Source organism: Euphorbia lathyris, chromosome 4 (assembly GCF_963576675.1).
Source record: "Euphorbia lathyris chromosome 4, ddEupLath1.1, whole genome shotgun sequence".
In the NCBI taxonomy this organism is placed as follows: domain Eukaryota; kingdom Viridiplantae; phylum Streptophyta; class Magnoliopsida; order Malpighiales; family Euphorbiaceae; genus Euphorbia; species Euphorbia lathyris.
Window position 1 is genome coordinate 55,316,337 of NC_088913.1, and position 72,089 is coordinate 55,388,425.

The 72,089-nt window shown below is 36.7% G+C and overlaps 3 protein-coding genes across 7 annotated transcripts; 2 read left to right on the plus strand and 1 right to left on the minus strand.

Moving 5' to 3' along the window:
* The first annotated feature begins 27,615 nt into the window (after positions 1 to 27,615).
* Positions 27,616 to 31,404, plus strand: LOC136225796 (uncharacterized). The gene is made up of 4 exons (XM_066013911.1): positions 27,616 to 28,244; positions 29,478 to 29,633; positions 29,721 to 30,296; positions 30,382 to 31,404. The coding sequence occupies exons 1-4, from the start codon at positions 27,912 to 27,914 to the stop codon at positions 31,300 to 31,302; spliced, it is 1,986 nt and encodes a 661-aa protein (XP_065869983.1). The 5' UTR covers positions 27,616 to 27,911; the 3' UTR covers positions 31,303 to 31,404.
* A 1,320-nt stretch (positions 31,405 to 32,724) lies between these two features.
* Positions 32,725 to 38,583, minus strand: LOC136228075 (uncharacterized). Of its 2 annotated transcripts, XM_066016910.1 has the most exons (11): positions 38,293 to 38,582; positions 36,739 to 36,918; positions 36,511 to 36,646; positions 36,382 to 36,442; positions 36,165 to 36,297; positions 35,835 to 35,958; positions 35,583 to 35,639; positions 35,369 to 35,465; positions 34,719 to 34,926; positions 33,125 to 33,185; positions 32,725 to 32,842 (listed from the first exon to the last, which is right to left on the minus strand). In XM_066016910.1, exons 2-11 carry the CDS (start codon positions 36,864 to 36,866, stop codon positions 32,777 to 32,779), a joined length of 1,071 nt encoding a protein of 356 aa, XP_065872982.1. In that variant the 5' UTR covers positions 36,867 to 36,918; positions 38,293 to 38,582; the 3' UTR covers positions 32,725 to 32,776. The 2 variants fall into 2 exon arrangements, with proteins under 2 accessions (XP_065872982.1, XP_065872983.1); XM_066016911.1 differs by lacking the exon at positions 36,382 to 36,442 and having other exon boundaries at positions 36,165 to 36,310; positions 38,293 to 38,583.
* A 4,741-nt stretch (positions 38,584 to 43,324) lies between these two features.
* LOC136226274 (uncharacterized) lies at positions 43,325 to 53,076 on the plus strand. Of its 4 annotated transcripts, XR_010687668.1 has the most exons (9): positions 43,325 to 43,609; positions 43,881 to 44,104; positions 44,383 to 46,072; positions 46,198 to 46,342; positions 46,422 to 46,569; positions 46,642 to 46,887; positions 50,267 to 50,536; positions 50,925 to 51,192; positions 52,723 to 53,076. XR_010687668.1 is itself a non-coding variant. In XM_066014657.1 (8 exons), the coding sequence occupies exons 3-7, from the start codon at positions 44,398 to 44,400 to the stop codon at positions 50,525 to 50,527; spliced, it is 2,475 nt and encodes an 824-aa protein (XP_065870729.1). In that variant the 5' UTR covers positions 43,326 to 43,609; positions 43,881 to 44,104; positions 44,383 to 44,397; the 3' UTR covers positions 50,528 to 50,536; positions 52,723 to 53,076. The 4 variants fall into 4 exon arrangements, 3 of the variants coding, with proteins under 3 accessions (XP_065870731.1, XP_065870729.1, XP_065870730.1); XM_066014657.1 differs by lacking the exon at positions 50,925 to 51,192 and having other exon boundaries at positions 43,326 to 43,609; XM_066014658.1 differs by lacking the exon at positions 50,925 to 51,192 and having other exon boundaries at positions 43,326 to 43,609; positions 43,885 to 44,104.
* Positions 53,077 to 72,089: the final 19,013 nt, after the last annotated feature.

The window sequence follows — 72,089 nt, forward strand, 5'->3', positions numbered from 1 at the left end:
TTGGGTGAGGAACAAGAGGATGAACCAATGGAGGAAGGATCAGATGGTGGAGCACCATATGACGAGGATAGTGCCGAAGAGACCAGTGAAGGGGCGTCTCGGACTATCGTGCCAAATTTGGGTTTGTTCAGTGGAGGAAGGGATCCCGAAGTGCACTTGCGTGAGTATATGCACGACATGTTTATTGAATCCTTCGGGGTAGATGAAATTGCTCAGTGGTTCCACCATTCACTGGTAGGTGAGCCTTTGCAATGGTTCCATTCATTGCCCGACTCTTGCAAGCACGATTGGGATCGGTTGTCGGATTTGTTTCTTGAAAAATATCAGAGAGCTGAGGATAGAACCGCGGAGCACTTTGCAATGCAGATTGGACCCATCAAGCGTCCATTGCCAAGGGTGAGCAAGTATAACGGCAATAAGGACCCTATGGAGCACCTTCACTTCTATTTGTCGGCTACGACAGCCTTGGGTTTCAAAGAGGAAGAGATCACTAGCTTGTTTTGTAATTCATTGATGGGTGAACCGCTGATGTGGTACATGTCGCTGCCGATGTATGTTAAGACCGATTGGGTAGCTATGACGAAGAGATTTATCAAGGAATATACGGTATGGATGCTAGCAGAGCAAACTCCTGATTCCCCGTCTTACCAAACACCTGATGCGATGTTAGCGATGCCTAGGTATGGTGGATACCAGGATCTTGTAGAGCATGCGAGGATATTCCGCGATCATATGTATAACGCTGGATTCCCACAGTGTGAGTTGCATGAACATTTTCTGGAAACCTTGATGGGAGAAGCCTTATTGTGGCATCAGGGTCTGTCAGAGGAAGAGATGTGCCATTGGATACCGCTCCGAAATGCCTTTGTGGCGAGATATGAAATGTACATTCCATGGACGGGATCCCTGGATGATCTGGACAGGATTAGGCAATTCCCCGAGGAACATTTTGTGGATTATACTAGAAGGTGGAGGCACCGTTATGAGCAGTGTAATGAGACAATGAGCGATAAGGTGCAGCTTATGTGAATACAACGAGGTGCTATTCCGTTGGCCGCAAGGAGGATGAGCCGGGTGTCCCTCCTTGACTATGATGAGTTGATAGGTTGGGCTTTGTATGGATCAGCGGATCCCTTTTTCCTGAATCCGAGTGTTCCTCACGTCATGGATTTAATGGTCGTAGACATTTGGGCGAGTTCCTCGGACGAGGAGGATGCTAATCGAAGGGTTCCTATTAACATCTGGGACGAGTCGGATGACGAGCCGGAAGTTGCGGTGATGACGAGATCAGGTCGTGTGGCCGAGGGAAATGCTCCAATGGTAGAGATTGAGATTGGAGAAGGGTCGGCTCTTAAGCCCGATGACCAAGTTCTTGAACAGTTGAAGAAGACGCAAGCTAAGTCTACGGTCTGGGAAGTTTTATGCCATTCTAAGTACCATCGTGAGAACCTGATGAAGGAGTTGCAGAATTTGGTGATCTCCACCGACACTGAGCCGGCAGCGCTAGTAGGGGCAATAATGGCCCGAAAGAAGACTGAGATCACGTTTACCGACGAGGATCTCCCAGAAGAGGGGAAGGCTCACAACAAGCCATTGTATATCCGAGCGGAAATTAACGGGAAGAAGACTAGCTGTGTGATGGTCGATGATGGATCGGCCATTAATGTTTGTCCGTTGAAACTCTTGTCGAAGTTGGGAGTGGAGAGAGGAGACTTGACAGCTTCTGAAACAGTGATCAGAGCATACGATGACAGCCGTAGGCATATCGAAGGAGTCTTCAAGGCCAAATTGAAAGTAGGGCCGCATGAGGAAGAGACTGAATTCACAGTGTTGGACATCCCGGTAACTTTTGCTGTGTTGTTGGGACGCCCCTGGTTCCACAAGCTGGGAGGTGTGCCCTCCACGCTCCACCAAATGATTAAGTTCCCCTTCGGGGAGGAGATAGTAACAATTAGAGCTGAGAAACTGAGCTCGGTGGCAGCATTGGGAATTGAGCCTCAACTTTTCTCCGGATTCCAAGTTTCTGGGATTTACGAGTCGAGCATGACCACCGATGTGGTAAAGATGATGAAAGGAGGTTTCATCCCGGGAATGGGATTAGGAGCACACCATCAAGGGTTGTCGGAGTTTCCGGATTTTAAAAGTCAGAAAACCCGGAGGGGTTTGGGATATGAGCAGGGGAGTCCATCCAACATGAGTGCAGAAGGAAAAATAGGCTTGAGGAAGCATTTTGTAAGCGAGGGGCATGGAAAGCCATATTCGGGAACCTCCGAGTCGTGGACTAGCACGGAAGGAAAGATTCTGCCAGGGTTTGAAATCTTCAATGATGTCGCCGACTGGGGCAAAGGAAAGGCAAGCTGCTTTGTCGAGGAGATTATGATGCTGGATTTGAATGCCGAAGAGCAAGTCATCACCATTGAGGCAACTGCAGGAGCGAGAGATGAGCCTAGTACCTCCAAAGTTCATGAGAAGTCCGAAGATATTGAGGATGAAAATTGTATTACTGCTTTGTTTGAGTCTGATGATGTAATCACCCACGCTATCAATGAAATGAATTCTGATTTTGCTTACTTGCTTGATGTTGATCATGATCATTCCATGCATTCTCATTCATATAACATGCCTACATTTGAAATCAATACAATAGAAATGTCAACTTTCAATCTTGGTACGGATGAAAATCCTAAACTTATACAAATTGCTCAAGAATTAACTATTGAAGAGAGAAAAGAATTTGAGAGAATAATTAAAAAATACGAAATTGTATTCGCGTGGACATACGAAGACATGCCTGGAATCGATCAATCAATCGTAACTCACCGTATTCCAACATATCCCGAGGCGAGGCCCGTAAAGCAGAAGCTCCGACGTATGAGACCCGAATGGGCAGATAAGATCAGAGAGGAGGTGAAGAAGCAGTTAGAAGCAGGATTCATCGAAGTGATCGACTATCCCCCTTGGGTCGCAAATGTAGTGCCCATCGCGAAAAAGGATGGCAAAGTGAGGATGTGCGTGGATTACAGAGATCTTAACAAGGCATGCCCCAAGGATGAGTTTGCCTTGCCTCATATCGATGTATTGATCGACAGCGCAGCATCAAGCGTCTTACACACAAATGTGGATGGTTTCATGGGCTACATGCAAGTTCAGATGGCCGAAAAGCACAAAGCGAAAACCTCGTTCACAACAGAGTGGGGAACATACTGTTACAGAGTGATGCCATTTGGTTTGAAAAATGCCGGGGCAACCTACCAGCGAATGGCCACAGCCCTGTTCCATGATATGATACACAAGGAAGTAGAAGTCTACATGGATGACATGATGGTCAAATCAGAGACAAAAGAAGGGCATTTTTCCGCACTCGAGAAGTTTTTGGCCCGAATTGCAGAATTCAAGCTAAGGTTAAACCCGAAGAAGTGCTTTTTCGGCGTTTCGTCGGGAAAAATCTTAGGCTATGTAATCGGAAATAAGGGAATCGAGGTAGATCCTGATAAAGTAAAGGCTATACAAGAAATGCCAGCGCCGAGAAATGAGAAGGAAGTGAGGGGGTTTCTGGGGCAAGTTCAGTATATCAGTCGGTTCATAGCAAGACTTACCACAATCTGCGAGCCAATCTTTAAGTTGTTAAGGAAAGACCAACCCGCTGTTTGGAATGATAAATGTCAACAAGCGTTGGAGAGCGTCCGGAGCTACTTGTCTAATCCGCCAGTGTTGAGACCGCCTAAACTGGGAAAGCCACTTCTCCTCTATGTAGCAATTGAGGAGCGATCTATCGGAGCAATGTTAGCTCAAGAGGGAGACACCGGTGTGGAACACGCGGTGTATTATTTGAGTAAGAAGTTCCTAGAGTATGAGCTCAAATACAACATGATCGAAAAGACATGTGTGGCAGTGGTGTGGTTGACGAAGAAACTGCGGCACTATTTCCAATCGTATAAAGTGATCATTATTTCTCGGATGGACCCCGTGAAGTATCTATACCGAACTCCATCCTTGACGGGGAAGTTAGCCAGATGGTTGTTGCTTTTGTCCGAGTTTGACATTGAATATGTGACGAAGAAGGTTATCAAAGGAAGAGCCGTGGCAGAATTTTTGGCTAATCAACCCCTGAATACAGAAGAAGAAGAGATAAGCTATGATTTCCCCGATGAACATTTGAATGCAATCGAAGTTATACCGTGGAAAATGTTCTTCGACGGAGCAGTTAATTCGAATGGAGCCGGAGTAGGAGTACTACTTATCTCCCCGGAAGGAGAAAGAATCCCGATGGCGAAGAAGTTATCTTTCCCCCTTACCAATAATATGGCCGAATACGAGGCATGCATTTATGGTTTGGAGTCATTAGCAGCACTGGGAGCGTCATATGTCGAAATTTGGGGTGACTCCAAGTTGATCATCAAACAGGCACAAGGAAACTGGGAAGTGAGAGAAGAAAGGCTACGTCCGTATCTAGATCAGCTAGAAGGGTTGGCATTGAGATTCCAAGAATGTCGCTTCTATCACATTCCTCGAGCTCAGAATCAGGCCGCGGATGCCTTGGCCACTTTGGTGTCAGTTTGGGACAACCCCCGGAACCTTGCTTCGAAACCATTGGTATTGAGAAGATCTCACAAACCGTGCTACGAAGACGTAATGCTGTTAGGGGCAGATGAAAAACCGTGGTATTTCGATATCGTGAACTTCATGAAAAATGGAACATATCCGGCAGAGTCAAAACCTAGGGATCAAGCTGTGATTAGAAGGCTAGCTCGTCAGTTCGTCATCCATAACGACTTGCTTTACAAAAGGCACATTGACGGATTACAACTAAGATGCTTGGATGCGGGTGAAGCCCGCGAAGCGATGGAATCAGTACATTCGGGAATTTGTGGAGCCCATATGGGAGGAGCAGTACTCGCTAAGAAAATTATTAGGCAAGGCTTCTATTGGCTCACCATGGAAAGGGATTGTAACGAGTATGCGAAGAAATGTCACGATTGTCAAATCCACGGCGATTGCAGTCATCTTTCGGCCATGGAATTACACGTGCTAGCACCTATTTGGCCATTCGCTGCTTGGGGCATTGACATCATTGGCAAAGTAAGGCCTAACACTTCGAACGGACATAAGTTTGTTGCAGTCGCCATCGATTATTTCACCAAATGGGTAGAAGCTGAGTCGTTTAGCAAACTGGGATCCAAGCAGATGAGAAAGTTCATTGAAAAACACTTGATCACCAGGTTCGGAGTGCCTCATCACATGATCACGGATAACGGAGTCCAGTTTCAGGGGGAAGTAAGGAATCTTTTCCGAGAATATGGCATTGAACATCACAGGTCTTCTCCGTACCGTCCACAGGCTAATGGGGCAGTAGAAGCAGCTAATAAGAACCTTAAAAGGATCCTCGTAAAGACGGTGGAATCACATCGGAATTGGCATGAGCACCTCCCACTCGTGTTGTAGGCTTATCGCACGACAGTCAGAACCTCGACTGGGGCAACGCCATTCTCCTTGGTATACGGAACAGAAGCAGTTTTGTCGATTGAGATTGAAAAGCGATCGTTGAGAATCGCAGTGAAAGCAGAAATTCCCGAGGCGGAATGGGTAAAGAGGCGATGCGAGCAGTTGGCTTTAGTTGATGAGAAAAGGATGGAGGCCCTTTACCATGTACAGTTGTATCAAAGAAGGATGGCTCGGGCTTTCAATAAAAAAGTCAAGACCAGCCCTATCAAAGAAGGAGATTTGGTGCTGAAACAGATCCGTGGGACGCACACCGACCCGAGGGGGAAGTTCAGGCCTAACTGGGAAGGACCATTCGTCGTAAAAAAGATGCTAAGCAAAGGAGCGGTGAAGTTAACCACAATGGACGGCATGGAATTCTCCGAACCTACCAATCTGGATAGACTTAAGAAATACTTTTCGTAAAAAAAAAAAAGAAAAAAAAAGAAAATTCCCGATAGGCTGAAAACTCGCAAAGGGCGACCTATGCAACAATAAGGGAAATCCCAATGGGTGAAAACCCGAAAGGGCACTCATTTAAAAATTCCGGGATAGTAAAAGGAGAGGAGAAAAATCGCCGGGATCCGAAAACCGAAAGGCGGGTCCTGGTAACAATAGTTATAACTTGAGCAATTACAAAAACAATGTATAAGAGACTAAGTATTTCTGTTGTTTGTAAATAAATAAAGGCATGAATATATTTGACGAGAATGATTGGAATCATCATAATCTACTGAATGCATGGTAATATGAATCACGAGTTATACATTTCCTATCCTACTTTTCACAAAAAGCCTACCTACTATCCACCCCACTCCCTATACATCAGCTATACATCGGAGAAACCCTAATAAAAGCTACAAAGCAACAATGAAAGCTACGAGCCTAATACGGAGGGAAGTCCCAATAGTTCTCAAAATCTCTCAGGTGAGATGCCCGCTCCGCAGATAGTGTCTCCTCGGTAGCACGCGCTCTCTCATCAGAAGCTCGCGCTCTCTCATCAGAAACCCGTGCTCTCTCATCAGCAGCTCGTGCTCTCTCCTCTGCAGCAAGGCATCTGATCGACTCATCACACGCCCTCTCCTCGACGGCAATGCGACCCTCAGTCTCCCGTCGTATCACTCCCGACCAGTGGTCGTTCCTCTCTTGATACACACGACCAACTCGGGCATCAGCTTCCCGCACTAGCTCACTCTGTCTCCGCTCATGGGCATGAAGATCACTCTACAAAAAAAAAGAAAAAAAAACAGATAAGAGGCAGCATAGGCAAAAACATAAATCATACATACATGCATACATTTCACTACACTAAAGTATAGTAATGATACATACCAGGTGGTCGGTGCAGTGCAAGCTGAGGCGATCTCGTAGGAAGCCGGATAGATCCACGTAGTCTGTATAGGTCTCCCTAGTGGTCAGTGAAGCGTCCGAGGGATCAAACGGGACCCTCGAGGAGAAGATAGGAGGGGCTGCCTCGAATCCCGCATAAGGTGTCCCAGACTCGTCATAGCGGATCGTAGCATAATCCCTCCCGTAGCCTGGTATAGGCACGCCTATGGACGATCTCTCCGGTCGGGCTGCGCTGGAGGACTCGCCGACGAAGTAGGGCTGCTCGCGCGCTGGTGTCTGAGTCTGAGTGCCATCAAAAAAATCAGATAAGTGGGCACTCCTCCAAGATCCCTCCTGCAAAAAAAAAAAAAACACACAATAAAACCTCCGAGCATATCATGAATAAAATGAAAAGGGGGCGGAATCACTTACCGGAACCTCCGCCTGACCAAAGACGGCCTCGACCGCCTCTCTCGAAAACACGTCCGCCACCGGATCTACCTCCATCGCTGCCGCCGGGGCATCCCTCGCGCTCAGTAAAGTAGACAAATAAGGCTCGCGGCCCCCGGCATGAATCCAGACCACTCTACCGACAAAACGACGGGTCAGATCTCGATGAATGGTCGATAAGGGCAGAGTCCGTACCGCGAACATAGAGATGGGGATCTCACCCGGCGTCCAATGGGCATCTCTAACCCCGGTAATGCCTCGATCCCCTAGATACCACGCCCGCACGCAGGGGCCGGTGAGCACACACTGCTGCTCCTGGATCATCGACACGTATGCATACTCAGGGCCGAAGTCGAGGTCATCCCACCTGAACTGAATCTAAAGCAAAATACACAAAGAGAAAGTCAGAATGGCTCAAACCAAAATCTGGCACGATGGGGCAAAATCTACCTGACTCAGGGTCAGCGAGTCGATCCGATCCAGAAGCCGCGACACTGTCCGACTCCTCTCAGCGTTCAAGTCGAAGTCCCTCCATCGAGTCATAAATGGCGGCCTCGGCACTCTCGGTCGAGGTCGAGACCGGCTAGGAAGGATGTGTCTCTCGTATGCCCACACCTGCGGTAAAAACAAGGACTAGGAGTGTGAAAAATGCGAAAAAGATAAGACGGATAAGTCAAGAAGGCGTCACGTACCAGCAGGGCAAAGGTATAACCGCCGAAGTCCTTGCGCTTCCGGCAAGTCAGATCCAAGAACTTGTAAAGAAAGGCTAAGCCTGCCCCTGCCCAATCATAAGAAGCCGCTGCATCCAGATCGCTAAGTGCCTGAATGAGACCTGCGTGTACCTTCCCGCCCTTCGTGCGGAAAATCGTCTCACTCAGAGCATATACTAAGAAACTACGAACCGCCAGGTCGGTAGCGTCAGTCTCGCAGAAATCACGTCTACTCAAGAGGCTCACGGTAGAGACAAACTTCGCTGGAGTAGACTTGGCGCATAGACGAACTCCCGGTCCAATCAAGGTAGCAAGCCTAGCAGGGTCGACCCGTGGTCGCATCATACCAAAGTGGAAAGGGACGGGAGTGTTGCTCCCTCGCAATCCTGTCAACAGCGAAAAATCTCGAGGCAAGATGGTCATCTCCCCAAAGGAAAGGTGGAAGGTGTGGGTCGAGTCAGCCCACCGCTCGCATAAGGCCCGTAGGCCAAAAGGATCGCATACCCCGTTGGTGCGGGGCAGCGCTGCAATAAAGGGCTCGAAGCCCAACTCGCGCACGCGGGCTCTCGCCGCGGCGCCTAGCCTATCGTACCATGAGTGAATCTCGGCGGTGGTCCCCGAAATCTCAATGAACTAAAAAGAACAAGACAAGAAAATTTAAATACGGCTCCTAAAGCATGCATTTGATAAGAACGCGTCAAGAACAGGTATTCTTTCATTATCTAACCTAGAGACATCCGGTCAGTTAGGACCAATTTTCTGTAAAAAAATCTCTCATGTAGGGTCCTTCACGTAAGGTTGAGTCAACTCTTTGATCCACTCTCGTCTGCGGTGACGAGGAGTGTAGATTAGGTTTTACTATTCACGTACGTTAACGGGCATTAGGTAAGTTTTTACTATTCACGTAGTTTTCACTATTTACGTGCATTAGCTAAGTTTTTACTATTCACGTGCACTATTCACGTGCATTAGCTAAGTTTTTACTATTCACGTTGTCACTATTCACGTGCACTATTCACGTCTACTATTCACGTGCATTGGCTAAGTTTTTACTATTCACGTTGTCACTATTCACGTGCACTATTCACATGCATTAGCTAAGTTTTTACTATTCACGTGTCACTATTCACGTGTACTATTCATGCTTTTACTATTCACGTGCATTAGCTAAGTTTTTACTATTCACGTGCACTATTCACATCGTTTTTACTGTCAACATGCATAAATTCGTAGTGTACTATTCACATGCATATAGCGCGCATTCTTACAAAAACAAACAGGTGTTACGTGTAAATAAAGGAATTCACGTTTTCTAGCTAAGGTCCTCTAAGGTAGTCTAAGAGTTAGCATGCAAATCATGTTCGTATAGGAGTGCTAAATCCTAGAGTTCAAATCAAATAAAAGTGAGAAACCACTTACCTCGTTGCAGCGTGTCCTGCTCAAGTGAGTCGCAGGGTCGTGGAAAGTATCCACTTTATCCAGGTTTACATAAACCTCGTCCATGCCTCGGGTGCCATCCCATTCGTCTAAATCCATCCCGAGAATAATCCAAATTGAAGTCTAGTGAGAGAGAGAGGAGAGAGAAGGTGTGGGGTTGAAATGAAACCCCACCACCTTATATAGGAAAAGGGAATGGCATTCCCGTAAATAGTGAAAAAAGTACGATTTGACATAAAGGTAAAAAGTAAATAATTAATTACCAGGTGCACAGACCTCCGATTTGCAGTCCGTTTCAGCCTGCATTTCTCCCAGACAGTGACTAACATTGTCAAAACATCAATTCCAGACAACAGCTAATTTTTACAGAACAGTGACACCAGTCAAAATACAGACGACAGTCAAAAGAAAACAATCAGTAGTCTATTTCATTTCGGACTCAGACGTGTGCCCATCGAATCGTCGAGATGATAGCTCCAGTGAGAAAATACAGACAGCAATGTGGTAAGAAAATCTAGAAACAGAACCCGCTTTTTTGCCATTTGACTCACGGTCGCAGACCGAAGTTGCTTTTTAGCCATTTGACTCACGGTCGCAGACCGAAGTTGCTTTTGAGCCATTTGACTCTCGGTCGCAGACCGGAGTTGCTTTTGAGCCATCTGACTCACGGTCGCAGACCGGAGTTGCTTTTGAGCCATTTGACTCTCGGTCGTAGACCGGAGTTGCTTTTGAGCCATCTGACTCACGGTCGCAGACCGGAGTTGCTTTTGAGCCATTTGACTCACGGTCGCAGACCGGAGTTGCTTTTGAGCCATCTGACTCACGGTCGCAGACCGGAGTTGCTTTTGATCCATCTGACTCACGGTCGTTGACCGGAGTTGCTTTTGAGCCATCTGACTCACGGTCGCAGACCGGAGTTGCTTTTGAGCCATCTGACTCACGGTCGTTGACCGGAGTTGCTTTTGAGCCATCTGACTCACGGTCGTTGACCGGAGTTGCTTTTTAACCATCATCACCGCAATCTTGAAATGGGGTAGCTGTTTAGCCATTATCCCCGCAGTCGTAAACCAGGGTAGTTGTTTAGCCATTATCCCCGCGATCTTGAAATAGGGTAGCTGTTTAGCCATTATCCCCGCGATCTTGAAATAGGGTAGCTGTTTAGCCACTATCCCCGCGATCTTGAAATGGGGTAGCTGTTTAGCCATTATCCCCGTGATCTTAAAATGGGGTAGCTATTTAGCCATTATCCCCGCAGTCGTAAATCAGGGTAGCTATTTAGCCATTATCCCCGCAATCTTGAAATAGGATAGCTGTTTGGCCATTATCCCCACAGTCGTAAACCAGGGTAGCTGTTTAGCCATCATCCCCGCAGTCGTAAACTAGGATAGCTGTTTAGCCATCATCCCCGCGATCTTGAAATAGGGTAGCTTTTTAGCCATTATCCCCGCGATCTTGAAATAGGGTAGCTGTTTAGCCATTATCCCAGCAGTCGTAAATCAGGGTAGCTATTTAGCCATTATCCCTGCAATCTTGAAATAGGGTAGCTGTTTAGCCATTATCCCCGCGGTCGTAAACTAGGGTAGCTATTTAGCCATTATCCCCGCGGTCGTGAACTAGGGTACAGCCCGAAGCAGAGTCTGATGCAGTCAGAGAGCAACGCCGGAGCGCGCAGCGCAAAGGTCAGGTATGTTTCCTCCTACTCGTTACGTGTCTTTTACTTTTATATGTTTTACATTGCATGTGTTACGTTAGCAAAAACGTTTTCGAACCACACACATCACTGTCAAAATAGAAAAGTAGGGGCAACTGTAGACACCGAGTCGGAGGACCTGTGATGAAAACCTGAAACAAGACGGTCGAAATGATTGATTCCAGAAGTTTTGAAAAATATATAAAGAATAATAAGCTGAGGAAAATTAACGGCACGGCGCGGGCACACAACGGCATCCCGCACGCGGATGACGATGGTCGAACGCCCGCTTGACGGCTCGAGACGTGCGCGTGGCATCCATCGGACGCACCACGAGTGGCACGCTCTCGACGCCCGAGCAATGCCTGGGACCGCTGGCGGTGCGCGCCCTCGTGGGCCGTTGAGCACACGTGCCTAGCAGCGCGGGGCGCGCGTTCGGCGGCCGCGACGTGCGAGCGTCTAGCTGCACGGAACGCGCGCTCGGCGGCCGCGGAGTGCACACGTCAGACGGCGCGGGGCACGCCCCGAGGGTCGCCGGGCGGGCACCCGACCACGTCGGGCGAACGCCCAACGCGTCGGGCGGACGCCCGACGAGGGTTGGGCGCGGGCGCCCAACGAAAGTTGGGCGATCGCCCAACATTGTTGGGCGGCCGCCCAACCACAATGGGCGACGCCCAATTTTTTTTTGGGCGTCGCCCATTGTTCCGGGATCCGTTTCCCTATATAAGGGCACGGATCCCAAGGTGAAAAAGGAGGATTTTTTGGAGGAGAGCTTTCTCACACTAGATATTTTTCTAGAGAGAGGAAGTGGATTTTTTGGGAAAAAAACATTTTTTTTTTCCTAAAATTGAAAATCTCTAAATTTCCTAAGTTCAATTTTTACTAAATTTTTCATAAAAAACGGGAGCTCGCGGTTCGTGGAATCAATCGGCTTCGACTGTCAGATACCGAATTAAAGATATTATCCGAGGACTAGACTCTTTATTTTATTTAATTTATTCTCTCCTTCTATTTATTTTTTTTTATGCTATAGTTTTTATTCCTTTAGTTATTTATTTATTTTGTCACGTTTTATTTAATTAACGTATTTATTTAATTTTCGTTTCGTGTTAAATAAAATTCGGTTTTGTTTTAAAATAAAAACCTCGTTTTGGATATCCCAATACGAACCGTGATCCGATAAAAAGGTAGTTCGGGTATCGAAAATGTTGTAATTATAAGTTTTTTTTTATTTAAAAGAGGTTTCCAAATAACGTTTTAAAATAAAAACATCATTTTAGGAACTTCCGTGTTCGACTATGATCCATCTTTGGTAGTTCGGAAGTCCAAAATGATTGAATTAGATTTAATTTAAAGCTTTTGAATAAATCTGGAAAATATTGGAGTGCTGCTGTAATTTGCCAATTCTGTCACTAAATGCTGTTTACCGACGGATTTTCCGTCGGTAAATCTGTCAAAATGTAAAAAATGCCATTTCAGTCCCTTTTTCTTAACTTTTAGACTTTTAATCCTTAGTATATATATATGTATAATTATGTAATATATTCTTTTCAAATTGTTTTAAAACTTTAACATATATAATTATTTTAGGAGATTGGTATTCCATTTTTATTCTAATTTTTTGTATATGTACATATTACTTTCTTTTTTATTATTATTCATTTAAATTACATTAAATTCTATTTTAAATGTTATTTACTTGGGCATTTTGGGAGATAATTAGTAGATATTGGGGGATGAACATATAGTCTTTTTGACATTAGGATTATATTAGTTATGTATATATATAGTTTTGGGGTATATTTGGGTTATCTTAATTATTGTTAAATAAAATTATTTCGAGTGATAAATGCTATTTTCTTATTTATGAATTTCATTCACTACTTTCTTATGTTTAAAGTATAAATATATTATTTTCATTATTCTTTCTTATATATGTATTAGATAGTATATTTTCTTTTACTCTTATTTTATGTCTTTTGGGCTAAAATGTGTAAATATATATCTATATTATTTTCTTTATTTCTTTTGGTCATTTATAAGTCCATGTTTCAAATGGGCTTCACTTGGAAAAATTAATTTTTGGGCCTAAATGTGTTTATTGATGTAATTATAATAGTTAGAGAGTCCATTAAATAAGTAGGGAAAATAAGTCACAAAAAGAGAGTTTTCAATTAAATTATTTAAGCTAATGAGCTTTCTTAGATCTCTAATGTAGATAAATAGAGTCATTTTGGTTGATATTTCAAATCGTCTTCAAAACACCACGTTTTAAAACCTTAGTCCGTTCCAACGACGGATTAAGCGAACATTGTAATCAAAATCGTTTTCTTTGTTAATAATGGAGATTTTGAATCGCTTTCTTAATGAATTTGTACAAAATAAAATTGACTTGTATGTTTAACCACGTTTTCTTATTAAATGGCTTTTACTTTAACGTTTTCAATTACTCGAGTCGTTCCAACGGCGATTCGGGTAAGCTTCATCAAACGGGGTTTTAAAACGCACCTAAATCGTTCCAACGGCGATTAAGGTGCGAACCATGTAATAAACATCGTTTTGGGGAAATAAGTTAATGTAGAATAGACACTCAACATAACATTTAAATACGGTTGTAAATAAATCACTTCTTTCTTCCCCCTCTCTGTGTATGTATAAACATAAATGGGTGATTCTTTACTGATGTGGCTTTTCGATATCATATGCTCAAAATGGTTTCCAAAAAGAGAAAGAAAAGGGTTTCAAATGAATTTTAAACTTAAAGAAGTATACGATTAGTCCGTTATCGCCTAACATGCTGAGTAGGAGGCCGGTGGTTCATAACCGGGCGATGTTGGGGTGCCTAGTAGCCTTTCTCCGGAAAGGAGCTAGCCTTCTCGGCTCGTACCTAAGTTTCCCGAACCCACACCGGTCTCCCGCAAGGGATCGGTGTTCATTTTCCCATTCGTGGGTGGCGACTCTTCCATATCTCCGAGCTCCGGTCCTGCCGAGCAGCTTGATTCCGCGATTGGTTGCTTTCGGCGCCAATCACCGCTTATGTCGCCATGAGGTTGTCCACCCCCCGGTCCGCCCGGGAGATTAGGCCGCGGCACCTCGTCTAACAGCCGTCGATTATTGCGGAAAAATAAATCATTCATCAAACCATACAATTCGTTTTAACGCATCGACGTTTAGTGACTAAGATATCGACCAAATTGGATTGTCCTTTCGAATAACTCGTCTTTTGTTATTTCGCGAGACACATTAGTTCGGTTTTTGACTCCCTCCGAGCGTGTCTCGAATTTAGACGTGGTACGAGTTATTCTTTTGGTTCAATCGTTTGTCATTGACAATGACTCGTTCCCTTTTATTCGCGTGGGTTCGCGTCTCGATTTTTGGATTACGACGGGATCTTTTGGATCTATCAAGAGGCATAACCACATGTTCATTCGGTGATGGTATCACTTTTATTTTAGGGAACGGAATCATCGCGTAACGTGTTTGTTTCTAGCGTCAAAATCCACTTGCTCATTTTTTGCTACGTGAAAAGACGATGAGTCTTATTCGAGCGCACGATAATCTTTCGGCTAGTAACAACCCTTTATTTCTTCCAATTTACGGGATATAACATCCTAGCGTGGTTATAGAAAATCAATGTTTCGTTTAATCGCATGCTTATTCGAAGCAGGGATATTACTGTTCTTTTCGCTTAGGCACAAACTAAGTAAACACGCAGATCAGGTCATATTTCTTGTAGTTTTGGTAATGATCGAAATGATCGAGCCATCAGTCAAATACACAGTCTCGTCCATATGGTGCAATTATGCGATTTTTTAGCTTAATTCGGCTTCGTGATTTTTAAACGGCGTATATACCAGTTCGAGGCACGTATTTAACGACATTGGTTTATTTTCTTTAACTACTCTCGGGATTGACATATATCGTAGATACGGAATGATTTTGGTCGTTTTTATTTTTATTTTACTTTTATTTTCTTAGTCACTTTTGCGGATACGCCCATTTCTCTATAGAACAACGCAAGGCGTAACGTAAGAGCTCGTTTTTAATTCGGAAGGGACAGGCCACGTTTACGAAACTCTTTATGTTACAATGGGGTCGTTCCAAACAGAAATGTTCTTCGTTTTCGTTTTGTCATAATCTCATTTTATCCCAACGTATTTAAAGAATGTGAATAACGGCTACCGTTAATATAGTCTTTTGAATCAAGATATAACTATCCTTAATACCAAACTGATTCATACTAATACGTGCTCACGTCACAACGTATTTCCTGAACATGTGCCTTCTTCGGGACACGGAAAGGGACCAGGCGGGTCGCACAAGTTCATTCATACGAGATGACTAAGTCGTCTTTAGTTTGAATCGTTTCGATGCTTCGGGGTAGTTTGTATATCGGTTTAAGAGTATATATTAACGTCTCGTTTCATTTTCTTTATGTATTTTAGGATTAGACACGTATCATGGCAATTTGAAAACACGAATTGATTCATTCATCACACCAAAAATAGTAACGGGTAATCCTATGGCAACTTCTAAGGCTACTATATGCTGACACGGCTGATCGCGGGACCTCACAGGACCGCACAAATTCGCCCCTAACGAATGGATGGGGACCCTTTGGCGCCTTACTGCAAGGGGGAACTTACACTAGCCTCTTTCGAGCGAAAAATGGACTCTCAATAGAGGTTTCGCGGAAATTACCCAAAAGGTTTGCAATAATGCTTATTAATGCATATGAAAAGAAATAATACGATCTGTCCCCGTTATGGGCTTAATACACGCCTTCCAGAATCAAATTTCTCGCTTCCCCAGCAGAGTCGCCACTTGTAGGTGTCGCGGCCTCGCCCAGAAGACCTGGGGGGTGGACACCGTTGACGACAAATGTTGTGATTGGCGCCGAAAGCAACCAATCGCGGAATCAAACTGCTCGGCAGGGCCGGAGCTCGGAGTATGGAAGAGTCGCCACCCAAGAATGGGAAATGAACACCGATCCCTTGCGGGAGACCGGTGAGGGTTCGGGAAATTTGGGTATGAGCCGAGAAGGCTAGCTCCTTTCCGGAGAAAGGCTACTAGGCACCCCGACATCGCCCGGTTCTGAACCATCGGCCTCCTACTTAGCATGTTAGGCGCTAACGGACTAATAACATATTTCTTTAAGTTTAAAATTCATCTGAAACCTTTTCTTTCTCATTTTGAAAACCGTTTTGAACATATTATTGAAAGCCATTTTGGTAAAGAATCACCCATTTACATGAATTAGGATATGTAGAAGAAAGAGGGAGATAGAAGGAAGAATTGGTTTATTTACAACGTGAATTATGCTTTAAACTATACATTCAATCTAAATTAATCTCACTCCCCGAAAGAAGTTTATTTACATGGTTCGTACCTTAATCGCTGTTGGAACGATTTAGATATGTTTCAAAACCCCGTTAATTTACATATTTTTCACTCGAATCGCCGTTGGAACGATTCGAGCGTCTGAAAACGTGAAATAAGAAGCTTTAATAAAAAATGTGATTAAGCATACAAGTCCATTTATTTTTGTACAAAGCCGCGATTCAAAACTCTATTATTTACAAGAAAAACAGTTTTAATTACAAGGTTCGCTTAATCCGTCGTTGGAACGGATTAAGGTTTCAAAACGTGATATTTTGGAAAGTCGTTTGAAATGGCAAAAACCTTTTATTTACATTAGGAACCTCTAAAAACTCTTAGTTTAAATAACCAAATTGAAATCTCTTTTTGTGACTTATTTTCTCCTTTTTCACTCAATTAATCCTTACTTGAACATAATTACAATAATGGACAAATGAAGTCTAAATCCACCCAACCCAAATACATTTGAAATATATACATATAGGAAATTCAAAAGGAGAACAAATATACATGTACATTTTGGTTAAAAATAATAATTATATCTATAGATTCAAAAAAAATAAGGAAGTAAAGGAATAAAATATAGTATAGTTGTTAATAAGTAAAAATAATAATGAAAACAAGGCTTGAATTAAAAAACAAGTAAAAAATGAACAATGTTCATACAAAAAATAGGAAAATAACTTTTAAATCCCAAAATAACAATTGTGATAGATATATAGAAAATAACTCTCTCCAAATACACATTAAACATCAAAATAACATTTAATTATCCTCAAACATTTACTAATACAACTTGAACAAACTCAAAACTATATATATATATATATTACAACAACTAGATTAACATGAATGAAGTTTAAATGAGAAATAAATAAATATATAATACATAATTATTACCCATATATCCCAAAAATAGTTTCAATAAATATATTACGTAGCTACATACATATATATACAAGAACAAAGGCTAAAAAGTTAAGAAAAAGGTTTAAAAATGGGTTTTTTTAAAGTTCCAGCAGCTTTACCTTCGGAAAATCCGTCGCTAAATCGCTTTTAGTGACAGAAAATGGAGAATTACAGAAACAGTCCAATAGTTTTCAGATTTATCAAAAAGCTTTAGATCTACTCTATTCAATCATTTTGGTCCCCGAACTACCCAAATCGGGTCATAGTCTATAGCGGAGCCTCCAAAAATGATGTTTTATTTTAAAACGTTAATTTAAAAAAAAATTAAATTCTATATTTACAACGTTTTAGTCCCGAACTACCCTTAAATCGGGTCACGGTTCGTATTGGGACTTTAAACGAGGGTTTTTATTTAAAACAAAACCAAAACGTTTATTCAATACGAGACGGTAAACGTGATAAAATAAATAAAATAAATAAACAAAACTAAAAATAAATAAAATAAAATAAAATAAAATAAATTAAACGAGTCTAGTCCTCGAATAATACATCAAGATCGGTATTGACAGTCGAAGTCGGTTGATTCCATGAGTTGTGATTTTTGGTGTTTTTTGTGTTTTTTTTTTTGTAAAATATTTAACTTTTTGGAAATTTTCAATTTTTAGGGAAAAAAATTTTTCCCAAAAATTTACTTTCTCTCTCTAAAATAATTTTTTTTAGAAAGAGAAGCTCCCAAAATCCTCATACTCAAATGCATGGGGATCCGTGCCTTTTATAGGCACGGATCCCGAGGTTGGGCGCGCGCCCAACAGGCGTTAGGCGGACGCCCAACGTAGGTTGGGCGACGCCCAACGATCGTTGGGTGCACGCCCAATGTCGTTAGGCGCTCGCCCAACGATCGTCGGGCGCACGTCCCACGTTCGTCGGGCGTCCGCCTAATGGGAGTTGGGTGGCCGCCTAACGAGCATCGAGCGTGCATCAAACGATGGCTTTGGACGAGCGTTTGACGCGTCAGGTGCCGTGCCTGGCGTTCGTCGCCTGCTAACCGACACCCAATCCTCCGGGGCTTTCTTGTGATTTTTATTTTTAAATCAATGGAACCAACCGCTTTAACCGTCCGTTGTGGGTTTTCATCACAGGTCCTCTGGCTCGGTGTCTACAACAGCCAAAACTCAGCTTTAATGATAGATTGATGTTCGAAAAAGACTGTTGAACTTCTATACAGAGTGATCATCAAATAACTGCACTTAAAAAACGTCTCTTGGTCTTCTGTCGATTTCTGATCAATATCGATAGATATGATGAGATTGCATCGTAGCGATATTGGTCGATATATGTCGATATTGCATATGATATCGACATATATCGACCGAAGTTATATGCCAATATTGTATTTGATATCGACATATATCGACCGAGGTTATAATCTTCAATGTCGATATATGTCGATATTTGTCGATATCAAATACAATATCGACATATATCGACCGAAGTTATAGTTCCAAATGTTATGTCCATTGATATGTTTTGATAGCTTTTATTAAGTTACAAATAATAGATAATTAATTCATTGTTTATGAAAAATGCAGAAATATGTCCACTCCGAATACTTGTTTGTGTATGCTTTCTTGGGATGGAGAATGGAAAAAAGAGGGGCCCATGGACACAATGATATACGTTGGTGGTCAATTGAAGGTGCTCCATTTTTCAACGCCAACTCGATATCGACATAATGTTTAGTCAACTTACGTCAAACATAGCTTTAACTCTGACCAATGTAGGGGTATTGGTCTTTTTCCATCGAAGCCATCGTGGGATGCAATTGGATGACTTCACAAAGCATTCGTGGGTGGCATCCCATACTTCACACAACCAAGCCTGTAACAAAGTTCTAATTCATTATTTATGCCTATTACTAATATTTCTAGTATATGGAATATACACACATCATACCTGAAATATGTGTTTAAAACCATATAGGTTATATGAGACACGTGATTTCCTTTTTCCATCCATATAAGCACATAATTGATCAAGTCGGTCTTTGCCAACAACTGCACCATTAACAAGGGACCTGTAGGTCGCATCCCAGGCCACCACACCCCACGAGAACTCATTAAACAGTGTTGGAAATTCTGCAAGTTCCAAAACCCAAGGAAGAGCTTGTTTTGTGGCATTGTTATCCAACACACTGCCAAGTACAAAGTACAACATGGCAAATGAAACTGCATCCTGATCAGATTCATTCTTCCAAATAGTTTGCTTCATTATTGTGTCCACGTCTCTGAATGTTGGTGTAGGGTAGTGGGCAAAAAACTTCTTTCTAAATCTTTCCGGCTTCTTTAGCGCACTAAATTTTGCCCTAAATGCTTCCAGATCTCCAAACCGTAACCCACTTATGAGTCAAAACTCCCAATCTCCACATCTCAACTCAACACCTCTAACTTTGAAGCAAAGCTCCCTAGGGTTGAGGTCTTCACATTTGATCTCCCTTGTCAAAAGGGTATGACAGAGGACTCCTGCAAATTGTGTAAGTGCTATCCCACAATACTCCCCGAAGCAACTCTGCTTAAATAGCTTTATCTGGGTTGGTGTTAAATTGGTCATTATATTTTTTGCTGCATCTCCATTACACCTAGCTGTGATGATGTTTTTCGTTCCAAATGCTTTTTTATATTTATATTCTGAACCCTCCTTGACTTTCTTGGAAGAAGAGACATGCTCATCTCCCTTCCTCTTTTGTCCATGATCATGCTAAAATTTATTATAGATATATCATAAGCTAACATATAAGTAAGCTAATAAAAAAGTTAAGCTAAAATGAGCTAACATAGGCTAAATTAAAAGAGATATCGACAATTAGGTTGTCGATATCTATGTGATATCGAGAACCAAATTGTCGATATCTATGTGATATCGACAATTTGGTTGTCGATATCACATAGATATCGGCAACCTAATTGTCGATATCACATAGATATCGACACATATCGACCAAACACTTACCAATTGCAGATAGGATATCGGCAACTGCAAACCTAGATGAACCCTAACACCAGAAGAAGTAAGCATAACGAAAGATTCATTCTCAAACCCATGAAATGTACATACAATACAAGAACCCAGCAAATGTACATACAATACAATAACCCATAAGTAAAATCAAGTTATTTACCCTCTTTTTCGTCCTTCCTTCTAAATTCGATTCATTGTTTGATCTTCGAGTTCTCGCCATGTCTAATCTTTGCGTTGTCTGAGCTTCAAGTTCGCCGGAGGAAATCGTCGAATGAATCGTCAGATTCGCCAATGAAATATGTCAGAGAGCGGAGTGTCAGAGAGTGTAGGTGTTAGAGCGGAGTGTAAATGACGAGGGCAAATGTAAACTAACCCCTTAAAAGGTGCTAGTTTAGTAATTCTCTCATTTAGATATAATTGTAGATAATATTAATATTAACTAAATAAGAGTGCTATTTGGAATAGGACTCTAATTAAGTGTTCTAATTCAATCTAACTATGGACTGGAATTAAGAGGCTATAAATAACCCCCTATATGTGAATTTTGGCCAACAATATATTCCAAGGGTTGGAAATTTCGGCCAACATAGATTTGAGGAAGAAATCATCCCGCTCGTCTTCATTCGATTAATTGCTATCTCTATTTCTCTTTCCTTGATCTTGTGTTAATTTGTTAGAGGCAATCTTTCTTGATTACTATACTTCGGTTGAGATTCTAATCGTTTATTTGTTGTTTTGTTTTGTGCTCGTGAAACTCGGGATTAAGGGTTGTGGGCACTTCGTTAGCAACTGTAGATAGATCGTCAATTAAGGTATTTCATTCTATCCCTCTTTATATTAAATAACATTTAACGGATCTTGGTTAAAGGAAATAGGTAAAAAAAATTATATTTCCGCTGCCCCTGTGTTTGCCTATTTTCCTTTATGTGCTTCATCAGCACGCTGCTCTTCTGTCTCCACAATCATGAAGTAAACATGGACTGTGTCAACATCATCACCTTCTGAGGAGGAAGACTCATCACTATCCCTCCAGGTGGCTACCATTGCCTTCTTCCCAGACTTCTTGTCCTTTTTCAGTATTGGGCAGTTAGACTTGATGTGTCTAGGTTGGTGGCATTCAAAACAGGTGATAGGTTTGGAAGAGACCTTCTGAGATTTACTTTCACTCTTTTCTTTTCTTGATCGTTTAGACCTTCTGTATGGCTTCTTATACTGACCATTCTTTCGGAACATCCGCTTAATTTTATGGGTGAACATTGCCATCTCTTCATCATTAGTAGGCTTTCTTTTGAGGAATAAGCTTTCAACACTATTGACTTCTATTTCTTATCTTCTAACTTTTCTTTAGCCTCGAAATTCTTCATTGATATTTTGTGAGTCAGAAGGGATCCAATTAGCTCATCATACTTAAGGAACTTGTCTAACTTTCCTGCTTTAGCCATTTTGTTAAGCTCTGGCGCCAGCTGTCTGCAATCTTCAGTATCATGGCATTCGCTCTTATGAAACTCACAATATAGACCATTGTGTCTTCGGCCTGACACTTTCAATTTTGGTGGATAATGGATGTGTTGCCTGCTTGATTCTACCCAGTATAAAAATTTCTTTCCTATGAGCATTGATAGGAGTATATTTTTGATCCTTTTGAGCTATAGATCTCATATGCTCCTCTTTGCCCCTATCGCTCTTAGACTCCTTTGGATGATGGACTGATCCTAATCGATCCTTTAGAAATGGATTCAGATGGTGGCTATCCCATTTAACAAAATCATGTGTTATCCTCATTAAATGTGGAAATTTCTTCGGTATACGTGTAGTTAATTCTTTCAATAAGTCTTTACTTCGATAATTGCTTGCCATGGCCTCCACCCCCTATCTGAATCTGGATGGTCATTCGTTGAAACCTCTCCACCCATTATTTAAAGACTCACTTGGCTCCTACACTAGATAATTTAAATCTTGATTCAAGAATGGAGGTGATGAAATGTTCGACAAACTCCTTCGACATTTGATTGAATGATCTTATAGAACCTGGCAGTAACTGGTCATATTAATAAGCTTCAAAATCCTTCAATTTTATTGAAAACATCTAACATATAAGAGCATTTTTAGTCATCATCGTCTAGAGTGCCCTGAGAATTTTTTTAACATGTAAAGTAGGGTCAGTTAAACCATTATAGTCTTTGAGAAGGGGATATTTGAATCCTTTGGCATGGGCTGATTCATAATCTCCATACTGAGAGGAGTATCCACATAAGTGGTTTCTGGTAATCTTGACTCTAATCCTTCATCCTTCATGGCATGTCTAAGCTCATTCCTGATAAGATTATATACATCCTCCTTCAAGGAAGATGTCTCATTAACTCTCAGCTTTGGATCTGATCGGGGATTTTTATGTGCAGGAGATATGGATCTATCCGGCCTATGGTGATTTGCTTTATAGAGATGTATCAAAGACTCAGTGGAATCATGACGAATGCCTCGACATCGCTTTGGGGATCTAGAGCCTTCGGACTGGTGTACTTACTTGGGAGGTGTGGGTGAATGATAACGCATTCGGTATGTTGGACTAACATTTTTCTCCTTTGATCTTCCTCTTATTATCTTAGGTTGAGATTCTTTTGAGGCTGCTCTCTTCCTTAGTCAGGTTCAGGCAATGTGATGTCCTGTAGAATAGGCTATAGAGCCATGTCCATCCATATGCCTATTCACCTCTTTTGCCTCCTTGAGGTCGACCCTCGTCAACTCCATTTACATTGCATGCTCAGCTCTGAAAATATTAATGGATTCTTGAACAGAGTCTATATTGTATATCAACTGCTTTGTTATCTCATCCATGAACCGACGTAGTTCATGATCCAAATATCCTAAACAGGCATTGATCTTCTGACTTAAAGTTGGCATAATATGCAGAGGCTCCATAACATCATTATTGGCATCTACTAGGCCACGATTTATGTGTAGCCAAAGTACTAGGAATATCAAGATTTTGTTGAAGGATTGGATGAACCATAAAACTATTTAAGTGAGCCATTTGTACGAAGTAGGTTCCACATCACCGCACCAAATGATGTCTTTCAATCTACAGAATGCTACGATCAGGCTGAACTCGGAATACCTGAACGGAATAAATAGACGGTCAGAGAGGGGCTGAAATCCGGCGTCCCTTCTCCGATGCTTAAGTTAGTGGAATACTTAGAGAAAGTAGAGAGACTTGAAAGTAGAGTGTTTGAGTGTATGGTTGCGTACGTTGTAATATCTCAGGATTGACTATTTATAGATAACTGAAATGTACATGTCATTGAGTGATATTTCCACGTGTGAATGGTTAATTGGTTCATGCTCTGTGCTCTTTCCCCTTTTTTGAATTTTACAGCGTAATATCAGGATTCAGAGCGTACCTTTAGAATCCGACGTTGTTATCGGTTCACGTGTCCAACTAGTTATAGTTTATTCATTGGTACACATGTCCACCCTAATTCTATATGATATTGCTAGAGAGGTTTTGTTGAAAGAAGTAGCAAAACCTAAAGGTTGCAACCCTTTTGATTTTTATAAAGTGGTGGTCGGTGACACATCATCATGGTGAAGCAAAACATGGGGTTCCCATAATTTACAATTTACATTATACTTTTATAGTATTATATGCAAATTAAAGGAAGACATATAAGAATGTGGCATGACTTTAGAGTTTTGGAGGCTGCAATGTGCACATCATCATGATAGGAGACCCTATTATTATTTATTAATCCATTATTATTACATGAATTGTCTTGTTCATGCATTTTAGTGTTATTATTAGGTCACGTGCTTATCTTATAGGGCTAATTACAAATCTAGCCCAATTAAAAGGGTCTATTTACATATCTAACTCACTTTGTTTCAATATCACCAAATTAGACACTTTCATCCACTTTGGACAAGAATACCCATATTTCTATTCGATCCATTCTTCTTCTTCGATCGATTCTTCTTCTTCTTTCTTCTTCGATCGAATCTTCTTCTTCGATCGAATCTTCTTCTTCTTCTTTCTTCTTCGATTGGTTCTTCTTCTTCTTCTTCTTCTTCGGTTCATGTTCTTCAATTTTTGATACCAATCGTTAGTGATTATTGAAGTATTATGTTCAATTTCCCGTAGAAATGGTATGTTTTTAGCTTATATACATGTTTTTCTTGCTAGTCTTGCCTCTTTCTTCATCTGTAATGGTATTGTTTCAATTTTCTCTATTTTCCACCATTTTCCGTCAATTTCCTCCATTGTTGTCGCATTTATGACGAATTTATCGCATTTCTTCACAAATGCGACACCACTTCACAAATGCAACAATCGTTGTCGCATTTTGTCGCAAATGCGACAACTGCTGTCGCATTTTGTCGCAAATGCGACAACAACTGTCGCATTTCGTCGCATTTCGTCGCGAATGCGACAAACGTTGTACCAGATGCGACAAATCTTGTCGCATTTGCGACGAATTCGTCACAAATGCGACATCACAACAGTTCAATTGTTAGATTTTTTTTCCTTTCTTATTTTTTAAGATTTCCTTCCTAATCCTCTTCCGCAAACACTAGTTCTTCAAAGGTTGAACGAAACAAAATCTCTTCTCTTTATAAACCACCGTCTTTTCGCCCGTTTGGGATGACGAGAAAGACGTTCAGAATCTGAGAAAGAAGATGAATTGAAATAAGGGTATTCTTGTCCAAAGTGGATGAAAGTGTCTAATTTGGTGATATTGAAGCAATGTGGGTTAGATATGTAAATGGACCCTTTTAGTTGGGCTAGATTTGTAATTAGCCCTATCTTATACTATGAAATACTAATAAGGATCTTATATAAATTCAGCAAATTTATTAGTAGTTTAAATTAGGTTTTAGGTTCATTTTTCTTTTATGTACACTAAATTTTGTTTAAGAATATTTTTAAGAGATAGTCTTGAACCTATTATGAAAAAGTAGTATATTTTTAAAGAGATAAACACGAAAATAATTAATATTACTTTTAAAATTTTAATTATTACTATAAATTATTCAAATATTTAATATATATTATTTAAAAGATAATATTGCCTTCAAATGTAATTGCTTATTACTTTAAAAAAATGATTAATATTACTTTTAAAATTTTAATTATTACTATAAATTATTCAAATATTTAATATATATTATTTTAAAATATATATAAAAAAACACAAAAATGAAAAACATGAAGGAAAAAAATACGAAAATAGAAAAAACATTATAAAAACAATAAAAACATGAATAACGGAAAAATTGTAAAAACACGAAAAACAGTAAAAACACGAAAAACAGTAAAAATTGTAAAAACAGCAAATTTATTAGTAGTTTAAATTAGGTTTTAGGTTCGTTTTTACTGTTTTTCGTGTTTTTACAATTTTTCCGTTATTCATGTTTTTATTGTTTTTATAATGTTTTTTCTATTTTCGTATTTTTTTCCTTCATGTTTTTCATTTTTGTGTTTTTTTATATATATTTTAAAATAATATATATTAAATATTTGAATAATTTATAGTAATAATTAAAATTTTAAAAGTAATATTAATCATTTTTTTAAAGTAATAAGCAATTACATTTGAAGGCAATATTATCTTTTAAATAAAAAAAAATATCTATTTCATTCTATTTTATTCCACACCAACCAAACATAGGAATAGTTATTTTTAAGGAAAATCTATTTCATTCTTTGCTATTTTATTCTTTTAGAATAGACATTTTATTCTATTCTACTCCATTCCGTGAACCAAACGACACCTAAATATTTTAGACATAATTAATATTTGGAAGGTCTAATAGTTAAATAGCAGTCAAACTAGTTTTTTAAAATTTTCACTAATGTATGGCTAAAATTGATCTCACTTAAAAACATAATGGTTAAATGTGTACCCTTTCGTATGTTATGAGTAAATTTGCACTTCTGCTAAAATGTTATGGTTAAATTTGACTTTTATCCCATTTTAAATTGATGGAAGAACTAAATTATTGAGTAAGAAAAGAAATTAATTATTTTATGATATATCATTATTAAGGTGAAAATTAAATGATGAAAATATTGAATGATATAATTTTTATAAAAATATCAGTCGATATTAATGTTTAACTTAAAATGTTAAGTTAAATATTTTGAATTATCAAAATAAGTAATTTTAATTTAATTAACTAATTTAAGTTTAAATTAAAAAATATTTAACATTTTAATTTAAGTAATTAAACGTGTTATCAAACCTTCAAAAAAAAAACGTGTTATCAAACCTTCAAAAAAAAAACGTGTTATCAAACAGACAGAATGATATATTTTACTAATATAAAATCGGAAAAATATATCAGATAAAAATATCAGAGATTAATAAATTATTTGTTGAAAACTTTTTTTTTTTTTTGTTCAGAATATGTACCCTTTCTCCAACCATGATCGTATTTTACTGAAAATGTCCCATATAATTCTCCATTTTTTGAGTGTTTTATTTAACAAATCTTCATCCAACTTTGGATATGATTCAAAAAAATTAGGATCAACTCTAACTAACTCTAAATAAATTCAAATTATATATATACTTTAGAAATTGAATAACTAAAAAAATAATCGAAAATGTCTGCATTATAACCTCTCAAAAGTTATCCTTTTTGTTTGTTGTGTGATTTTATAATTTTTGTTATCATCAATTTTTAGTCTCTTTGTTAGGATGAATGGATAAATTGAACTCATAAAATTTAAAATGATAAAGTTATCATTTATTTTATAATAATATAAATCATTTATCTTTTTCTATTTTAGTTTTGCTTCTTTATTTCAAGCAATCCTAATCTTTTTAATATATATTAATTGATTTATCAATTTTTATATAATTATAGAATTTTCAATTTAGCAATATAGAACTTGCTTCATTAAAAAAATAAATAAAAATTATTTCAAGAAGTATAAATTAAGAGTAGAACTATATAAAATTATAAATATATTAATTAAATTTGAAAATTAAAAAATATGTTTTTTTATTTATAAAATTTAAATATATGTACGGACAGACAGGTAAAATAGATTAAAATAGAGGAGCTGATAAATAGTTTATTTTTAATTTTTATTACTTGAGTATGAAATGCAAATAAAGAAAAAATAGGAGGATGTGTTTGCAAAATTGGAAGTGTTAAAAGAGAGCATTAGTTCTTAGGTGTCTAATTCTAAAACCAACAGAAACATTCTTTCTTTGTTTTCCTTATATATAAACAAAATGAGAGGCATGTTTGTCTCTATTTTCCTTTCAAGATTCCAGATTCTTAGATTAGATTAATGCCCTCTACCCATCTTTTTGACTTTCCATATCTCCCTTCAAATCCATATCATAACTGCATCTTCTTCTTCTTTTTTTTTCTGTAATCTCTGCTAAATCTCACTATATATACAAACAAACAAAATTTCCTCCCTATTTTATTTAATTTGGGGATTCATTCAGTCGGATTGCATCTTCTTTTTTCTGTAATCTGAGTTGATCGATAGTCAGTAAACAATGGTGGTGAAGATGATGAGATGGTCGCGATGGCAGAGTGTGTCGTCATCGAGGAAATTTGAGGCGAGAATAAAAGTGCAGAAAATAGAAGGTGTGAAAATGGATGCAGAGAAAAAGAGATTTTGGGTTGAGATAAAATGGAAAGGTCAAAAACATAGTGGGTTGAGGAATTTTAGGAAATCTTCTAAAAGGAATTTCACTCAGGAAGGTGGATTTTACGCTCATGGAGATTTTCAATGGAATCAGGAATTTCTAAATGTTTGCAACTTCTCTGCTTCTAAAGATGGACATGGACTCTTTAATCCATGGGAGGTTACGTTCTCCGTTTTCACTGTAAGCTCCTCTTCCCCAATTAGTACTATCATTTTTGTGAATCGGCGACGGAAATACCCGTAGCTATTCCATCATTTTCATATCGGAAAGAAAAAAAGAATCGTTTTGTTCCCGGAGGTCACGGAGTCGACGGACCCTGATCCTGATTCAGCGTTTCAGTGTTTTCCATCCATGGACGGACCTTCATTCATTCGTTGACCAACATTTTTAATTTATATATATATATATATATATATATATATATATATTCTTGATAAATAAAGATAAAGTTAGTGATTGTTTTGACTATTTTAAGAAATTTTTGAAAAGGAATTTATGTCTATATTTAAAGGACAGATGAGTATTATTATTATTATTATTATTATTATTATTATTATTATTATTATTATTTTAAATGGGTTTTAAAGTCAACATTACTGGATGGTATGTTTTTAAGAGGAAAATACTATTTTAAGGCCTTGACTTCTAGATTTTAGTTGATTAAGTATTTATCTTTTAATTTGACATTTTTTTGACAAATTTTAATTTGATATATTGACTCCTCTTTTAATTCAATATTCTATATTGAGAATATTAGCCTGCTCTGTGGTGATAATTTTGAAGTAATGAGATTCACACAACTTGAATGTTACTATCAAGTTAAATCATGTCTAGGCATATTCCTTGTCTATAAATTTTCTCCATTGCAACGGGTCTCAATTAAGCCACAGTGTGGATTTTGAAATTTTTTGAACGGGAATAAAAAGATTTAGAATTTATCTATTTTTTAGAACCGGATTGAATTGTACCATTGACTTAATTATGAGATTTTAGAACCGGACCGGATATAAAAAAAAAATCCAAAATCAGATTGAACTGTGACTTTTTCTTTAGAACCGAACTAAATTGTACTACTCACTTTATTAGATACAATTCTGGAGATTTTCAAATCTCTAAATTGTACCAAAGTATACTCACCTCTAATCCCTGAATTTTCAACTTATTTTTTTGTTCTAACTCATAGTTCATCATTTACCCTCAAACTGCACCAATTTTAAAGAGAAAAATAAATTCATTAATTTGGGTGAAAGATTCAATTTAACCCTATAAATTTCCTGTGTTGTTTTATACTATTTTTTATACATAATTTTGGGGAGTAAATTGATCCAGGCCTCTAATTTTAGGGATGATTTTGAGCTTTAGGTTAGTATTTTGTGTTGCTGATGTACATTATTTTATTTTGTAATGGTGTAGGGACTGAGTCAGGAACAAAGAAGCACTTTTCTAGTTGGAAGTGCTACATTAAATGTTGCTGAATTTGTTTCTACAGCTAATGGGAAAGATGTTGAAATCACTCTTCCTTTATCAATTCCCAGTATTACCACTAAGGGTACCCCTGTGCTGCTATGTGTAAGCTTATTTCAATGCCCTTTAACCTTTTTTTCTGTGCTTTTACATGTATTGTAATGTATCTGATAAAACTTCAAATAAATGCAGATATGTCTTGGTTTGACAGAATTAGGAATAGTTCCAACAATGTCTAGCTTGATACATCCGGTTTCATCATCGCCACCGCCCTCTTCTGAAGGACCTCTTTCACTTCCTCCTCGAAAAGATGAGCGCTCTTCTGGCCTTAAAGCCAGACTTTTTCGCAGGACAAAAAAAGTTCCTCGTAAAGAAAGCCTTGGAAGTAGTGAAGATGTTGTTGAATCGTCTGATACAGATTCGGTTGATGATGAAGTTGAGGGAACATCAGAGGATTCTGATACTCAGCTTTCAGTTAATTATGAAACACTTGCCTACGCCAACTTCGCTCGAGGATCATTACACTCCAGTTGGATACACTCTAACAATCGTCCACCTTCTCGAGTTGGAACAGTCTGTGAACAACCACTGAAGGAGAGTTCCAAGCAACGAATCTTAGCTTGGAGAAGCAGAAAACTTCCCTTTAGATCTTCAAAACCTAAAGTTGAAGCAGAGCCTCTTCTAAAGAAGGATTATGGAGAAACTGGTGGTGATGACATAGATTTCGATCGCAGACAGCTTAGCTCTTCTGATGAGTCAACTTCAGGGGTGCGTATTAACTTTTTTATGTTCATTTAGATATTGTCTTTCTTATATTGAAATGTATTTTTAACACCTGATAATTTGTTAGCAGTGGAGCAAAGCAGAAGAAGGTTCAACAACTAGTCGATCCTCATCTTCGGAATTTGGAGACGACAATTTTCTTGTGGGCAGCTGGGAGAGGAAAGAAATAATAAGCAGAGACGGAAACATGGAGCTCCATGCACAGGTCTTTTTCGCTTCAATTGATCAAAGGAGCGAACGAGCAGCAGGAGAGAGCGCATGCACAGTTCTTGCTGATGTCATTGCTAACTGGTTGCAATCTCATCAATATGAACTGCCAATTAAGTCTGAATTGGACGATCTGATCACAGATGGTTCATTAGAATGGAGAAAGTTGTGCGAAAATGAAAAATATCGGCAACAGTTTCCAGACAAGCATTTTGACCTTGAGACAGTCCTCCAAGCTGAAATCCGCCCTCTCTCAGTCGTGACAAAAAAGTCATTCATCGGGTTCTTTCAACCAGAAGGCCTGGAAGAAGATTTCGACTTTCTGCAAGGAGCAAAGTCCTTTGATAGCATCTGGGATGAGATTAGTAAAATCGGGTCAGACTTATCTAGTAACAGTGAACCTCTGGTCTACATTGTTAGTTGGAACGACCACTTCTTTGTTCTACGGGTCGAGGCAGATGCGTACTACATCATCGACACGCTAGGAGAGAGGCTTTACAAGGGATGCAAGCAAGCCTACATCCTGAAATTTGACAAAGACACGTCAATTTCCCGGCTACCAGCAGAATCTAAAGCCCAACCGAGTAAGAGGAAAAGCTCAGGGAAACAAGTGAGGGTGAATGAAGATGTGTGCAAAGGGAAGGAATCATGTAAGGAGTTTATTAAGAGCTTCTTAGCTGCAATTCCTGTAAGGGAAATGCAAGCTGATATCAAGAGAGGTTCGATGGCAGAACCTATTCATCACCGGCTTCAAATCGAATTCCACTACACCCAATTAACATAGTCTGCGCCTGAATGTTCATAGGTCTGCTGGTGTTAACTAACCAACTTAGAATGATTTCTGACCAACAGTATAAAAATTTCGGCAATTGTATTATTCTATCAATCCCCCTTTTTCTCAGGTTTTTGGCTATTATTTATAAATTTGAATAGTAATTGACAGTGTGTTTTCTGATATGTAGTTCTGAGACTGGAATCTTGATCTTGGATCTATATATGGACATACTGCATAACTTATTGCAGGTTTTACGAACTTGACATTACACTCCATCTGTTTTTAAAATATGAAGTGTGAACTTACATTAAGGGGCTAAAAGATGAGATTAATTGCATCATTTCAGAAATGGAATACCAATGCATAAAACTTCATTTGTTAACATTAAATTCATCTAGTTTTCCATTTGATTTCTCTTGTGGTCCTTTTGACTGGATTCTGGCGAAAATAGTCACAGGAACAGATACATGGACAACACGTCAGACATTTACCATGTCACATATGGGTTAAAATTCGAAAAAAATGACATGTCAACAAACCTAATCCAACATATTTATGTCAAAAAAATGACCTGAACCTGTTCCCTTTTCAACCTGAATCAAATTGGTTTTGGTGACATCATTTAAAAAAAAATCCATATGGAAAATTTGTCATGTGTGTTATCCGTGCGTCCAATCCGGTGACTGCTATTACTGGAATTGGTTAAAAGGATTGCATGAGAAATCAGATACAATGTTGGATTGGGTTTTATATTTAGAAATGAAGTTTTAGCATTGACAGTTCCATTTCTAGTAGGTAAATAATTTGCATCTATTGTTTATCAAGTATTAGAAATGGAATACCGATGCCATAAAACTTCATTTGTGAACATCAAACTCATTAAATTTTGCATTTGATTTCTCTTGTAGTCGTTTTGACTGGATCCCGGCAAAAACAGTAACTGGAATAGACACATGTACAACATGTCAGACAAATTTACCATGTGGCTTAAAATTTGAAAAAAAAAATGATATGTCACCGAACCTAATACAACATCTTTATGTCAAAAAAAAGACTGATTCTGTTCCCTTTTCAACCCAGGTCAGATTGGGATCAAACTCAAAGACCTAAACCAAACAATTAGAGACTCCATTATGTGAATAATTAGCATTTATTGATGTCTACATTGTCTTTTATTAGAAATCTTAGACTACTACATACCAGTATTTATTGCATCCCACAATCAACTATTTTGACTACATTATCACTTAGAAGACAAAATTCCCATAAAACTAACATTTCAATGAATGCATGTTTTCCTTTAACAGATCAATGAACCACAATATATATATATATATATATATATATATATATATATATATATTCCTAAATATTCAAATATATCTAAACCTGATCTGATCATCATCTCACTTGACTGATAGTGGAGATGAGATCACAAAAAAGAAAAAAAAAAACGATATATGTACATTTATTAAAAAGGAACCTATGCAGCTTCATTCGAACAGAGATCAGAAGCAAGCTTGACTACCCCCCACATTGGTGCATCATTCTGTTCCAATCAATTCAAATAAAAAATTACTCACTAGTCTAAAAGATCATTGATAAAGCAACAAGCACAGTAATTCCATATAGACAAATAAAGTCCGTCGTATGATATCCTTATCAAAACAACAGGTTTGTGCAACTTCTAGGTAACAACACCGTAAGTAACTAGCAAAACTATTTCCATATAGACCAATTCATCACTTTAATGAGATTCAAAATGTTACTCTAAGTGCAAAATTTTGTAAACCCTGGTATTGAATAGATATGCATATAATATACAACTCACCAGATACACAACATCAAAGGCTTTGCCATAGCTAGGAAGATTATTTTCAATATTATCATTCCTGACACAATAAAACATATCAATTAGCATATCAAACTTTAAACAGAAAACATAAATCAGTAACTATCATATTATATGGTATTTCTAACCCATAAACTAGACTATACAGCAGCTACAATGCCTCCCATTTCCAGTTATCATAACAACATGTCTGACATCTTTATGGGGAAAACACCAGTTTTGACCCTCTAATCCCCAAAAAATTTCTATCGAGCCCATATACTTATTTGGTTAGATTTGGCCATTGTACTTTTATTTATGTGAACGTTTAGGCCTTCTTAACAGGATTGTTAAATGTGATCGACACATTCCGTTAGAAGATATAAATTAGAAAAAATAAAATAAAAAACTCATGCATAGCAGTCCTATTAGAGATAGGCTAAAGGCTGACATAAACAGAAGCGCAAGGGTCAAATGTAAATAAACATGAGCTCAATAAGCAAATCTTACAAATTAGAAGGGCCACCGATGTTTTTTCCCCCTACATAAATGTTAAACTAGCCAAAAATGGTTCATTTCCCCAGTGATTCATTTCAAATTCCACATAATGCAAACTTTTTTTGTAAGTATGGCCATCAAAATCAAGACAATTATGCTTTACATAGAAACCACAGGATCCAGATAAAAATCTTGGACAGATTCAGTGAACAAGTGATCAAGTGTATATCATCATTAACAAGTTCGTTTCTTCCAGAGAGAAGGTAATTAGGGCTAAGGTTTTGGATAGAAACTGGTACATCATATGAATTTTCTTTTTCTCAAATGTCTTCTTCCTAGACTGGAACATGAAAAACTAAATAATATCTAAACTATTACTCAATTTTGCACATCAAGCAAATTTTTTTTTCTTTTTCTTTTCCTGTCCTTGCAATTAAAAGGTTCCCATTCAGCCCAAATTGCTATTATCAAATTGATCTTAGCAATTTAGTGCAGAGCAGAATAATGCTCATGAAGGTCAACCTGGAACTGCGTGAGGTACTTGGTCAAATCATACTGCAACTAGTTCAAGCCATAAAAAATTTAGTTGTGCTCATAAGGTATGATATCAATGAATAAAGAAAGGACAAAGTGAAACATGAGAAAGTATGAGTAACTTAATCGATTACAAATATCTATTCACTTCAAATTTTTATTCAAAAAAATTATTTTCCATGTTACAATGAACTTTGGGAGTTTTTACCGCATTAGAACTTAACTACAGCAGTGTTCACATGGACCTTAATGACCAAATACCGTTAGATCTAGGCTTATTAAATTTAAGCCTTAGGATGCTTTGAATCTCCACCATAGAATTCTAATAAACATAGATCTAACGGTGAATGACCAAATATCGTATGGTCATTAAGGTGCATCATGCATGTGATCAAAACCGACTTAACTATCTCATATTTTGAAAATCATAAAAACTCAAATTGACTTTCATGAACCATAACAAGTTAACACTATGATGGACCTATATCTCAGAAGAGAAGTAGAGTGCACCGGATGACATGCTATTTATTAAGTGTATAAAAGGTCAAGTTTACAAACTTACAGGAACCCCACAGAAATTCGAGTCTCATAGTCTAATCCATCGGACATTCTCAAATCGCCCAGGTGATCACCAAGAAGTAGTACATTGGTTCTCTTCTTCACTGAGGCACTGTCATCAATTAGTCCATCAACATCACCAAGATGCTCATGAACAGGAGCAGCCATGTCAAGAGCATGCTCGTTTTTATTTAGACTATGAATTAGCTTCCCTGTAATATAACTTTTTTATCAGAATAATTCCGACTATAACAGTTAGTATTATCATAAATAAATTTTCGATTAGAGCCTTCAAAATTGTCAAAGAGAAAAAATAAATGCTTATAAGATATAAAATCACAAGGAGTTGTACAATAAACTTTATGACATTATCTTAAAATATTAGTTGATTCTGAGATTTTCGTGATCACGGACCAAAGGTAACTAAACTCAGCTAAACGCTGCACATAAGGTGTCAGTTTTCTCAATCAAATTCAAAAGCCATCAGCCAGGACATGACCCCTGCAATTTCTTGCAAGTTATATAACAATCTGTGATTATAATTACACCAAACATAGAAATTCCATGGAGCAGAAGTTTGAAAAGGCTAATGCATGGTTCCCAAAACATAATGGTAACGATTGCCATCTGGCTTATATAAAGTAAAAACGATACCTTTAAAGGAGACCAGGTGGCCATTTTCATCGAATACCATTCGATTTGAGACAACCTTGACATTTTTGAAAGATCTATGAACTTTCTGCCTCAATACCTACCACAGGAAAAGTATAGACATGATGCACAAAACTTTGCAAATTAGAACTGGAATGAAGGACTAAAAACATAATGGTTAGTTACTGAACTCTATGGAATATACTTATTAACTTACCTCCTCTATGATATCTGCTAGCCCAGCTGAAAATATGAGAACAGGAATGTCTCTTTCCTGAAATCGTAAAAGGCACATGGCATGCGTGAGAACCAACAGTAGGAAAACAACCAATAAACCATTCGTCTGTGTAAAGGCTGAATGTCTTACAAGGGAAACACAGAAAGCATTATATCAGATGATAAAATAAATAGTGGATTATATTTCTATAGATATTTAAGATTCAAATTGTCTGTGGAAGATGAGATTCACCTCTAGAAACTCAAATAGTTCAACGACGCCCTCTCTAAAAGCAATAGCAGAATTAGTAACAGATTCTTTAATTGCATCCAATGTAAGGCCCCCCTCAATAAGAAGATTATGGGTTTTTCCCCACCTACAATAGTGAAACTAGTATCTTTAGTTTGTCATACCAAATTACCAATTAATGAATCATCCAAGTACATAACATGCTCAGTTAACACATGATTTGGATCATATAGATTATCTGTGAACTCCTACATCAGCTTAATCGAAAGGCATTAGCAACATTCAAGCCGAGCTAGTTGAGTAACAGTAACAGATATAAAAGAAGCAACTAACCATTCTTCCATAAGCTTGGTTTTCTCTTCAATTGGAATATTAGGGGAAAATTCCAGAGGATGATAGTATTCATATAATGCCCGCCTTTTGAGATCAAACTCAGGATTCCCCTGGCGCAGAAGGCCATGACTGCCTATTGCAGGTAACTAGATTAGAAACAACAGAGAGCAAAATTCCTGAATAAAATTAAAAGAGCGCAGAATCCCAGAAAACATACTTTGGCCACGACAGCCATTGACAAAGTATTTGGTTAATGTTGCATCAAAATCTGCTATAACCTGAGATACCACTAAGGAGAGTGATTGTGTGGGGAAAGATTTGAAAAAATAGGTAAAAAGAAAGAAACCTGGAGTTTAGAAGGAGAAGCCATGCGAATTGCAGAAATTTTGTTTTTAAGGGAGAGAGGATCATCGACCACTGTGAGTTTGGAAATATCATAAGCATCGATGCTCATTTTACTGCTAAAACAAAGACCACAACACCTACAAGAACAGAAATGTGAACAGGATGTTGAAATTACCTGAATGGTGTTTGAATAGCAATAGTAAGAAGTAGAAGGGATGAAAAGAAAAACCTGCAACTGCAAGGATTAAGAAAGAGGCGTTGAAATGAAACGGCTGTGAAGCGTGGTGGGAGAGATGAAATGATGAAGCTGCTTCTAAATCCGCAACTCATCTTATAACTTATTATGCAATGGACCATTCGCCAAAATAGAAATTCGTCCTATTTTATTAAATAAATCTACATCTTTTCTCTACAATGTCAAAAATAATAATAATAATCATTTATAGTTTGGTGATGGTAAAAAAACTCGAAATCTAATCAAAACGATTGATGAGAGATGTAATAATTGAAAAAGTTTTTCTTAAGCCTCTGGAGTTGTTATAAAACTTTAAAATAATTAATCTTATTTAACCTATTCCGAATAAGTAAGAAAATAAAAGTGCGAAATTGATACAAGATTAAGTGAAAAATTAGTTATTTTATTGATAATAAACGAGTCTGAATACGTATGTTTGATGATAAATAATTACAATTGAAATAAACCTATATCAAAATGGTTAAATAATTGCAAGAATAAAAGTTAAACAAATCAATAACATGTATTGGAATTGAATTGCAATATCCACAATAAAATGGATGAAATTGAAAATTCAACCGACAAATTTGGAATCACAATTGGCCATCTCGGTAAGGCGTTGGATTGACGTCGGCTTTGACTTTGGATTCAGGAACACCACAAGGCTTGGTAGAGAACAAGGCTGACTTCACTTGCGGATTGAGTGGATCGAAAATGGACCAACTAATTAAAGTAAGTGGCAGATTTGGACTAAATTTTAGATGGCTCGTATGAGAGCTTATGGACAAGGAATTGAGTGAAACAAAATGCTAAAGTCAAGTTCGAATTGGAAAAGTTCGAGAATGCAAAAACAAAATAGGTGGGTAGATTATGTAAACGCTAGGCTGATTGTGTAAAATAATTTAGAGTGCAAAGAGCAGCTTGTAAAATGAATTTCTGGATACGAAATGAGGCGAAACGAAAGCCTAGAATCAAGTTCAGACTGTTAGAAACAACTTGGTGTACAAACCGAGGACAGAAATGGGATATAAGAGGTTTGAAAAGTAAAAACGAAATTCTGAGCAGACCATATAAAAGTTGGACAGATTGTATTAATGAATTTAAGGTGCAAAGATTAGCTCGTAAAATGGATTTTGGACACGGAATTAGGGAAAACGAAAGGCTAAATTGAAGTTCAGGAAGTCAAGAATAGGGATGGCAACGGGTAGGGTACCCGCAGGTAGTGCCCTTCCCATACCTTTACCTGTTTATTTTTTAATTAAAGGTACTCGTCCCATTACCCTAATGGGTATCATTTTTGCATCTCATACCCATCCCATTTAATTCACGGGTACCCATGGATACCCATTAAAAAATAATACATAAAATAACAAAATATTATAAAATTTAACAAATGATACCTTTCATAAAACATCCATCTAAAAATTAAACAAATATCCCACATAAAATTAAACAAATATCCACCTAAAAATAGCCTAAGAAGGATGCAAATGCAAACAAGATGTTACGAGTACAATAAACTTATGAGAAAACAATTGAAATCTGCACCAAGAGTATCAACAACGAATTTGAAATGCATAGATAATGGCAGCACAGTGATGGTTGACGGCGGTAAAAATGGTAGATGTCCTCGCTATAGGACGGCTCTGTTGGGGTGGAGAAGGATAGGGATTTGAGGGAGGATACGATATGTTGTGTACGAGTACGACGATGAGGACAAATATGGAGGATAATCGGCACCGGCAGTGAGCAAATCAATGGAGTGGAGGAGAGGTGGTGAGGAGAGCAATGGACTGGGGAGGCGGAAGAAGTTTGAGATCAAGAACAAATGAAATAATAATGTTGGCTGTGTATTTTTAGGGTTTCTGTTTTATATAATTAATAACGAAATTAATATAATAAATTAATTACGTCTTAAATATAAACAATAACAGCAAAGTGGCGAAGTGGTAATGCTTCTTAGTTTCAGTTAGAATGGTAGTGTTTTTAATCCCATACCCTCTAAAATAGGGTTCGGGTAGTCCTATTAGGATCGAGTAGTGCCGGATATCTGTGGGTACACTACCCATTGACATCCCTAGTCAAGAATGAGTATGTATAAAAATTAAGAGCAGAAACAGACTTTAGATGGTCAGAAACGAGTATGTATAAAAATTAAGAGCAAAATAGACAACATATGATTTTAGGGAGCTTTGATTTATGGAATTTTTAATTTTTGGACTTGAGATTTGACAATTGGACGTAAAGAACTTAAAAACAAGTTGCTAAAGAATCGAATTAAGGCTAAAAAGAGTTCGTGGACTGAAAATATGGCTGAAAATTATGAAGAACAAGGCTAAAAAATCTAAAAAGAACGTGAAATATGAAGTGTTTTTTTTTTTTGGATTGTTGGTTGGATTGGTTGGGCTTTGGAATGAATGCTTTGGGTCTATTTATAGCTTTTTGAGTTGACCACTTCCCTAATTTTGCACCCACTACTCCTATCTTCACTCCCACTACTTGTCACTCCATCCCACTACTTATAACTTTACTCTCACTACTACTAACTTCATGGCTTACTGAATCGTGGGTAGTTGATGACCTTTTTGCACATGCGTAAATGAGGTGTCAAACTTGAATGGTTAGTTCTTGATCCGGTTGTTGGCTCATTACGGTGTTTTGATGTCCCGAATCCTTAACCATGCTTAAGTGTCAGTGTTGATTTTTATTCCACACGTCACATGGCTGCTTTTACGTGGCTATTACTCATCATTTTAATGTCTCACACGACGTGTGGGTTAGACCACACGACGTGTGAATTAAATCTTTTCTACACAGATACCCTTCTTCACCTTCACACAGCATGTGGCAGCTTGTCAAGTCACATGGAGCGTTTGTGATGTCTCGTTGGCACGTCTTGCAGCTCACACAGTGTGTGAACTAAATCATATGGTGTGTGACTTAACATTTTTCAAACTTTATTTTAAGTTTACTCAATACTTTTATTTATATAAAATTAAAAATAACTTTTTTATTTTGTGGGCTAACAAATATAAAAAATGCTTAATACATTAGGAATCCCTGGACGTGGTAAAAAAAATTGATTGGCTCTCTATCTCTTTAATCCCTTGAATTTGATTAAAATGAATAATTAATTCTCTATAAACAAGCGGCAAAACGATATTAACTTTAAAAAAAATTGAAATTGAATTGTCTATCATTTTAAACAATTTCAATGAAATAATTAATCGTTATAAAGAAGTTGGAGGGACTGATATATTATTTTAAATAAATTAAAATTTTCAATATGTTATTTCAAGCAAATTCTCTTAAGTTGAAAGTCAATAAGTCTAAATTTAAGAGAAAATTACATGATAATTCAAGTTTGAATATTATTTATATAAATTGCTTTTGGTTTTATCAATAAAACACAAGAAATTCATCTATTATTAAATAAGCATTTTTTTATTTTGCTTTTATAAAAAAATAGTTTTTTATTTTGCTTTTGTAAAAACAAAAACAGTTAGGATTAAAATACAGGAAATGTATACTTTTTAGAGATCTGATGAAATAAAAATTAGTTTTACAAGTTGTAGAAACTTGTATTTATTTATTAAAAAGTGAATATATGTATAACTATCCCTAAATTCAAAGAGATACAGTTAAACCCCGATAAATGAATGTTCGATAAAGTAATAACTTTGTTTATATAATAAATTCTTCCGGTCCCGACTTGGTCCAATGGACTAAAGTAATAACTTCGCTAAATGTATTAAGTATAAATATATTTAAATCCTTAAGGGCCCAATGAAAATATAAATTAATAATTATTGAATTACATACAATATATATATAAACCAAAACTTTTCAATCAATCAACTAAAAGTCATTTCTTATGGAAAAATGCATCTATAGTTGATTATTTTTTCTTTCCACCTAAATCAAAATGAACATCATCCTTAACTTTTTGTAGTGCAAACACAACTTCTAGTACATTTTGCTCATGTTCTAACAAGTAGTTGTTTAAGGTGGTCATTGCTTGAAATGCCTCTTTGACGATACATTTGCGACAATGCAACTATCATCTGGCTCTGGATCATTTCCATCATCATTGTTCATTATTGACTGAATAATTTCTTTATTTGTAGGCGATTCCATAACTACATTATTCTCGCTAGAATAGTTCAAAAGATGTTCGACATCCATCACATATAATGTATGCACTTTACAATGAAAAATTATCTATAAAATAATAATATTGGTTTATCGATAAATGAATAATTTATTCATTTATCGATAAATAAATAATCTCGCTTAATGAATATTTTTCTGGTCCAAAAAATATGCATTTATCGATGTTACTGTACATATATATTAAGCCTAAAAAATGTTAAATTGCAAAAATAAAGTATACGTTTTTACACATTTTCAAAGACCTTAATTTGGTATAAAAGATTATAAATAGAGGTTTGAGATTCCCTTTAAAGACAATTTTTTAGGTTTAATATATTTCAAAGTCCATTAAACTTGTACAAAAAGATTAATGTGCCACTTGAATTTATATGGTATCTCGTTAGCCTCATCAATTTACTTAAAACAAAACCTGAACTTATTTAAAGTGACCTATCCATCCCCCGAACTTACTTACATGATTCATTTGCCCCTAAACTTGTTTAAAGTGATATACATTGTAATTTATCTAAATCTATAAAAAAATTAAACTTAAAAAATAAAGACCTAATTCACAATTCTAAGTTTTTAAAACAAATTAACGTTCTGATTTGTATATCTTTATAACGTTTTTACATCTTTAGGGACTTAATTACGATACTTTAACTAAATTTAAAGACAAACAAGACTTTGTGTAAATTCAATTTTGGATAAGTTAGAGGGCAACCGGTATATTATTTTATTAAAATAATCTAAATTTGCCTATGTAAACAAAAAATTTAGCCAATTTTTCATGTTATTGTAACTCACCTAACATACATTTCAGCGATTTTGTTGGAGACTAAATTTTTATTTTTATGTAATTAAATAGCATAGTTTATTTTTATTTTTTTTTTTTTTGTAGAAAAGGAAAGGAAAGCAAAGCAACTACATTGGGATTAGCCTAGGAAAGCTAACCCCAATCCTATCTTCTAAATAGCATAGTTTATAATTATATTATAGAATTGATAAAATAAAAATAATAAAACAGAAAAAAAAAAAAAGAATAAAAGGAAACAAAAATGTAAAAATGGGAAAAAACAACTATTTTTAAGGAAATCTGAGCTGCCAACTGTGATGAACTTTTCGAGATTTCACACGAATGGAATTTTGGAATGAAGATAAGGAATTGTGAAACTATAAATTCAATAAGGAACTATTTATGGAACTAAAACAGACTTGTATTGAAGGAGATGAATTTTCGAAGTTAGACTAAAAAAACGCAAAATCCAACGCGTGAACTACTATTTTAATGGTATTTATTATGCTATTTTCTTCAACTTTCAGCCATTATCTTCATTTTGAATCTGCAATTGAAGTAATGTGATTGAGTAAGAGTAAAAATAGGAGGTAATGAGATTAATGGATGCTAGAAAAAACTTTATAAATAGAGCTTGAATGCTTCATTTTTAGACAAGAAAAAATCAACAACGTTTACAAACACAACGAAATCAATCCCAAAAATTCTTTTTCAAGCTTTCAATTTCGTTTTCCAGCCTTCAATTCTCATTTCCAAGCTATAACTTTCAGCTTCCAATTCTTAAATTTCAACATCCAAACTTCTATTTCCAGTTCATATCAAAAATTCATTTTCTTAATTTGATTCTTGAATCTCTCGGTCCAGCCATTAAAATTCATTTATTAAGATATAGATTCTGCTCTTAAGATATTCAAATGGGCTGCCCTTCAGAAATGTTTTACCCACACTACAGAAACGTACTAAAACAGCAGATTTCTGGCTGGCTAATAGATCTCCGTTGGAGCGATGATGAAAAAGCTCCACTTTAGTGAACGGATTCCAGGAAGAGTGGAAACAGCTTACTCTTTAGTTAGGAGGGAAAGCAGCAGAACGGGAATGAACTCAGACCTGACATTCTATGCCTTTCAGCAAACTAGCTCTATGTTGTGCTTAAAAAAAAAGAGTAGAGTTAAAGGCAAATGGTCCATTTATTGATGGATCAAAAGGATCAAAAGGATCAAACTTGAGGAAAGAGCTTTGTCTTCAATAGCTTTAGCTTTTCCGGTCAGAAAGTTCAATCTGAACGATCAAGAGTTGAGAACAGTTACTGAATGATTTTGAAACTGGGTTTAGCAGCTAACGTTAAAGAAATGGAAAAGATGGTGTAATTGATTTTTATTTTTATTTTTGGTTTGTTTATAATAATTAGATAATAAAAGAGTTAATTTATAAAATAAATAAATATAAGGATAAAATTAACTTTTTCATTTTGACTTTTTTAACAGCGCTAGTCAATTTACATGTGTTTACTAATGGAATATAAATCAAGATATCAATTTATAAATTTTTAAACCACATAAGTAACTGCAAGATTTGTTTTTATACTTTTCTCCGAATTATTTATCCAAAATAAAATGGAAGGGAAATACCACAAATGAGTAGGACTGCGTCGTTTCACTTGGTCTTTCATCTTCAATTCTATCCCCTGTCTGAGTCTCTCTTCGTTGATCCTCCGGCCCAGATACTGTTACTTCTTACTCCATTCCAAGATCAAAGTGGACGGAGCTCCCTTATCATCTAATCCTAGTGGCCTTTCGTCAGCTTGCCAGTTGTCTTTCAGCACCCTCTCAACACCAGAGGAGCCTTGCCCTGTTCTGCAACTTTGCCAATTGACGCCGATACTCCGGTTGAAAGTAGCCGCACCGGCAACGGCATGAGGTAGAAACTCAAGCCAATCCCATTTTCATATTAGGTGATTTTTCTCTTGAGAAAATTACCAAGTACATAGTATAGCCTATCTAATATTGTTGTTTTATGCTCGCCCTGTTACATTGAAAGTAATACTCTGAGCAAAAACCATAAAATTAGATAGGCTATCTTACTCAACAACTGACTTATCGTATGGCCTATTTGCACGAATTTTTTTATACGGATTGTTCGCTTCTGATAAATGTGTAATTTTACGTCGTCATCTCGAAATGCGGCAAAGGAAGTTTTCTTGAGAGGTGGAATGGGATTTTTTTTAACAATTTTGAAAGCAAGAACCGGTCCACGTCCACTGTCCAGGCTTTAGAAACGACATTCTATGACCACTGAAAGTATGCAATGCGATGGTGAATCTTTTATTTGCTATTCGAAAATCAGACAGATGATCAAATGTAATTCATTTGAGAGGCCTTTTGCGTATCCATGTCACTTTAGCTAATTGACCAGGTGAGATTTTTGGGTTTTTGCCCAGTCTTTCTAGCTCTTAAGTTGTAACTGCTTGACGAACTTGTGTAGTTACTGCTATTGTAGTTTAGAGTTTTGGTTCTGATGTTCAATTTGAATATTTTCCAATATGCCCATACTCAGGAATTGAAGTTAATCATGTAGGATGCTATGAAGTAGTCTAGGCTGATATTGGATAATAGATAGATCAGATAGGTACACAATGATGGAAAGATGATTTAGATTTTGTATCTGAAAAATTTTATGTGTTGTCATTACAGTTGAGGAATAGCAAAATGGCCAAACAAGCTAATAATACCCTTTTTCTTGAAGAATGGCTGAGAAATATTAGTGGAATAAATAGTACAAGTAGTTCCAGCAGCACCGCAAGTACCTCGTCTTCATCATCTGCCCGGGCTATCATTCAGGCTTGGGCTGAACTCAGAGACTGCCGTCAACATCTGTCATTTCAACCCAATCATGTTCAGGCTTTGAAAATCCTTATTCACTCTCAAACTTCCCTTCATGTTGCTGAACCCCAAGCAAAGCTTCTCATATCCATTTTATCATCCCAAAGTCACTCTCTTACTGTTGAATCATATCCTTTGTTCCTTCGGCTACTTTATGTCTGGGTTAGGAAGTCCTTCAGGCCTTCTTCTGGACTTGTTGATTCAGCTGTGGAGGTACTCTCTAAGATTTTAGATAATAATTTTAATGCTAAGAGAAGCCCAGAACTATTTGCTGGAGGTGTTCTCCTTCTAGGTGCTTTTGCTTTTCTGCCATCTGTGTCGGACACTTCTAAGACCATTTGCTTGGAGCTGCTGTGTAAGCTGTTGGATGAAGAATACAGACTGGTTGGCTCTGCTCACGAATTTGTTCCAGATATACTTGCAGGAATTGGATATGCTCTATCTTCTTCTGTGAATGCTTATTATGTTAGAGTCATGGATAATCTGCTGGGAATTTGGGGGAGGGAGGATGGACCACAAGGCACTCTTTTGAATGGGCTTATGATTTTGCATTTGGTTGAGTGGGTTATGCTTGGGATCATCAAATCACATTCTCACAAGAAATTGCAAAAGTTTGCTGAAGACGTTTTAGAAACTGCAAAGCAAAACTATGCTCCTTTTGCTGTTATTATGGCTGCAGCTGGTGCTCTGCGAGCTTTGAACAGGTCAAAACCAGGAGGCCAGGGCCTGGAGATTGTTTCAAGACTAAGGGCTTCTTCAGAAATTCGGATAGCATCGTTGGCACAAGATTTAATTATTAATAATGGAGGCAGCCCTGGGATAGAAAATGATCGCAAAACCAGTCTTCTGCTGCAATGCGTTTCAGTAGCTTTAGCTCGATGTGGACCAGTATCACCTCGAGTCCCTCTGCTTATATCCCTTGTTTCAGCATTACTAGTGGAAATTTTCCCCCTGCGACGTCTGTATACTAGGATTCTTGAGCTACCACATGGAAGTAACTGTAAAATGGACCCTGGTGAGGTTAAAGAACATCTGAACAGTGTTCCTTTTAAGGAAGCAGGGGCCATAACTGGTGTATTATGTAATCAATATGTTGCAATAGATGAAGAGAACAAGGTGACAGTTGAAAATCTGCTATGGCATTTCTGCCAAGAGCTCTACATGGGTCATCGTCAGGTGGCTTTGCTTCTTAATGGGGAAGGAGATGAGTTGCTTAGGGATATTGAGAAGATTGCTGAGTCTGCCTTCCTAATGGTGGTAGTTTTTGCGCTGGCAGTTACCAAACAGAGGCTGAATTCGGAATTGTTGTCCAAAGCTCAGATGGAGACATCTGTTTCAATACTAGTTTCTTTTTCTTGTATTGAGTACTTTCGGCGGATGCGTTTGCCAGAATACATAGATACTATTCGACGTGTGGTTGTGAGTGTGCAAGAGAGTGAGAAGGCATGTATCTCATTCATAGAATCTATGCCCTCTTATGCCAACTTAACAAATCCTCAAGGTATCCATGGTTTGTTTTATCATTCATAAAAGTATTGCGTTAGGCTTCATAATTTGAGTTGTTCTTTTTTTTCTTTTTTATGTCATATGTAAATGATTACGTGTGTATCAAATCTTGTCCTGTAGATTTCCTGCAGAAAATGGAATATAGATGGTTCAATGATGAAGTGCAAACTGCCCGTATTTTGTTTTATTTGCGGGTTATCCCAACATGTATTGAACGATTGCCTGGTCCTGTTTTTAGCAGAGTGGTAGTTCCAACAATGTTTTTGTATCCTTCGTTAAAATAACTGGGATTCCTGTTTTCTTATGTTGTTTGATTTTTGGTTCCTTAATCCAATTGAAATTAGATATGTAGGACATCCAAATGGAAAAGTTGGTGGAGCTTCACATTCCATGTTTGTGGCTTTCATATCTTCCGGGAAGGATTCTAATGATAATGAAAGAACTCTATTGAAGGAGCAACTTGCTTTCTATTACTTGCAGAGATCACTAGAGGTACCTAAATATTTGAATACCATATTAATCATTTTAGTTCGGGTGATAATGTGTTCTTCTGTATGAATGCAGGGATATCCTGGTTTTACTCCCTTTGATGGTATGGCTTCTGGAGTTTTATCCTTGGTTCGGAATCTTCCTGCTGGGAGTCCAGCCACGTTCTATTGTATCCACAGTCTTATTGAAAAAGCTAAGATACTCTGCACTGATGTTTGCTCTCATGAGGCTGATATATGGAAAAACTGGCAAGCAGAGTCAGAGCCTTCTAAAAAAATCATAGAGTTGCTTTTACGACTTGTTTCTCTAGTTGATATACAAGTAAGTACTGACCTGTTTATTGCACTTCACATTCTGATTTATTTCTGATATGTTCATCAGTTAATGTAGTTTGCTTCATTGTATATATATATATAACTGCCAAATATTTCTTTGAATTTGGTTGATGCCCAATTAAAGATCTGGTCAATTAGAATACAAATTTTATTTTATGGTCAATTTGGCCCACTAGCCGGATGGATAGAATAAAACAATATTGATTTAGTTTTTCTTGTGATAGATCTTGACAACAAAATATGTTGGGTTAGGAGAAAAGAATAATAGAAAACTGTCTTCCTAGGAATCTTTCCGATGGAAAGGGGGTATTGTGCTTGTTTTGGCTTTTCAAATAGTCTTATCTTAATTTCTTTGTTAAATAATTGTTGATGTCCTCCTATTGATTACATTTCCATTGAAAAACGGAACGACCAAAGAACTCAAACTTTTCATAGCCTAGTTATCCTTGGTTTTCTTTGGAATCTAAACACATGATAGAAATTGAATGAATCGGTGTTTACGGCCTAAAGTTTGTGATCAAGTTATGGGACTGTTGGTAATTAAACTCCAATTTATTCCAGGTCCTTGCTTTTATGCCTTTCGTAGCTTTATAAGGCTCATTAGAGAGAACCTCAGATCTCTAAATTTTGTTTGGTGAAAAGGAATGTGAATGCTATTCTTCAAACTGCATTATATTTAACTGAATACAACTTCCTGCTGCCATAAGGCTGCAGGACAATTCAAACAAAAACCACACGCCAACAGCAAACGCACAAGAGAACAAAATAAACTAACAGCACATACAAAACACAAATAGTTAATTAACAGCCCTAGGTTGCTGCTTCTTGCCATGAGTGAAATGCCTATAAACTTGTAGAGGCTTAGGGACTATAACAATCTTCTACAGGCTACAGCTTTAGATCCTTGAAAAAAACATATCCTATATACTATCCAAACACTATATTTATTGTTGTAGATCTCCTTTGTACCAATGACTACCTTAGATCTTTCTTTTCCTTTGCATGTGTGCAAGACACAAGTACATGTGGTGGAGAAGTGAAGGGTCAAAACCTTAGATATATTGAGAAAAGGAGCAATTAAAACTACGGAGTGAAGAATCCATAGACTTGTTTAGCTGCAGAAAATAAACACCATTTGAAAGAAATTCTTTTAAGAAAACCGGAAAACAAAATTTTGTGTTTGGTTGACACAATTTTCCACAAAGGAAATTCATAACCAATTTTTCAGATTATATAATTTTGCTGTTATGTTAGAAGAATATCTTTAAGATGCTCTCCAATATCTTCATACAAAATAAGGGATCATCAGAGAAGTTGCTTGATTCAGCAACGTTGTTTTATTATTTTTTTATTCGTATTGCTTTTATTTAAAATTTGTTTGCAATTAATGTACACATAAAATAAAAATATAAGGATGTTTACAATGATATACATAATTTATGTACGCGTCATTTATTCCTTTTATTTTTCTTTATTTCTTTCCAATATTGAAATTATATGTTATGAGCCCACGAATAGGATCTCGTCACGGGTCTTTCCACAATGAAATCAGATGCGATTCCTTTGTTGTTATTTCTACCCTTCTTTGGAGGACCTATTTTCTCAATGAACGATGGTGGATTTTTTGATTTAAGAGATCACCAGCTCTTCCTGATATTTTTGATTTAAAATTCTGCATAAAATTAATCGATAGAAAATCCCCTTTTATGAAGACGTACAATTATTCCTAAACACCTAAGGTATCCTTAGCCAAAAGGGTCCTACCACAATTAGGATTCTACCAAAATTAAAAAGTCTAACAAATACTACCAGCAAAAAGAAAGACGAAAACTAACCTAATTAAATAAGCAGTACTGAACATAAATTAATAAATATTAAATAATAAAAGACTCCTAAATATTAAAGACTCTTAAATAATAAAAGACCCTAAATAATATAACCTAAAATAGACAACCGTAACATTATACACATTAAGTGATTGGACAACTGATCTTTTTATTTCTTTTTATCGATATATTTATCTTTGAAAAGCAAGAAACAACATAATAAGATTGTACCTTATTTTGATTTCTGTAAAAGCATATTATTAGGATATGTTTGTATAAAATATTTTCTTGGAAAATAAAACATTTTTTCTTGTTTGGTTGTCACATGGATAATGAGTTAAATAATACCCATCCATTCTGAATTATATGTCATTTAAGGGAGGGAGAAAAATTCTAAATTATAAGTTTCAGTATTGCCCTTGCTAAAAATTCTCCCTTCGAATAACGCATCTTTCCAAGAAAAAGATACAGTTTGATTCTATAAGGAAGGAATATGGAAAGTTTATCAGAGAATATTGGGCGAGATTAGAGAGAATACCCTTTATACATTTATCTATTTTAATTGTATTGTAATTAATGAGAAGATAGTGAACATTGCGTGAGAATCAGTCATTAATGAGGAGATTATATGATATTATTTTCTTTTTAAGCCTTATTTAATGGCTTCTTAATTTACAATATTTTATATTAAACGACATATAATTCAGAATGGAAAAAAAAAGGACGGCTTGGTGCATTACGCGTGCTTAAGCGAGGGTCCGGGGAGGGGTCCCACCACAAGGGTGTACTGGGGCAAGCCTTCCCCTGCCAATTTTTGGCAAGATGCCGCTCCTAAGACTCGAACCCGTGACCTCTCAGTCACACGACAACAATGGAAAATGAGTTAAATAATATTATAGAAAGATAGCTTTATAGTTAAGCTCACTTTAATTAATGGTTTGAAAATAACTCCCCCCTAAGATTTTATTTTGCATTCCAAACATTAGAAAACACATAAAATTTGTTTTGGAAAATAATTTTCGGGAAATAAACGGAGCTTCAGATTACAAATTATATCCCAGTTTCAAGATATAATATATTTTTACTTCATGTCATGTATGGAATATTCGTTAAATTGAAAAATTCAATTCAATTATTTTCTATTTTCATTTAAAAAATATTATCAAGATTTATTTATATTTCCTTTCAAATAATAAATATATACAATTATATTGAATATTTAAATGAATTCAATAAAAATTCTACCATTAAATTTGAGAACATACAAAGACGTTTTTCCATGTAGGGTATAGAAAATGAAAAATTAGAAAAAAATGGAAAAGGAGACGCAAACTGAAAAATGAAAAGAGGAAATGTTATCCGCAAAAATTTATTTTCTTTGAAGTATTCCAAATCTAAAAAAGAGAAGTGTACATGAAAGATAAAAGGTAATAGCTGGGTTCCATCAATTTGCTTAATTAACGATGAAGTAATGCAGCTCTTTATTATAACAAATTCTTCTTTGGGCACTAACTAAATTAGCATTTCTATATTTTCTAGGTGCTACCAGATTTAATGAAGATGTTGGCACAACTGATCATTCAGTTACCGAAGGATGGCCAAAATGTCGTTCTCAATGATTTATATACACAGGTTGCTGAGTCTGATGATGTCATACGTAAGCCGACATTAGTTTCTTGGCTGCAGTCAGTTTCTTATCTGTGTTCTCAAGCAATGGGTAGCACGCCCTCTGAAGGCAATGAGAGAGGAAGAGGAAGTTCTACTTCATCAGGCTGGGATAGCATAAATGCACGGCTCTAAGTTGTTGAGGTGTGCATTTAGATTTCTTATGATTTCTCGTTGGAATTATTTGTTAAGCTAGAATATTAGTTCTGTGTAGCTAGTCACCGGAACTCTTTCAAACTGAAATCAATGTTGCAACTTGTGAAAAGAAAGAGTATTCACTGTGCAAAAATAAAAGCTATCTGATATTTTGTGTGCTCGTATCTATATATTTATGTGACATTGTTTTGTATGCATATTTTTATGCGCCCAAGTGGGCACTTCTACCTGTTGCTGCCTTTTTGTTGGTTAGTACTACACTTACATCCATCTAAACTGTTGATCTGAATATGCCATTAGTTTCTTTTCTTTGGCTGAAAACCTTAAGAGTGTCCTGAGTTCTTCTCACCTGGAATAGTTTCTTTCTGCATTCTAGAACTGACAGATTGGAAAGCAAACTACGGTGGTTTGCAGTTAGTTCAGCTGCTTGGGTTCTGCTTAGGTTCTCAACTCAATTTACTCCTTGCTTCTAAAGTAAAATGTAATTGGAACTGTGGAAGAAGAAGAAGAAGCCTGAATTCTAACTAATACTGGTTTGATTTTCAAGTCTGGGAACTGAGAGAATTATGACCTGGTGGTAATTCACCCAAAGACTAAAGTTCATCATTACATTTCAAGTGCGAAAAACAGCATTGACATCTACAGTAAGTTTATGCATCAAAGTCTTGAGTGTTCATATGCGAGTGAGGATTGTGGATTTAAATGCTTATAAAAAAGGTTGAAATAGAATGGGTTCCCTTCCTTTCTTTAATTTGAGTGAGGAGAATGAGTGAAATTTGATACTTGTATCTAGATTGTTTTTCTTCCAAACTTCACCTACTTTCTTGGAAACTTGCTTATATGAAATGACAATGGGTGGCTGATAGGAAAGGACCTCAGATGTTGGGTCAATTATCTCATTGGCACAAAATATGGAAAATCTATTTTAGGAGAGGGAAGGGAGAAAGGTCTGACCAGTGACCTGCAAGTTGGTTATTTTTGGGATGGGGCGAGGTACAGTTTTGGGGAGAAGAGGGTATAGGTGGACAGTATCAGTAGTTTTGAAATAGGATGACTTATGCTTGGGTAGGAAGGGTTGTCAGAAACCTTGTTGATAGGTAAGGTTACTATTATATTTTGCTGATTTTCTTTTATCAGTATTTATAGTTTCTCACCTGTATTATTATCTTGTGTTATTTCTGTTGTTGCTGTCGGTGTCCCAGGCAGGCTCTGCTGTTGAGGAACAATGTAAATGAGTGGTTTGAAATCCAAGTTGTCAATGTGAAATGCAGTTTAATACTGAATCACAGAATTTTTTTTTTTTTTTTTTTTTGATGGAAATATAAAAAAATCTTATTAAGCGCCAAAAAACTTTTACAATGAACAAAGGACAACTCATACATCTAGGTCCACTTGTTCCACAACAAACTGGAAGATTGAGATTTACATAATCTCATTTTTACATTTAAAGACACTTGCCTAACAATTTGATCCTTACAAAAAAGACCATTATCAAAAGCAATTCTATTCCTAGTCAACCACACCCAATACACAGTTGCTGCAAAAGCAACTCTTCTAATAGAAGATTTAAGAGATTTTCCTGCAGCATTCCTTGACAACCAACTTATAAGCCTTCTCCATGGTAGATTATTAGGTACATCACACTTACCACTAATCTCCATCGAGACACTACCACTAACGGAACGAATCACAGAATTTTAAACTTTGCTTTTCCAATTTTATTATATAACGGCAAAATCTACAATAAGTATTTAGATTATATGGGGGATGATGGAATAGTTCAATTCCCTAATTTGGCATTAGGAGATTGTTAAGGAATAAGGACTGATAGCCTGTAGTATAAACTAGTTGACAATTTGAGATATCTTGGCGTAATCAATTGCTGAATCTTGATGTTTTGATGATCTTATATGCATCTTTAACATATGGAAAAAATGCAGCCTGCTTAATTTAGTTTGACTTGGATAATCTCATCAATTTATGATGTAGTGCATGGTAAGTCTGGTTTCTAATAGTCCAAGTAATGCTCAAGGTTTGGCATGTTGTTGATGGATAAAGTGTATGTTCTGAGAGGTTCCTGTCTTCTTTTAAAATTGATATTACAAAAATAAGGGTGTGGAAAACACAATAAGTGTATATACACATTGATTCTGACACTTGAGATTGTGTTACAGGCCTGGGACGGTTGCTGTGTGCACAAGCCATTACATTGAAGGAGTTGCTCAATTTAAGGGCCTCTTACATGGAAATGGATTCAAAAGCATCCTGAATCCTGATACCACATTGGCAAAATGCTGAAGTTGGGTAGATCTCATCCAGATATCACAGATAAGTTCAACATAAATCATCTCGGATATATAGAGTTTGAATTATAACACGCAAAGATTGTTTGCATTTGAAATAATATGGTCAAGAACTCGGGAAATGATTTATGCTTTGCTAATAGCGACCTATATGTTGTAGTTCAAGTCTCTGTGTCATCTTTAATTTACTTTGCCAATTCATTCTTAGCTCGGTTCTTTGGACAATTATTGGCACTGCTATATGTGTGTTTTTATAATATATAAAACATAATAACTAAGGGATAAATTACATCCATGGCCACTCAATTTTGCCCAAACTAACATTGTGACCGCTCATTCGACAAAAAAGTCACTCAGACTTTGTCCTTTGCTGACGTTAAAAAAAGTCACTCAATGTTGAGCAACGGTCATTTTGATGCGGTTTACTTTTATAGGAGCCATAAAATTAGTAAAGGGCAAAATTTGGTGACTTTTATGTTACGTTTTGAAGTTGAGTGATCATAATATTAATCAGAGCAAAATTGAGTGGCTATGGGTGTAATTTACCTTAATAATAAGATTAATCAGGACAAATTATTAGAAGCACCCGATTTTCCATGTCAAATGGAGGACCTTCTATACATATTTTGACATGTGTAATAGGGACCCATACATTTTATAAGAGGCTTCACTATTTTAATTATTACGTGGGGTCACAATACACGTGTCCAAATGTGAATTGGGGGTCCTCCGAGTAACATGGAAGATCTGGTGCTTAATATAAGAACTCATTAGTTAGAGGAAGGTTGGAAAGGGTGAAGGTTGGAAAGGGTCAAGAAAGGGGAGGAATGAAGGAGTTTGTTTGGAAGGAGTAACGAGTACATAATGGGCATTATGGAATTGAGGGAGTTTATCGTATGAAACATCTATGCTATTCCATGTGCCTAATTCAACAGAGGTCCTCATCCTCTCTATTAATAGAGAGCCTCTCTCCACCTCTTAGGTGCCGTTTGGTAAGATGTAATGACCTTCGTAATGGAATGGCCATTACATTGAAGGCTCATTACCATGTTTGGTTGCATGTTACAATTTTATTGTAATGGAATGAGAAAACCTTGGGTTAAATTTTGTTGAAGAAAACTTGTAATCCCCATTACATAAAAAAAATGACTTGAATTCTCATTACATTGTCATCTAACCTCTCATTTCTTAAATCTCACCTCTCATTCTTGTAAAAAACGCAACAAGTAGAAAAACATGAAAATTGAAAACGAGAAAAATGAAAAAAAAAACGAAAAACCGAAAAAATGCGAAAAATGAAAAAAAAAGAAAAACCGGAAAAATGAGAAAATAGAAAAACGGAGAAAAATGTTGAAAATGGAAATTAAAAGAAACGAGAAAAGTGTAAAAAAATATGAAAAAGCGAAAAACTATATACTAATTTATTGATTTCGGTTAATCTAATTTTATATTTGATTTCGATTTGATTTTTCACATTTTTCGTTGATTATGTAAATAAAATTTTATGATTGCATTTAAGTAGGAAGATATAAGTATTGTAATGGTTATTACATTACATCATAATTGTCAACCAAACATAGTAATAAAATCACTATTCCATTCCATTACATTACAACTTTGATTACATTACGACCTTGATTACATTATATTACATTACGGCATACCAAACGGACCCTTAGTGTCTCTTAATTCATTTTTTATTAATAATTTATTGTTGAAGAGTCTCCCTCCTCATACTATTGATAAATATAACAACAATTAATAATTTTAATGATAAAATAATAAATAAGGAGTGAATATAAGGAGTATTGTTGGAGATGATATGTCTTAGTCACTCTTAAATCACTCAGAGCCAATTATTTATATTATTTTTAGAAAGTGTACTAAGAGTCTCTTGGAGATGTTCTAAGACGGTAATTGCCTTTTAAGTAACAGACACAATTTCCAAGTGTTTTTTTCTCCTAGGCTCACGAACGGGGCTGCACACATCGTTGCACAACACGCTCGGTCCAATGCTAGTCAGACTTCTTGTTTCTCGACTCCCAGTTGGTTGCTTGAGACTCTTTGTAAGGATACTTTGCTTATGAGTTAATGAATTCTTTTATTTTAAAAAAAAAACCCATTCTCTTATAAATCATTACCCTTTTAATATCCTTCTTCCAAAATAAGGATTAATTTAATCCATTCTTGTAAATGCTCTTTCCAATTACACACCTTAAGGAATTACTCATATCCTGGTAAATGTGTATTATTGATTTGATTCTAATATTTTCGCAATTTGGTTTTAAGATGCCATTTGATTGTCTTTTTTTTAGGCCAAGGATATTCGAGTTCATGGAGCTCATGATTTTTGGATTTAACATATTGAGCCATCAATTAATTATAATCTACATATTAAGACTTTGATTAATAAGATAACTATCAACATCAAATTTGTTAAAACGTGATGAAAGTATGGTTATAAAGTATGGTTATAGTACTCTTGATTTATACGGGTTCAATAATGAAACAGACTCAATAGATAACAATGAAACAATAATCAAATATAAACTTATAATTTAATTAGTAACATTCCCCTCAAGTTGGAGCATCCTCAAGTTGGAGCATAGATGTTTATCATGTCCAACTTGCTACAAATATAATTTACTCGAACCTCATTTAAAGCTTTAGTGAAAATATCTCCAAGTTGCTCATTCATTTGGACGTGGGCTGTAGAGTGATATTTTGTCCTATCTTTTCTCGGACAAAGTGGCAGTCTATTTCAATGTGTTTGGTACATTCATGAAACACCAAGTTAGAAGCAATATGAAGTGTTGCTTGGTTATTGCACCATAGCTTAGCTGGAGTATTGACCTTGAATCCAAGTTCAGACAAAAGATGGTGAATCCATATAATTTCACAAACTGATCGGGACATAGTTTGGTATTCAGATTCTGCACTGAAATGAGATACAACATTATTGCTTCTTGCTCTTTCAAGAGACTAAATTTCTTCCAACGAAAACACAATAACCTGTAGTGGACCTTCTATTGTCCTTATCTCCTGCCCAGTCTGTAACGGAGAAACATTGAATCTTAGTGAACGAATCAGAAAATCAGTCAACTTGTGTATACCCATGATTCTTGTAAAGTACTCATCATGCATGGGAGAAGACATAAATTGACTAACGACACTAACAAAATGGGCTATATCAGGTCTAGTTACAGTTAGATAGTTTAGTTTTCCCACTAAACGCATATATCCTCCATGGTCTTCAAATAACTATTCTTTTGATATAAGATTCGAATTCGGAGTCATAGGCGCATTGTATGGCGTAGCTCCAGATTTTCCTGTATAACAAATCAAGAACATATTTTCTTTAAGATATGAAGATTCATTTCTTACTCCTTGATACTTCAATTCACAAGAAGTAGCCATTGGTATTAGATTGACCATTAAGAAAGGATTTAGGGATGAAATTCTGAAACGTCACTTCTTGTAATAACATCGTCTACATAGACGACAAGGAGAATGATGCTCGATGCAGAGTATTTATAGAAAACAGAATGATCACACTTATACTTCTTTTGAAGGAAAATAGGCTAACATATAGCAGCGGAAATATAAAAATTTTAACCTATTTCCATTAACCCCAAGATCCGTTAACCGTTATTTCATACAAAGAGGGATAAGAAGAAATACCTTTTAGATGTTCTATCTACCGTTGCAAACGAAGTGCCCACAACTCTTACTTCGAGTTCCCGAGCACAAAACAAAACAACAGAAGATCAAGTTAGAATCAACCATTTATTAACAACCAAAGTAGATTGTCTCTATTTAATCAACACAAGATCAAGGATAAAGAGAAAGAGATGAAAATCAATTGAACGGAAGGAAGCGGTGAAATCTCGTCCTCGGCTAGGGGGTTCGAATTCTCTCTCCTGGAATCAATAGTGGATTTCGAAAATCCCATAGGGGGGTATTTATAATCTTTCTTGTATCTAATCCTTAGTTAGATAGAATTAGGTTTATTGAATAAGAATTCAATTCGGAATAGAATTCTTAAATATTATCTATTAATATATCTAAATATAAAAGATAATAGCAATAACCTTATTGGATAATAATAGGAGTAATATAATCTAATTAAGACTCATAACTTATTTATCTTTTAATTAATTTAATTCATACTCTCAATCTAATTAGAATTGATAAAATCAAATTAATTATTTATGTATCTCCATACATAAAAATCGCTCCCCATGGTAATTGGGCCTTATTGGGCTCAATTGGGCTTCCGTCAATTAATTAGCATCTGTCTCTCTTTTGGGTTCCAAGTCTTATGTGTTACCCATTAGGTTCTTATTGCTTCTAGCCGTATGCAACGTTATTAAATAATTTTCAAAGAATTATATTTAATCTTTGCATAACGGAATGATGTACAAAGTATGTGATTAGCAAGTCCGTAATCATTCCCCTAGAGCTATAAGAAGACAGGTTGATTCTGTCGTTGACCTTTCCGTATTAGTTACGGTATAATTCGATCCTTTATCAACTACGTCCTTGAACTGAATCTTATGACTATGGGTGATGTCAAGTCACATATAGCGAGACGTTCGTTTTACTTGTTCTGGCCGAGTCAACTCCAATTAGATAGGTTAAGAGAAATCTCATTTCAATCTTAAGCTATCACCTTGCAAGGATTTAGAGTCAAGACTTCCACAAGCGATCCATGGACATATCTCCCATCTATCGGGAGTGATAAATGCTCAATCCAATGTATAACGATCCCGCAATCACTTCCTGTGATACCCAACGTCTGCTGTTCACACCCTAGAGTCATCTCTGTTAAGGATCATGTTACACCAGAGTCAAAGCGTCACATTCCGTAATCCAGAATACCAATTAACATTCCTTTGAGTCTGAGGATTATTTATACATATTAATACCAATGAGATGAACAGGTGACAAGGAAGAATCTACCCATCCTGTTATCTCAAGTCGGGTCCCCAATCCTAATGAACTACCTTTCATCGGATCCATGTAACTGTCCAGATATCTATATATATGAAGCTTGTGAGATCAGCTTTCTGTCGGACAGAAGACATTGTTACATGCAAGTCCCAACCGCGATATGTCAATCCTAAACATATTGCTTGACTTGGGGTGGTTTTAAGTTTATTAGTTTATTATAAAGTTTTGTCTCACTTCATGCTTGTATGAACACTTTATAATCACTTTAAACAAACTTACGGATTTCCTTTTATTAGACTTTATTTAGTGCTTAAAAGGGTTTGCCTTTATATAGTTATAAAACATATATCTCATTAAAACAAATGATATAAAGAACACTTCATTTACATTAAGTCTGTATCCTAGAACAATTGTCTATAGGACACTAAAACCCCAACATACTCCCACTTGGACTAAACCAATTGTTTCTATAACTTATCCCAGTAGAAGTTAGATGACGATCATGTACTTTCTGGGTTAAGGGCTTTGTCAACGGATCTGCAACGTTGTCCTCTGTAGGTACTCTTTCTATTCTCACATCTCCTCTCGCCACAATTTCTCTTATAATGTGGTATCGCTTAAGGTAATGCTTGGATGCATTATGAGACCGTGGTTCCTTTGCTTGCGCAATGGCTCCATTGTTATCACAGTACAGTGTAATGGGATTTACAATGTCAGGCACCACACCAAGTTCAGTAATGAACTTTCTAATCAAAACTGCTTCCTTTGCTGCTTCTGCATCAGCGATATACTCTGACTCGGTCGTGGAGAAAGCTACGCTTCCTTGCTTGGAACTCTTCCAGCTGACCGCGCCCCCATTTAGGATAAACAGGTATCCCGATTGGGATTTAAAATCGTTCTCATCTGTGAGATGACTTGCATATGAAAATCCTTCTATTTTCAGATCCCCTTCTTCGTACACTAGGAACATATCTTTAGTTCTTCTCAAGTGCTTAAGAATGTTTTTGACGGCAATCCAGTGCTCGTCTCTCGGATTTCCTTGGTAACGACTCATTACAGATAACTCGAACGCTACGTCAGGTCTAGTGCATAGCATAGCATACATAATCGAACCGATTGCGCTGGCGTACGCGACTACAGCCATGCGCTTCTTATCATCATCGGTTTTAGGACATTGATGATTGTTTAACTTTACTCCATGTAGCATGGGTAAGTTACCTCGTTTCGATTCAAGCATGCTAAACCTCTTTAGCACCTTTTCGATGTATGTAGCCTGTGAAAGACCAAGCAGTCTTCGTGATCTATCTCTGTAGATCTTTATACCAAGTATATAAGCTGTTTCACCGAGGTCTTTCATTGAGAAGTTACCAGATAACCAAACTTTTACCGACTGTAGTAGAGCTACGTCATTTCCCATTAATAATATATCGTCCACATATAATATCAGAAATGCTATAGAGCTCCCACTTGCTTTCTTGTAAATGTAAGCTTCTTCGCAATTTTGTTCGAAACCAAATTGTTTTATGGTTTCGTCAAAACGCTTGTTTCGGCTTATAGATGCTTGCTTGAGTGCATAAATGGATCTCTGAAGTTTGCAAACCTTGTTTGCATCCTTTGATATGAAACCTTCAGGTTGCATCATGTATACATCCTCAAGCAGGTTTCCGTTTAGGAAAGCTGTTTTCACATCCATTTGTCAAATCTCATAATCATATGAGCGGCAATAGCAAGCATTATTCTGATTGATTTGGACATAGCCACAGGAGAGAAAGTTTCGTCATAATCAATTCCTTGCTTCTGACGATATCCTTTCGCTACTAACCTAGCTTTGTTGGTGCTAACCTTTCCATCTGTAGATACCCATTTTTGTCCGGGCCAATTTTTAAGCTTTTAATAAATTTCACTCAAAATTTGAACAATTCATTAACTATCCAGAATATATGGTATTATCTCGAAAATAATTTATTAGAGAAAAATTGTGCTATTAAGGCTAATTTGCCATATTTTGGTATAAGTCGGTCAAAATATCGAATTATATTCAAATGTGACTTAATAGAATTAGAGTACAATTTAACCTATTATAAATTTTATTCGAGATATACTCCTCGTATCTTGGATAAAAATGAATTTGTTTAAATCTGAGTTATGAGTCAGCAGTTTAAGTCCAAAGTGTCCCTTTATTAAATGAGCCGGTGATTGTTATATTCTTCTTTTTTTAGATTAGTCGAGTTCAAATTATTTTGTTGTAAAATTTCACGGTCACAGGTTATTGTAACTCGAGTCGTATTTATTAAGTATTTTAACCCGTCATATGCTGTTTGGCTAATTGCGTCAAAATAAAATCGGAGATAGTAGTATAAAAAAAAACCGATCAAATTTTATTAATAAAAATAATAGTGCATAAGTACAATTACATTATGATACAAATGTCTAAATTCCGATTACATCTTTTGCAGGAAAAATAAAAAATAAGAATAAAGCGGAACAAATGTAGCGGACCCGGAGGCCCGCCATACAATGTCGGGGGTTTCTGTACCCCACTTTGAACGCCGAGGCAGGATCCCGAAAAGCAGGGTCAAAAGCCCACATTCAACCCGGGAGTGCCTGTTCGTTTTTATCCGAGGCGACTAAATTCACAGGGGACAATCAGAATTTATCCGAGGCGACTAAATTCACAGGGGAGAATCAAAATTCACCCGAGACAACTAAAGTCCATCCGAGGCGACCAAATACGTACAGGACGGTCCAGAATCATCAGATTTAACCCGCGACTACTAAATCAAACCGCGGTAAATCAAACCGGAGCGGCAACAGTCAAACAGGGACCCGGAGTTCAAATAGGCGATTCGATTCGGGACTAATTCCGTCAATTCCCAACAAACTTACCGACTCGGATCAAATGCAGAGTCCGTCCGCAAAAATCACAATTACAGGGACCAAATCGCATTTTTACCAAAAAAATCAATAATTCAGCAGAGATGAGATCATCCCAACAGGCATCGAGAAGTGAAAAAAAAGCAAGCAGATTGACAAATTAACCCCCAAGGGTACAGTAGGAAATATGAAGAAATCATGATCAATAATTCACAGTGATTTTCTTACTATAAATTGACAAAGCTGATCACTTTAAAGGGAGGAAGAGCAACTTTTAGTAAAAAAAAAATACTGAAAATCTTTCATCACTGTAATAGGAAGAGTTTTCACTGTAAAGAGGGGAGGCAAGGAAAAGCTCCTCCCATATTGTAATTCTCAGAAAAGCAATCAAAAGAGCAAGGGTAAATTCATTCGCAATTTACTCATATTCATATATATACGTACACATATCATTCATTGTCATCTGTTTTTCTTTCCTTTTTTTGTTCTCATTTCATCATAGAAATTAACCAGACAATAATCGAACCCCGCATTTAACCCCGAACACATTAAACGGAGAACCGAAGCACCCTCCAGAGCCAATAACGGCTCTGGTTGCGTCTTCGGAACCATTCGAATAGGGCTAAGGCTATCTCCTATATAAAACTCGAGTTCAGGACAATACGAAACAGAAATTAGAACCATATTGGGAAACAGTAGAACAAAAAACACGGCAAAGCCACCCAACACACCATTCTAAAATCAAGTGATTACAACCAAACATCAAACCAATACAGTGAACCAAACCACAGCCGTCCTGAACCCGAACAAGCATAGCAAACATTCATCTAGCTCTTGAACTCTAGGAACTCAAGGAACCGAAAATACCAACTCAGCAAGCATTTAACCCAAAAAAATACCGAACACAGTCATAAGAGTTCTCGGAACTCAGGACGAAATCAAGAGAAATAGCCAAAACAGAGAAGGAGTAGAGAGAGAGCCATAAACCATAAAATTACCTTGCATGACGAGTTAGGAGTGGACCGGACCTCTTCAGGCTACTAAACTCTTCATCGGAGGCGGAAGTCGCCACCGCCATCGCCGGAATTAGTCTGACAGAGCCTCCTACGGGCCCGAAACCAAACGAGAACCATAGACCCGGGTAAAGCGAGTAAACGAGTGAGATCGGCTAAGAAGGAGGCCGGAATTCATGGAGCCGAGGAGAGGGAGTCGATCGCCATAGGAGAAGTGAGGGGGAAGGATAAGTTTGCGTAAGAAGAAAGAGGAGGAGAGTTAGGGATCCAAATCTTGTGAAATGGGGATGGGTTAGGTGTATGTAGAATAGGATAAGACATGGGCTTTTTCTTAGTGGGCCGAAATTGTGGTGAGAATGAAAGCCCAATCCGATTTAATTAACACCTATTAGTCTAATTACATGGTTTCGTATATCGTCGACTCATGATAGCTAAACATATAGTTCGAATATTATCCTTTTAATAAACGTCGTAAATAAATTAGGCTAAAAAAATATAATAATAAATAGGGTTATTTCCTCCTAGGATAAGATACAGGATTATTCGGGATGAGATTAGTTTATGAAGCGATCATAAGTCATATCGTTGTTAATGAGAAATTAAATTTTTGGGGGTCAATTTAATCTAATGAAAATCACTTATTCGTTTCGTTTTATTACAAATTAATCATATCCCCATTTGTTTAATTTTCCCGATTCGCGAAATAAATAGGTCTCGTGTGTATGTGATACACACGACCTTGATAAAAATAATAAAAACAAAGTTAACTCGAAAGAGGCTAAATAACGCGATGCGCGATCCTTTCAAATCGGTTTAAGTCAATAGAAAAAGTAATATCGTATAAATTCAACGATACGTGTGAAGATATTCTTCATTAGAGATTTTGCGTTGGCTTTCGAGTAAATGCGTGCATCATATATTGTATTCGAAGAAATAGCACGACGAATTTCGAGATGTCCCCTCGAGTCGACGTGGTTAATCAGGTTAATTCGGATCGATGTGAAAACGTCATCCGAATCAATAATTAAAGTAATTCGAATTAATGTGAAAACGTTATTCGAATGCGCGACCAAGTTAATTCTAGTCGATGTGAAAACGTCGCTAGAGTTCGAGATGTTCCCTTTAGATCTTCTATTCTATTTTATCGTATATGTGATATACGTAAAATCATATCGAACTCTAATTTAATAAAAAGAGATTACGTGTATGCCGCACGCGTAATTTAAAAAACGAAAATAAATCAATTCGAGATGTTATCCCGAATCAATAGAAAAAATAAATCAAATTAATTCGGATTGATGTGAAAACGTCATTCGAATTCATCTCTGAATTAATCCAAACTGATGTGAAAACGTCATTTGAATTTATAAATTAGATTAATCCAAATTGATGTGAAAACGTCATTTGAATATTAAATTAACTCGAATCGATGTGAAAACGTCATTCGAATTTATAACCATTCGGATGGATGTGCAAACATCATCCGAATTTATAACTAAATTAATTCGGATTGATGTGAAAACGTCATTCGAATCTAATGACCAAACTAATTCTAATAGATGTGAAAACGTCATTAGAATTCAATACTAAACCCAATAACCCTAAAACACGCGCGAGTCCCTGATTTATATCGGAATTTCAAAGCAAAGCAAATAGCAAACACGTAATATCACAATAGTACCGATACGTCGGGCGGGGTAGGGTGAGATTACATCTCTTCCCTACACGTAACCGGAAAAACGAACTTTGAATCTCTCCGAAGATCGTCCTTACCAAAATCAAACCATACAGAGTCAATCCAAACAGATAGGGCGACCAATCACGCCCGCACACGTATTTCCAAGTGATGATTGGTGGCGACTCGAAACCTTAAAACGCGAGAAAGGTGGATCGAGCCGGCCACGCACCCCGACCTGCGTAAAAACCGGAAGCCAGGGTGCGACACCATCCATGTCAGTCTTCTTTTTGAAGATCCATCTGCACCCAATGGGTTTTATCCCTTCGGGTGAATCAACCAAAGTCCACACTTGGTTGGTATACATGGAATCCATGGCTTCAAGCCATGCTTTAGAATCTGGACTGTTAAGAGCCTCTTCGTAGTTTTCGGGTTCGTCGTCTAACTCGGGAACCTCATTATCATCTCCCACTAGAAAACCATATCTAATAGGGAGTTCACGAACTCTTTGTGATCTACGAATGGGTGACACTTGAGTCTCATCTGATGGGACTGCATCGGGTTCCTCAACCGCTTCTGTTGTTTCAGTTAGTGTTTCTTGTTCTTGAACTTCATCAAGTTCAATCATGCTTCCCTTTTTTGTGTCTTCGAGAAACTCTTTCTCTAAGAAGGTTGCGTGTTTGGATACTATTACTTTCTGATCATCTGGATGATAGAAGTAATATCCCATAGTTTCCTTAGGGTATCCAACGAAGAAACATTTATCAGATTTAGAATCTAGTTTGTCGGACGCAATGCGTTTGACATATGCTGAACAACCCCATATTCTTATGAATGAGAACACGTGTTTCCTACCAACGAACAATTCATATGGTGTGGAACTAGCGGATTTAGTTGGTACTCGGTTTAGGGTGAAGAGAGCGGTTTCTAAGGCGTAGCCCCAGAATGTCTTTGGAAGTAATGCTATGCTCATCATGGATCGTACCATATCTAGTAAGGTACGGTTTCTCCTCTCGGATACACCATTGTGTTGTGGTGTATAGGGAGGTGTCCATTGTGAGCATATCCCACATTCAGTTAGATAATTGAGAAAATCATCTGAAAGATATTCGCCACCTCGATCAGATCGAAGTGTCTTTATTTTCTTTCCTAATTGATTTTCTACTTCATTCTTGAAGCATTTGAATTTCTCAAAAGCTTCAGATTTGTGCTTCATCAAGTAGATATAACCATATCGGGTATGGTCGTCTATGAAGCTTATGAAGTATCTGAATCCTCCTCTTGCTTGGACTGACATAGGACCACATACATCTGAATGAATGAGTCCTAGAGTGTCTGATACACGCTCACCTTTATTGCTAAAGGGTGTCTTTGTCATTTTACCTTTTAAACATGCTTCGCACGTTTCCAATGATTCAGGATCAATTGAATTTATAAGCCCATCTTGATGTAGCTTAAGCATTCGTCTTTTGTTTATATGGCCTAAACGACAATGCCACAAGTAAGTTGAATTATCTAGCTTATGTCTTTTGGTATCAATTGCGAAAACAGAAATTTTTCCATCTAACACATAAATCCCATTTTGTGATATTCCTGAAAAATAGAAGATCGAATCTCTATAAAAATCGCAACGTTTGTCTTTTATTGAAATATGAAAACCGTCGTCAACGAGACGGCTAATAGAAATAATGTTACGAGACATTTGTGGAACGTATAAACAGTTCCTTAATTCTATTACAAGCCCAGAGGGCAAATTTAAAACATAATCTCCAATTGCGAGGGCGTCAACTCTTGCTCCATTTCCTACTCGCAAGTTTATGCTTCCTTTCTTTAATTCCTTAGTCTGATTTAGTTACTGCATATTTGTACAAATATGAGATCTGCATCCGGTATCAAGTACCCAAGATTCAGACTATGAAACTGTATTTATTTCAATATAAAACATACCAGATGTTGAAGCACTGCCTTTTCCCTTCTTGAGGGTGGCTAGGTACTCCCTGCAGTTCCTTTTCCAATGCCTGTCTTTACCACAGAAGTGGCACTCTCCTTTGGGCTTCTTCACTTCCTTTCCCTTAGCTCTAGCGGGCATGGCTCCCTTGCCTTTCTTGGGATATTTAGGATTGGGAAAATTCCCTTTCCTTTTCTTTGATCCCTCTATGACAAGAGCTGATATTGCCTTGTCCTTTTTCATATTGGGCTCAACTGACTTGAGCATATTTGCAAGCTCTTCAAGAGAGGTTTGCAAGTCATTCATCTGATAGTTCATAATGAACTGTGAATAACTCTCCGGGAGGGATTGAAGAATTAAGTCTATGCTTAGTTCGTTATCCATCGCGAATCCAATACTAGAAAGTTTGGTAATATAGCCAATCATCTTGACACAATGTGTCATGACGGATGTGCCCTCTTGCATCCTGCAACGATATAGCAATTTTGATATCTCGTAGCGTTCGCACCTGGTTTGTTTCCCAAACAATTCCTTTAGGTGCATGATGATGGAATAGGCATCCATTTCCTCATGTTGCCTTTGTAATTCCGGTGTCATTGATGCAAGTATGATGCATCCCGCATGATCATCATCAGCTTTGTGCTTCTGGTAAGCATCAATTTCTTCGATGGGAGCATCATCAGCTGAGATAGGGGGTATCGTTGTATCAAGTACATACCCTATCTTATCGAACTTCAAAACAATTTTGAGGTTACGAAACCAGTCGGTGAAGTTTGAACCATTCAACTTGTTATCGGTAAGAATATTTTGCAGATTGGTTTTAGTCATGATTTTAAGAGTGTTTAATTAAACCTGGGAGTGAGAAAGAGTAAACGTATGTTATTCATTTGCTTTAAAGTATATCAATCTAAAATTATAGGCCTTTTAGTTTATTTTAGATTGCTCCCACTATTTTTCCAAATTAATAGCCCTCCATATTAATTCGAAGAATTTCACAAATCCTTTAGTGAGCTAGGATCCTAACTCTTGAGATTTCGCCTTGAGTTTACTCAACAAGCTAGTCTCATTTGTTAGGTAGATTCATGTAATCAATCGCATCTTTAATGTGATTCTTAGGTTATTGGGTTACTAACCACATTAGTAACTAATATGCTATTCATATTAATCCAACCGTATTGCCCATTAGTTTATGAAAACATGAGTTTACTCATCCAATTATCATAATCTAATTTAAGTATTATCCCATATTCATGAAAAATGTTTTTCGATAATTCAGGTGTTACCATAAGACCCCGAGCTTGAGTTTACTCAACAACCCAAAGGCCCTCAGTACTGCCGGCTGAATTATAATAACTTGCTTATTTACTTAACTTTTAACGAGGGATTTTATTTTAGGTCTCATAATCTAACTTAATCTTGATTTGCTTTAGCATACATCAGACACATACATTGGCGTTATGGACATATCATCTAAATTATTCCGTTGAGCCAGAGACGGAATAAAATGGCAAACCTAAGGAAATACTAACTATCACATATTTCTCTTTAGGTCCTCCGTCTTCTACATGGCGCCTTGAAATTACATATTAATTTCTATACTACTACAGAAAACTTCAATTGAATTGAAGGGAATTAGATGAGAGGAGAAATTACAATAGATAGTAGAAAGGCAGGACTCGCAGGCCCTATTTCAAAAATACCAAAAGACTAAAAGAGGATCCAAATATGTCCATAACTCCAAACATGCATAGACTCAATTAAATAAATTTAATTGGTTGATTACATAAGTATTTTATGTAATATTTAGGTTAATCATATTAACTCATCAAATTAACTTTCATCCAATTTTACTTCTAACAGTTTCGTATCCTTTTATATTAAACTTTTAGATTAATATAACTATATAAAACTTTAATTATGCACGTCCCAATTATTTTGATTTGAATTCATTTAAAACCTTTTTGATTTACAAATAGGTAAAACAAACTTTTAAACAAATTTTCATTCGATAATCAAAACAGAAAACTATTAATTTCTGAAACATATATATATATACAAAACTAATGTTAAACGATTTAAAATTCAGTAGGTCTCGGGCCGGGCTGCTGCCGTTTGGCAGCAGCCCTAGGCGGCTGACCCGCCGCTGCCTTGCGGCAGCGGCGGCCAGGCGCCGCGCGCGGTTGCTGCCGCGCGGCAGCAACCGCGACAGTAGTCGGGTCGCGCCTTACGTGCTGTAATTTTTTTATAAACATAAAACATATATATGTATATATATATCGGTTTTAAAACGATTTTCAGAAAATAGGAAAAACTATCATAGATTTTCCGTTTTATCTTTTAGAATAAATAAAACTGATTTTATCAATCTAACCATAAAACTAATAGATTTTGTTATATTGATTATCAACCAAAATTATTAGGAACATGTGCATAACTTATTTTAATTAACAATTAATTAAAACTTATTTATTTTTTAGAACTAATTAATCAAAACAGTTTTGTTAATTAACCTAACCATAAATATTTATTCAATCTGATTGAGAAACTTCTAAATTTTCATATATGAAATAACGGATTTAACGCAGGCTCTGATACCACTGAAGGAAAATAGGCTAACGTATAGCAGTGGAAATATAAAATTTTTAACCTATTTCCATTAAACCCAAGATCCGTTAACCGTTATTTCATACAAAGAGGGATAAGAAGAAATACCTTTTAGATGTTCTATCTACCGTTGCAAACGAAGTGCCCACAACTCTTACTTCGAGTTCCCGAGCACAAAACAAAACAACAGAAGATCAAGTTAGAATCAACCGTTTATTAACAATCAAAGTAGATTGTCTCTAATTAATCAACACAAGATCAAGAATAAAGAGAAAGAGATGAAAATCAATTGAACGGAAGGAAGAGGTGAAATCTCGTCCTCGGCTAGGGGGGTTCGAATTCTCTCTCCTAGAATCAATAGTGGATTTCGAAAATCCCATATGGGGGGTATTTATAATCTTTCTTGTATCTAATCCTTAGTTAGATAGAATTAGGTTTATTGAATAAGAATTCAATTCAGAATAGAATTCTTAAATATTATCTATTAATATATCTAAATATAAAAGATAATAACAATAACCTTATTTGATAATAATAGGAGTAATATAATCTAATTAAAACTCATAACTTATTTATCCTTTAATTAATTGAATTCATAATCCCAATCTAATTAGAATTGATAAAATCAAATTAATTATTTATGTATCTCCATACATAAAAATCGCCCCACATGGTAATTGGGTCTTATTGGGCTCAATTGGGCTTCTGTCAATTAATTAGCATTTGTCTCTCTTTTGGGTTCCAAGTCTTATGTGTGACCCATTAGGTTCTTATTGCTTCTAGCCGTATGCAACGTTATTAAATAATTTTTAAAGAATTATATTTAATCTTTGCATAACGGAATGATGTACAAAGTATGTGATTAGCAAGTCCGTAATCATTCCCCTAGAGCTATAAGAAGACAGGTTGATTCTGTCGTTGACCTTTCCGTATTAGTTACGGTATAATTCGATCCTTTATCAACTACGTCCTTGAGCTGAATCTTATGACTATGAGTGATGTCAAGTCACATATAGCGAGACGTTCGTTTTACTTGTTCTGGCCGAGTCAACTCCAATTAGATAGGTTAAGAGAAATCTCATTTCAATCTTAAGCTATCACCTTGCAAGGATTTAGAGTCAAGACTTCCACAAGCGATCCATGGACATATCTCCCATCTATCGGGAGTGATAAATGCTCAATCCAATGTATAACGATCCCGTAATCACTTCCTGTGATACCCAACGTCTGCTGTTCACACCCCAGAGTCATCTCTGTTAAGGATCGTGTTACACCAGAGTCAAAGCGTCACATTCCGTAATCCAGAATACCAATTAACATTCCTTTGAGTCTGAGGATTATTTATACCTATTAATACCAATGAGATGAACAAGTGATAAGGAAGAATCTACCCATCCTGTTATCTCATGTCGGGTCCCCAATCCCAATGAACTACCTTTCATCGGATCCATGTAACTGTCCAGATATCTATATATATGAAGCTTGTGAGATCAGCTTTCTATCGGACAGAAGACATTGTTACATGCAAGTCTCAATCGCGATATGTCAATCCTAAACATATTGCTTGACTTGGGGTGGTTTTAAGTTTATTAGTTTATTATAAAGTTTTGTCTCACTTCATGCTTGTATGAACACTTTATAATCACTTTAAACAAACTTACGGATTTCCTTTTATTAGACTTTATTTAGTGCTTAAAAGGGTTTGCCTTTATATAGTTATAAAACATATATCTCATTAAAACAAATGATATAAAGAACACTTCATTTACATTAAGTCTGTATCCTAGAACAATTGTCTATAGGACACTAAAACCCCAACATCTTTATCCTAAACTGCTCAACTGCTTGACTAAACTTCTTAAACCATGCTCAAGGACTCTGTTTCAAACCATATAGAGATTTACGAAGACGACAAACTTTGCTATACTCCCCCTGAACAACAAACACTGGTGGTTGCTCCATGTAGACTTCTTTTTTAAGGTCCCCGTGTAAGAAAGCATTTTTTACGTTCAGTTGATGTAAGGGCTAGTGAGAACAGGCTGCTAGTGAGATAAACAGTCGAATAGAAGCCATCTTAGCCACCAGAGAGAAAGTGTCAGAGTAATTGACCCTATAGGTCTGAGCATACCCCTTCGCGACGAGACGAGCTTTCAAACGAGCCACAGATCGATCAGAATTGACTTTAACAACATACACCATCGACATCCAATAGACTTCTTCCTAACGGGCAAAGTTACCAGATCTCAAATATCATTAGCATCCAAAGCATTCATTTCTTCTATTACAACATTGCGCCAACCAGAATGTGATAAGACTTCCATAATGGACTTAGGAACAAAAGTAGAGTTAATGGAAACAACAAGACAACGTGAAGTCGATGACAGTTTATCATGAGGGTGTTAAAAAATAAACATATACAAGTGACCTATTTTGATTGGTTTGAAAAGTCAAACCATAAAATTTTAATTTTGGAGAAGTTTAACCCTATGTCACCTCAACATTATTACGGTGTTAGAAGAAATTCTTCGATTTGCTAACGGTGCAAAACGTAGTCTTCATCTTGCAATGAGAAAAAAAAACATGAAGACGGATTTCAGAAAAAGTGTACCATGGAGTTTTATTTATTTATAATTTACCTTTTATTATATATGTATGTATGTACTTACTACATAAAGGCCAGTAATAAATAGATTCTTTGAAAATAATTTAAAAATAAACTATTATTTTTGTATTAAACTCATCACTTAAAATTTTTTAGGGAACTTAAATAAGTAACATTGAAATGTTTACTCATTAATTCAAGAGAATAATGTGATAGTCATGTACTAATTAATTTTATGTTATTAACTTTTTGGACTTATTCAAAATATCCACAGCCATATATATATATAGAGCAAAGTAAAAAATCGACCATGTGGTTTTGCTAATTTTTAAATACAGTATCGTGTTTCAAAATATATTAAACGGGTGCATTGTGCTTACCTCCGTTAGCAAAAACAATCCATTTGACAAAACGACGTTAAATATGCTTACGTGGCATAAAATGTCACATGTCCTATAAGGTATTTTGTAAAAAATACTTAAAATCTTCTATAAAACCTCCAAGATTGGCCGATCAAAATCCCGAAAACATGAATCCTTAAATTTGAAATCCCTATTATTGAAATCAAACAATCCCAATTCAAATCGAAAATTCAAATCCACATACTCTTTTTAGCACGAACTCGAGCATCTTTCTTTTCAATCATTTTCTGTAGGAAGAGAATATATTTAAATGGTGAATCATGGCTGGTTGGCGGAAGTGAATCAATAAACTGGAAAACTTGTCGGTACGGGATGAAATCATCAGTAAGAACAACTTTAACGAATACAAATATAGGTCGAAAGTTTGTAACCTGCCCCAGTACAGACAATTTGAAAAATGTGAATATTTTATGTGGTTGGATTCTCCAACATGTGGTAGAGGTAAAAGGTTCTTCTTGGCATGAAGGAGAAGATGAAGGCATATGAAGACGGTATTTCAATATGTTGAGCAAAGGTGGCGGAGATGGATATCGAAGAAAGAAGTCGGAAAGATGGAAAAGAGATCGAGATGGAGGCATGTGAAATTGAGGCTCTGAAGATGAAGTTGAATAGCTTGAATGGATTAGGTAGAATAGTTAAGTATTTTGGGGTATTTGTTGCATTTGTAATTGTAGTAGCAATTGTAAGGAGTGTATCCAACTAAAGGGTCGAAGTTAGCAAGACACTACTAAGTGTTTGTGAAAATTCTTGAATGGGAAATTTGTGTGCAATGGATATTGTTATGCTTAATGAATAATTAATATGCTTAATGAGCACAAATTGGATATTTGCATTTGATAATAAGTATTGTTATGCTTAATGCCTCCCCATCAGCCATAGAAGTTTGGATATGTGTGATATCCATCTGCAATACAAGAGGTAGTTTGATTGGTTTATGAACCATTTAAGTATTAGTACCTCATATAATATATTGAAGAAAAATATAGTCTATAAGTTTTTGCTAAGGATCAATGGTTCCTTAAAAAAATCAAAGCACATAGAGATTCCGGATCATTTTGTTGAAGATTTAATTGCATGCAAGAATTTAATCTTAAGTAGGTATATAGTCATGACATGGTAGTAGATTCACTTACCAAACATGATATAA

Excerpts from the sequence above, each read along its gene's own strand:
- LOC136225796 (XM_066013911.1), top strand. The coding sequence starts at position 27,912 with ATGGTGGTGAAGATGATGAGATGGTCGCGATGGCAGAGTGTGTCGTCA. Across the intron at positions 28,245-29,477 it reads TTACGTTCTCCGTTTTCACT|GGACTGAGTCAGGAACAAAG; the intron begins GTAAGCTCCTCT and ends GTAATGGTGTAG. Across the intron at positions 30,297-30,381 it reads CTGATGAGTCAACTTCAGGG|TGGAGCAAAGCAGAAGAAGG; the intron begins GTGCGTATTAAC and ends ATTTGTTAGCAG.
- LOC136228075 (XM_066016910.1), bottom strand. The coding sequence starts at position 36,866 with ATGGTCCATTGCATAATAAGTTATAAGATGAGTTGCGGATTTAGAAGC. Across the intron at positions 36,298-36,381 it reads CAATGGCTGTCGTGGCCAAA|GCAGTCATGGCCTTCTGCGC; the intron begins GTATGTTTTCTG and ends TACCTGCAATAG. Across the intron at positions 33,186-34,718 it reads CGAATTTCTGTGGGGTTCCT|GAATGATAATATTGAAAATA; the intron begins GTAAGTTTGTAA and ends TTATTGTGTCAG.
- LOC136226274 (XM_066014659.1), top strand. The coding sequence starts at position 44,398 with ATGGCCAAACAAGCTAATAATACCCTTTTTCTTGAAGAATGGCTGAGA. Across the intron at positions 46,343-46,421 it reads GTAGTTCCAACAATGTTTTT|ATATGTAGGACATCCAAATG; the intron begins GTATCCTTCGTT and ends AATTGAAATTAG. Across the intron at positions 46,570-46,641 it reads ACTTGCAGAGATCACTAGAG|GGATATCCTGGTTTTACTCC; the intron begins GTACCTAAATAT and ends GTATGAATGCAG.